A 72,089-nucleotide genomic window follows, 5' to 3' on the forward strand; every position below is an offset into this window, starting at 1 on the left:
CTGCAGAGTCCACAGAATAATGGGCCTGTATTCAAATTGCAATTGCAGTTCTGTGGAAATGTGTATGAAATGTGTGTGAAGGGGGTGCAAAGATGGCAAAATATTTAAAAGGCAAAAGTAAAAGGAAATAAATTGCTTAAATGTGAGCACAGTGTATGTTTGGAAGTGGTGAAGTGAAGGAGATGCGAGGAAGTGCATTTGGGGAAGAGTGAAAAGTGTGTGCTGAAGAGGAAAGAGGTGGCTGAAGATGTGCAGATGGACGAGATGTTGCGCTATGCAGTTGTGACAAAAATAAAACCTCTTTGTGTTAAAGTTAAATATGAGCACATCACTGAGGATAATATTGTGACGCCACGAGTGCCTGCTATATACCGTAGTCGAAGTCTTTGATATACGATATGAGTATAAAGTACTGAAGAACACAGTTTATATATTTTTTTTAACCTCCCCCTCTTTAGAACTTGCTACTAGGGATGGCTAAAGAGCTTTAAATGACTCCAGACATCATAGGCTGTTTGCTTTAAAGACATCGATTGAAGCAAGCACCAGTATATATTTATATTTTTTCCTGAAGAATTTGCATACTCTTCTTGACTTCTTTAGCGTGCCCAAACAATCTTATTTATTAGATATAGTTTTGAATACTATACGTATCTTTTAGCTTGAGAGGTTAATCGATTACATCTTACATCATGGTGTTCTTTCCATTATACCTACAGCGAAGCCTTGTCTTCACGAATTCTAATAGGAGGCATAGATCCCCACAATAGTGGTTTTCTCAGTGGAACGTCGTAACAACAATTTTAGAAGCAGAGATTCAGCCGAGGTGGGTGATATAATTAAGGATGGCATGACAGCAATGATCTATAATAGTTTATATATGTGCCCATAATCCTAAATAGGGTTCACAGCAGTCATCTAAAATGAGTAAATGCAGGATTACATGGACATTGAGGTCCTCTGAGGTGTATGCACTACATTTAGAAGTTATGTCATGTGCAATGTAAGAATATATGCCTGCTCTAATGTCCTATTAAGGATTATGTGGACACATAATAACTGATTTTGTGTCTTTGTACTACGATTTCTTTATAGTATACTTTTCTGGCTCTTATTCTCCCACTTATACCTGTGAAGCATTAATAGTGGAACCATAATATATCAGCTGCTAAAAATGCAAAAACCATCAATATGTCATACCTTCGTTTTGTGATCCTCCAGGTACAATGGATATATGGAAGAGCCCAACCAATTAATTCATAGGACTCTCTTACTATTCCGCCTAACTGACAAGAGGCCAAACAACCATATATAAACAGTATATCAGGTATCATTACTTCCATTCCTTACATAAAGAATATTCTTAGAGCATTTATATATCTTTTAACACCCCCTACCAAGCGTATATGGGCTCTGACTGTCATTTTTACAACCAACAGAGCAATATTTCCATGATTTGAACGACATGAGAACTACGGAACACTGGATGCGTGGATAGACACTTCTTGGATATGTAAAGATATTATTCTCAGATATCGAGGCTGTAAGTTGTGCAGACATTGATTACTGCATTTAATCATAGGTTTTTAAACTCTATAGCCTTTGGGTCTCACACAGGGATTTTGGTAGCACCCTAGACCATTCGAGGTATCGTTCCTCCCTTCTTTTTCTTCTTTCTTTGCAATTCACAGTATGGTTCTTTCCTTCTTCTTTAAAGCATGATAAACTGGTACGCCTTCATGTACCAACTTGGCATTTTTGAATCTTACTTATATAGGCTGCACTTTTCTGCTTCTCACTTCTGAGTAGTGTAAGGGACACATACTTCTTTTTCTTATGACAAACTAACAACTTCATGAACCTGTTCAGTTTTGGTAAACCAATGGAGCATTATTCAAAAATGATTTTCTATTTAAATAAAATAACGATTGTTCATTCCTGGGGCAATTTCAATTTTGTTTTCCGCTTTGACATTTCAGATACTCCTACCACCTGCCTCTATTATAGTTTTTGTATTTGTGGTCCTGAAGAAGGTGGTCCTAAAGCGATAACAACCAACCAAACGTGCGTTTACCTGGATGTTCGACACCCAACCCACAACACTGTCACAGAGACTTCTGTACATCTGTCTTTTTGGTGACCCTTGTAGTGGATGTTATCTTGGGAGGGTGTGATATGGAGTGTTGGATGAAAGAGTATGATTGTTGGTGTGAGAGGCCAGTTTGAGAGTGTGGTCAATCAATAGGGGTCACACAAATGTAAAGAAATGAAATAGATTATATTCTCCATGTCAAATAATTATGTACATGTTGACTTCTTGCAGCAGATGACATTATCTGATATGCATACAAAAGAAATGTAAAAAGGAAATTGTTTTATATAAAAAGCAATGCGTTTTACTTTTTTTATACAAATAATGAAATAATGATTTTTGAGTAACTACTATGTATAAAAAAGAAATTCTATTAAAAAAAAATGAGATTCAGAAACTGCAAGGTTGTTATGTTGTCATGTGGCCACTGCGAATAGCCCTGTAGAGTTGTAGCCTATGTACAAAAAGAAATATAGTTCTAGTGGGAGTTTTTTGTATCTATTTGAGAAAAGGAGCATACACATCTAACATAAAGGGCTTATAACTGAAGGCCAAAACTCCTTCCACAGGCATCAATACTATTGAAATGGCAGAACTGAAACATTTTCAAGGTTAATTATTGAAATCTGAGCCTAACTATAACGTCCCTGTAACCTTTGTATTTTCAGCAAATTTCAATTTGAAAAAAATGTTATTTGCTAACTATAGCATCCCCGTAATTTTAATGACTTTCTACGTTGTGTTAATGTTATTTTCTAACTATAATGTCTGTGTAACCTTTGGTTTTTGAAAGTGAATTTCTAAGTTTAAAAAAAAAAATCCTAACTTTAACCTGTAAGTGAGTGCATGAGTGAGTGCATGAGTGTCTCTTTCAGTGTGTGAGTGCATCTGTCAGTGAGTGTCTCAATGGGTTTGTGAGTGTCTGAGTGGGTATGGGAGTGGCTGAATAAGTGTCTTACTGGGTGTGTTGTGTCTGAGTGGGTGTGTGAGTGAGTAGATGCATGAGTGTCTGTGTGAGTGTCTGGGTGAGTTTGTGAATGGATGTGAGAGTGTCTGAGTGGGTTTGCAAGTGCCTCCATGAGTGTGTAAGTCAGTCTGTGAGTGAGTGCATGTGTGTCTTAGTGGGTCTGTGAGTGGGTTCATTAGTCTCTGAGTGGAACTGTGAAAGGGCATGTGAGTCTATGAGTGGGTGTGTGAGTCAGTGCATGAGTCTCTGAGTAGGTCTGTGAGTGGCTGTGAAAGAGTAAGAGTGGTTCTGTAAGTGAGTGCTTGAGTGTCTGAGAATATCTGCGAGTGGGTGTTCAATAGAGTGGGTCTGTGAGTGGGTGCATGAGTGTCTGAGGGGTCTGTGAGTGACTGTAAGAGTGTCTAAGTAGTTCTGTGCATGGGTGCATGAGTGCCTGAATGGGTTTGTGAGTGGGTGTGAGAGTCTCAGTACATCTGTGATTAGGTGCATGAGTGTCTGATTGGGTCTATGAAAGCGTGTGAGATTACCTGAGTAGGTCTGTGAGTGGGCGTGTTAGTGCCTAAGTGTGTGAGTGGGTGTCTAAGTGTCTGAGTGGGTGTGTCAGAAGCAGTGTCAGTGACTGAGCCACAACGGTATCCCACCTGCCCGTTTATCCATAAGAGTCCTCAGTTTTGCACAAATATCTACCCAAGTGGAGTACTTTCTGCTGGTTAATTACTAAGTGCTGACAAAGATAATGGTGGGACTCGCACAGCTTGAAAGTAATTGATGTAGATCCGAAAGTTTATGGGCTGTCGTGTGCTACTAAGGTGGCGCTGTCTGTTCCGTTACAGCGCTAAGTACTACAACGACTATTACAATGCGTCCCCAACTTGGGGGCGGACTCCTTAGTGCACAGCGTAAATGAGACTCAGTGGTCTAGTTCAATGTTCAAAGTTTCACTCGTGTAATCCATCAAAATCCAAATTAAGGTTTATTCAACATATTATCATCGAGGTTTATTCAATTTGCAAAAAGATTCTCCATATCTTCAAATATGCCAATGTATTAAATTGATGATGCCGTCCACATTATATATCCCCAATGCATTTCGGGCTATTACTGCAGCCCTTCCTCAGGGGAAGGCTCTACAAATTAAAGAAAAAATGCAATGCTGTCAATGCTATACTACTGTGTATTGCGATTGTGCGTTGTTAACTTACAAAGTGAACAAAGTATCTCCATGTCAGTAGCCCAGGTGACAAACACTATCGCAGTCTATGGGTCTTAATAAAAAGAAATCAAATGTGGTGGTGAAATTGTGCAAGTTAGAAATGCAGCTAAACTGCGGGTCGCGCTATTAATGCAGGGGTTTAATCAACCGATATACGCGTCACCTCGGTGGGCGGTATCTAAACACTCATGTGAACAGTAAGTCATAATTAATACCGTTCCCCATGCTATTAACGCTAATAAAAACTGAAATATCACTCACTCAATATCAACATCAACGACAATCTGTTAAAGTAAGCGCGTGTCAATACCGCTGTGATTCAATGGTGTCTCCAACATAATGTATTAAACAAAGTGCTCAAAGAGAGCTACTCACGGTATGCACAATTCTGCGGGTTAGCGGGTCAGGTAGACGAGCTCCGGTTAAGCGAGCTCCGGTCTGTTCGCGTAGTTATGCCCGGAGTAGTTTAGTGTGATTAGTAAACGTGTGTGTTGAAACAGACAAAAGACTAAAGTGTCCAAGATGGAAGCGGCCATCTTGGGTAGGTAAAAGTCGCGCCATGTGGTGTAAACAACAATACGAGAGCCGTAAACTCAAGTCTGAGGTGAAGGCATTAATAACAAACTAATTAAAGTGAAAAAATGTAGAAGAATGGTACACAGACTGCTGCATGGAAAAAATAGCAATTGCTCACAATAATTAATGAGATATGGCAATGCAACATGTAGACATATCAAATACCACCATATTTTAGATACACAGTGCGTTATAAATAACATAGGAATAACATGCGATCATTGAGTCCGTGCGCCTGCATGGTCGCCATATATCGGATCCAGAAGTTCTCCTGTTTCAATAAAGTATTCTTATTATTCCTGGTGGGTGCAACCTGTACAAGTATCAAAAATCTTAGTTGGGCGACTGTATGGCCAGGTTCAAGAAAGTGCGCTGCAACAGTGGATTTGGAATTTCTTGTCCGTATGTTACTTTTGTGCTCTAGAATCCGCACACGAATTATTCGCTCGGTATGTCCAATGTAACATTTGCCGCAAGGGCACTTCAACATATAAATGACATTGGCCGAATTACATGTCGCATTCACTCGCAATTTAATGAACTGCCCTTTCATAGGGTGGTGTGTGATGTTCCCTTGTATACAGTTGTGGCAATTGCTACAATTGTAGCAAGGTTTATCTGAATGAGTTTCCGACGTTCGATGTGTCAACATTTCCTTGAGATTCCGTCCCCTGGTATAAGCAAAGATAGGTTGTTGGTTGAATATTCCTAAAAAGTCAGGTTCCATACTCAATAGGGGCCAATGTTTGGATATGATTTTCCTGTACTGATTACTTATGACAGAGTATTTCGAAACCACTAACATGCATGAACTCTGTGTTTTGGGTTTGGTTTTCAACAACTTGGATCTGTTTATCCCTTCACAACGGGCAACCGCCTTGTCAATTACTAAGTGCCACATTCTTGAATAAACATCCAGTTAGGTTTCTATACTACAGCTGTGTAAAGGATCATGGGGAAATATCACCAGTGACCTTGTGTGCATTTTGGCAATGTGATTGTTCCTCATGCTGCTTTATCCACAAATTTGAGATAACATGAATCTTCCTATAGAGACGATGACGAGAGTCCAAAGAGGTAAATCTCCACCAAGCAAGGGGCTTTCCTCTTAACCATATGAAGTAAGTGCTTCTTTGTTTAGTAGAGATGCCTCATATTGCTTAGCATCAAGAACGCATCACAAAACTCGGCGAGAAAAGCGCTAGGGGGCTGGGGGGGGGTTTGCTAAGCTGCCCATCATCCTGGCAAAAGGCGGGAAGACCATTGAATTCTACTAAGGTGGACAGATCGTGGCCAAATGGGCGGAGCTTCAGGCGATTTTGCATATTTGTATACTCATAGTCATTTAATGGGAGAACAATGGACTCTGCTCTCTCTAGGTAAGGACAAAAAAGAAATCACCTATCACAGTCACTACACATTGAACTCCAATAGATCAACAATGCATTCACCTCCACAAAGCATTTCAGATTGTCTTTCAATGTGGAATTGCAGAGAAAACACACCTGCTTTGGCTTTGTCATGCCCAGGACGTCAGAAGTGGAGCTTCAACTGGGGCACCTGCTATGTTTATATATGTAAGTGTTTCCTGCAGAGGTTTAAATTCTGTAGAAATTAAGCAGGTCCTCATGCCAGCTCCCTCTGTGACAGTTCTTCTGTCCAGCTTGTCCATTACCACCTGCTGCCTGTCTACCTGCTGCCTTCTGTTTATGCCTCCTCTACTCATTTCTTGCTCTGTTTTGCCTTTTCTGCTCATTCTTCTGACCTCTATTTTGGATTTTTCTGCTAAATTTTCTGCCATCTGTTTTGCCTTTCCTGCTCATTTTACTGCCCTCCATTTTGCCTTCTCTGGTCATTTTTCTGTCCTCTGTTTTGCCTTTTCTGCTCTTTTTGCTGCCCTCCATTTGCCTTTCTGCTTGTTTTTCTGCCCTCTCTTTTGCTCTCTTCTGCACTGTTTTGTCTCTTCCGCTCGTTTTTCTGCCCTCTTTTCTGCAATGGGGAGAGGGGTTATGGGGCCCCCATCACAGTCTGATTTCGGCCCCAGGGACCCCATCCACCGGGAACCAGCCACGTTTACCTGGGTGCCCTAGCCACAACCAGAGCACTCAGTGTGCTTTGATGGGGACTGCTGGGGGAGCCTTAATGTCACCACGATCCCAGCCGGCTCCCCGCTTTCTGCAGGAGCTGGCTTTGCTCCAGCATGCAGGGAGCTGCTAAATGTGCAGCTCCCTGTGTGCAGAAGCAATCTTTGACATAACAGTGAGCAGGGAAACAGATGAAAACTCCGCTCTCAGCTGAAAGCAGAGTTAGTGTTTGCTCTCACTTGGTGGAGCTGTTATAGCTCCCGCCAAGCGAAAGCAGACTACTATCTCCTGAGGTGGGCATCTCAGGAGATAGCAGGAGCCAGCCCTGGAGGGTGGCGTTCCCCAGGACCCCTAATGGCTCCAGAAGGGGAGCAGCACTGCCCCCCTTCTTTAGTATACATGGGACAGCCTTGGAGAGGTGGTGGTCCCGGGGGGCTGTATATGGGCCAGGTGGGGAGCCAAGGGGCCCCCCTCCCTTGTTTGAGGGATGTGGCAGTCCCCAGGGCTATTACAAAGTCCAAAGGGGGTCCGGGCAGCCCCCCTCTTTTATAGTTTACAAGCCCGAGAGAGATGGTGGTCCCCGGGGCCTATATAGGCCTGAGGAGGGGGGCCATGCGGCCACCCTCCTAAATAATAAATAAATAGGGGGCGGTCACTGGGATTCAAACTGGACTTGTGGAGGGGGGCTGCATGCGCCCCCTCCCCATTTTTTCATAAAATAAATTACCCTGAGACGGGTCGTGGCTTGGTCGTGAGCAATGGCAGACACGTCAGCGGACTGCTCCTCGCTGGCTCGACAAACATCCTGTTAAAACTCGGGCAGGCCGAGATATAGACGGTCAGTGGAACCAGACACCATATGGGGGAGCCGAGATTGCTTTGGGGGTTCCGGAGGGCCGTGGAAGACGAAAGCTCCAGGAAAACGAGGGACGACAGCCCGGATCGGAGATGAGCCAAGATGGTGGCTGCGGTCTGAGGCGAGAGATGAGATCGGCCCTAATAGACGGAGCAAGGTGGATCCCGGGGGTACCTGCAGCCCATGGAGGGCGCTGACTAGTGGATTGGACAGGCCGAGGCTACAGCTGAAGGAGGGCACTGCTGGGCCACACGAGAGGTGAAGCTAGGAGGTGAGATGTGAGGGCCCTGGCGACCGAGCAGGAGATGTACCACGGCTCCGGGTAGATGCTGGAGACCAGGTCGGAGCTGGGAGCCCCTGGGGAACGGCACTCCAGAGCGCCTGGTCGTGGGGGGAAGCTCGGAGGCGGACTGGGCCGGAGGCCTGCGAGGTGACAGCGGAGTTGGAGGGGAAGTAGTGCACGGTCCGAGGTGTAGTGAGGAATCCTTCTCCTCCCCAACTTCTGGACTAACCCGGCCTTTGGTCTTTGCCCTGCTGACCTTCACCCCTGGAATCCTGCGAGAGCCTGTAACCTTGGCGAGAAGGGGGGTTCTGTCTTGCTTCGTCTTTCAGATATTACAGAATCTCCCACATGGTGTCTCAAAACACACACGGCGAAGCAGCAGACATAAACACAAAACAACACCTTGTAAAGGGTTTTATTTTTACAAAATGCAAAGACTCTCTTTTTAGAATAAGGCTTAAGGTTTAATTATGCAATTCTCTCTGACAGAAAGGCTTTCCCAGATGCCAAAATAACAACATTCAAATATATATATAGAGATATATATGTTTATATGCAAGCAATATTAACACACTTGCAGGCACATGCATCAAAGAAAAAAACGTTCGCTAACGGGCAGATTCTCAGAATCTGCCCCTTTGCGACCGGTATTTTTGCATTTGGGATGCATCATCCCAAATGCAAAAATCGCAATTTGTGATTACTTAAATTGTAATTGCATTTAAGGAATCCCAAATTGAGATTCCTTAAATGCGATGCATTCAAGTAAAAAAAAATAGCGATTTCGCTAATAGGGGGAGCAAATTACCATGAAGTTGAACTTCATGGTAATTTGCATTAACTTTGAAAAATGCACTTTTGTGCATTTTTCAAAGTTTCATGTTGCGCACACACATGCCCTCGGGGCATGTGTGTGTGCAACATATGTGCACAGATCAATTTCAGGGGGTGCAATAGGGTGTCATTTTGAAACCCTTGCACCCTTGAAATTGCATGAGCTATTTGTGAGTACCTACTGGTACTCGTAAATTGCTCATGCAATCTCCAATTCATTCCTATGGGCCTGGAGGACCATAGAAATGCATGGGACGGCATTCCTTAATTGCCATTCACAATTTGCGACTCGCAATTAAGGAATGTGTAGGAATCGCTATTTTTATAGCGATTCCTATATGCATAGGCTTTTGCAATTCCTTAATTGCGATTCCTTAATAATCGCAATTAAGGAATCGCAAAAGCCTAGATTGATGCATGTGCCAGTTAGTAAACACAACAGTTAAATGCATGAATAATACCATGAATAAACAAGCAACAAATAATATGAGATAACACTCAAGAAAATATAATATGCTGGACGTCCTGCAAGAGATCAGAAAGATATATACACACTAGATACATCAAATGATTACTTTGGATGTGCACCTCACTAATTCACACATCACAAAGAAAACACCTCCAGTGATCAAAGCCACTGGCCACACATCACAATGGCAATAGTCAAAATTCAGCACTTCAAATGACCACAGCCACTGGAACCACGCATCACAATGGAAATAATCAAAACTCAACACTTCACCTGGTGCAAACACTGCGTCTTAGCCCACTCCTGCGCGGGGGATTAATAGCCAGGAATAAGAGCCTCAGCAACCAGGGTTCCGCTGTACCGAAGTGGATGCGTCCGTCCCCATTCGAATTCCAAAATCCCAGTTTCTAAGTCAACAACCCTCAGCTTTATAATCTTAAAACACACACTAGAAGGTTTGAGAATTTCCTCCCCGCACCAAAGGAATCTTAATAGGACTGGCCAGCTTCCAAGCAAGCATTCCATGGCAGGAAGTAGTTCCCATGTCCCCTCTAGATTCTCGCATGTTCCAGCATTTATCTTGACAAAGCTCATGTAAGGCTTCCAGGGTACATTAAACAATTTCTAACAAAAACAATCCTTAAACGTGATTAACCCAAACAACTTGCAAGCGTAGCTGTGCGCGCTGATAAAGCTCAAGCCAGGCAGAGTCAGAATTCAGAATGACATGAGGCCATGTAAAAGCCAATAGTAAGAACTCAATAATACTAATGTACAACACAGAGCACATTTGTGCACCACTGCTCATAACACTGCACTTCAAGAACAAAAAGTACATCCCACACCTCTTTCTCTCTCATGCTTTCAAATGCACATCCCACACGTTCTGTTCTTGGCAAGGCTGTTCTACTCCGTGACAGCTCCCACTGAAAGACTGCAAGATTACAAGAAAGAACCCTTTAAGAGAAGCAAGGCATATACAGGACGTCATACATTCAGGCTAGGATAAAGTAACACACCACAGTCAATAAAAATAATGGTAGTCAAAGGTCATCACAGGTCATCACAGAGTGTCAGACCACAAGAGTGCCTCTAGCACTACATTCCACCCCATGACCTTTGACTATCATAACATACATATATAAAAAAACTGAAAGTACAAATATGATTGAAGCACATGTTAAAACAGTAACATTATAGACTCATGTTCTGAACTGAAAGCACAAATATATTTGAAACACATTAAAACAGTGAAATCATAAAAGCATGTCACAATCATTTCAAAACATATAAAATAGCTCATGCATATCTGAATATTCAGCAAGAATAAATGTTTGATGGATACACAAAATTAATGCACAAAAAGAATCAGGCATATGAACTCAGTAATGCACCTAATGTCAGAAATGACAAATTATGGAACTTCTACTGTGGAAGCAGCCAAACGCATATATTGCGTGCTTAAAAATAAAGGCAACATCAACATCTTTAAACTGAAAAAATCTTCTTTAATTTTGATTGCACAATATATATATTTGTTTCTCTTCAAATTGACCAGCATTTGCAGAACAAATAATGTCCTTCTGCGTGAAAGACACACAGCCTTCTTGCATTTAAAATTATAACTGTGAACATTTTACTTCATGTTCAATTTCACAATATGTTTTGTTATTCTTTTTCAGAAATAAGTCTTGGTAAGTTCATCTGGTTTGCTCAGCCAAAGGATGTCAGCTTGCATCGTCCGGTGATCACTCCAGGGTTGAGAGGGGAGGGGTTTCACACCCTCACCGGCACACTCAGACACGGGCACCCACTCACAGGAGAGGGACATCAGGTACACCAACACTTCGCAGTATGATCTAAAAAAGAAACAAGCATCACTCTTCTTGCTAAAAATATTTTTCAAAAGCGCACATTTTCCTTTTTCTGTTTTGGGTCTGAAGGAACAATATTATCATTTCTGTCTGCACGGTTTTCTGCGGTCTCTGGGGAATTATTTGAGAATTCTAACCACACTATGACCTGTGAATTATTGGTATTGGAGTGAAACTCTCCTTTTCCCTGCACAGTAAGAAGGGCTGGGGCAGTCTCCATCCTGACTATTTCTCCACTCACTACTGAATACGTGCACCCTTTATCATTTGGCATGAGCCCAAGGCAATCCATCTGCTCTATCTGCTATGGTAATTTTCCTTACTTCTACTGGCCCCTGACCTTCTGTGGGACTGGTCTGCGCTGTGCATATTGACACATAGGAATCACAGTTCTAAGTAAGTCTAGGGCAATATCCAGCCCTTCATTCTCTGCCCACCTGTTTATATGGCCTTTCTCTCCTAGGTGCTCGCACTTAGTCATGCACACCAAATCAGAATCGTGCGTCACCACCTCTGTCTCCAAGATTTTAGCCTTTTCATCTGTAAGGGAATTAAAGGTTCTGTCTAGTGAATGTATAGGACCATGAGCATACACAGTAGCTGCGCTTTGCAGTAAAATGTGCCACTTCACTGTGGAATCCTGTGTCTCAGGCACCTCAAACACCACCCCTGGACTTTCTATTGGGACCTGCACTAACTGTCCATACAAAACTGCAGTTTCTGTCTGTATGTACTACTTGATCACATTTGCTTCTTGCCATTGAATTTGAGAAAATTCTAACATCGGAATCACATTATCTCTTATTGTCATCTGCCCAGTGTCTGTCAACGTGCAAAAGCGCAAAACCATCTGTATCTGTCCTGTATCTGTTATAGTGCAAAAACACAACACACAGATAATTGAGTGTCTGTCAGAACACCACTCAAAATCAAAAGTGTCTGTCCTGTATCTATCAGAACACAAGTCAAAATCAGCAGTGTCTGCCCTGTAGCTGTCACAGTGCAAGCAAAATATTCTCCAGCATTTGAAAATGTTTCATTCCACAAGTCTAAAAGCATACTCTTCTTTCCTTGTTTTTCACAATTAATAAAAGTAGCAAACTGCCCCTGAACTAGCCAACAAAATTCACTGTCTCCTTTTTGAATTGACCACACATTTAAAACACATTGCACAGTCTGTTGTGCAGATTCAAAAGCACATTGCTGCATTTCTTTTTTCCACATAACATCTCTCCATGAAAAGCAAGGTTTGTCTTTCACTGACATGTCTGATTTATAACTACAACCAACGATCGCTAATTCTAACAGAATGGTATGCTTATCTTCCTGCATGTTTACATTTTCTCGGTTCAAATTCATTTCTGACTGAGGAACGTCCTCAAAAGAATTAATTAAAACCTCCTGTGAATCACCCTGGCTATCTGAACAGCCTGGCAAAACAAACGGCTTCGGAGCTTGGTACATGTTTAACTCTTTTTTCAAAGAGTTGTTTTCAAACTGAGCATCAGCTAACTCTCTTTTCAGCTCACTACGTTCTTTTTCCAATTGTTCACATTTTTGATACATGCTAAGCAATGCATTCAAAATGACAACACTATTTCTGTCTGACATACCAAGTTCTTTTCCCTCTTTAAAAGAGGCAATCTCCCTCTCAAATAACTCAGGTGGCATCTGGGACTCTGCAACTGAAAACATAGGCATTTTAGAGAGAATCTTCCCCTTTTAAAATTGCACCTTTTTGAATCCTGTTTGTGACGCCAAATGTCTTGCTTCGCCTTTCAGATAATACAGAATCTCCCACACGGTGGCTCAAAACAAACACGGCGAAGCAGGAGACATATTTTACAAAATGCAAAGACTCTCTTTTTCGAATAAGGGTTGGGGCTTATTTATGCAATGCTCTCTGACAGAAAGGCTTTCCCAGATGCCAAAATAACAACATTCAAATTTATATATAGAGATATATATGTTTATATGTAAGCAATAATAACACACTTGGTAAATGCAACAGTTAAATGCATGAATAATACCATGAATAAACAAGAAGCAAATAATATGAGATAACACTCAAGAAGATATAATATGCTGGACGTCCTGCAAGAGATCAGAAAGATATATACACACTAGATACATCAAATGATTACTTTGGATGTGCACCTCACTCATTCACACATCACAAAGAAAACACCTCCAATGATCAAAGCCACTGGCCACACATCACAATGGCAATAGTCAAAATTCAACACTTCAAATGACCACAGCTACTGGAACCTCGCATCACAATGGCAATAATCAAAACTCAACACTTCACCTGGTGCAAACACTGCATCTTAGCCCACTCCTGAGCGGGGGATTAAAAGCCGGGGATAAGAGCCTCATCAACCAGGGTTTCGCTGTACCGAAGTGGACGCATCCATCTCCATTCGGATTCCAAAATCCCGGTTTCTAAGTCGACAACCCTCACCTTTATAATCTCAAAACACACAGTAGAAGGTTCGAGAAATTCTTCCCCGCACCAAAGGAATCTTAAAAGGACTGGCCAGCTTTCAAGCAAGCTTTCCATGGCAGGAAGGAGTTCCCATGTTCCCTCTAGATTCTTGCATGTTCCAGCCTTTATCTTGACGAAACTCACAAAAGCCTTCCAGGGTACATTAAACAATCTCTCACAAAAACAATCCTTAAATGTGATTAACCCAAACAACTTGCAAGCGTGGCTGTGCGCGCAGATAAAGCTCAAGCCAGGCAGAGTCAGAATTCAGGATGACATGAGGCCATGTCAAAGCCAATAGTAAGAACTTAATAATACTACTAACACAATGCACATTTGTGCACCACTGCTTATAGCATCACACACTTCATTCTCTCAATGTACAACACAGAGCACATTTGTGCACCACTGCTCATAACACTGCACTTCGAGACCAAAAAGTACATTCCTCACCTCTTTCTCCCTCATGCTTTCAAATGCACATCCCACACGTTCTGTTCTTGGCAAGGCTGTTCTACTCCGTGACAGCTATAACTGAAAGACTGCAAAATTACAAGAAAGAACCCTTTAAGTAAAGTAAGGCATATGCAGGACGTTGTACATTCAGGCTAGGATAAAATAACACACCAAAGTCAATTAAAATAATGGTAGTCAAAGGTCATCACAGGGTTTCAGACACAAGATTGCCTCTAGCACTACAGGTTCACGAACAACAGCCTCTTAGAATGTGCTGAGGTACGATGAAGGATGGTGTGGCCACCACCAGACTCCTGAGAGGAAAGCTTATCCCTCAGTAGTGCCACCTACCCCTGCTATCTTGGTGTTGCGCCCCACTGGTGGAAATACTGGAGTGGAATACGGCTGAGACTAGTGACAGTGGAGCTGGTGGGCCCATAATCCCTGAGTGACGAAAGATAACAGGGGGGACCCGGGCCCTTGAACTTCACCTTCTGCCCTCCACCTCTGGATTTGCCCTCACTGGGTTACCACGCAGAATAGATCTGAAATACTCTGCTTGCTGAACCTCAAAGGGACGATGGGCAAGACTGGGGCAAAGACCGCAGGGACCCTGTCTGACCAAGATGGAGGTGCAGTGGAATTAAGCCAGGGGAAAATAGACCAACTATCTAAGGCAGACCCGGTACATCTGCAGCTTAGAAAAATACTAGAAGCAATTGCCAACACTAAGGCGACGCCTCACCAAGACATTAGTACAGTGTCGGTGGGGCTGGGGCTATTGAGGACGGAGCATCAGAAATTGCAGGAGACGGTTAAAACTGCGGAAACCTTGATTGCAGACCTCCTCCCTGCTCGGCAAATGCTGACACTTCAGGTCACTGAGCTCGTTGATAGAGTCCGCAGCTTGGAACATAGGGCCGAAGATGTGGAAGGCTGCAACCGGAGGAACAATATACGGGTGGTGGGCCTACCCGGAGGAGTGGAGAGAAGTGATATGGTGGTGTTCCTTGAACTCTACTCTGGCTGTGCTCAGTCATTGCACCAGACGGACTATCGACATTTTACACTCTTAAAAGGGCTCACCGGGTGCCGGCACGCCCGTTGGCACCAGAGCGCCCCCCATGACCAGTGATAGCTCGTGTGTTCCACTTTAGAGACAGGGATGTACTGTTGCAGAGGGCCAGAACAGAAGGCCCGTTTGTTGTAGACAATAGTAAGGTATCCATATTACCGGACTACAGTATGGAAACACAGCTAAGGCGACCCTCCTTTCTGGAAGTCAAGCAAGCATTGCCGGAGGAGGGCCTTCAGTACTCCCTGCTGTTCCCGGTACGACTGCACATAATGTTGGATGGACAGACACATTTTTGCAAGGATCCTGAATAAGCTTGGGAATGGCTGGAAGGCTACAAGGTTGGAAGACCGTTCCCTAGAACGGCTGCCGGGAGGAACGTCACGCCTCAGGGTCACAGAAGCGGCCGAGATGGAGGCCCAGGAAAGACCCACTGAAAAAACCAAGCCTGTCACAAACTAAAAAAGAGAGCGGTGACGCTACAGGCAGTGGCAGAGATAATGCAGTCGACAGAACTGCCATCAGAGACTGGGTCTAAGTCAAGGAGGGGGATGGAGGGCTCGGACTCGGACAACTCCCGTAATTATAGTATTACCCTTCCAATCGTGACACCCATATGAGAGCAGAAGTGCCTGGAGACCTAAGTGATGTGACCTGTGGACACTCATGACTGGGTGGGCCAGCATGGGCCAGTTGAATGTTTGATATCTTAAAGGTGAGGCCTCCCCTGCACACCAGGATCACCCCTTGGTAGGCGGTGTTCACAAGTACGGACAATGATGTTTTACCTACAGTTTGGGCAGAGGCTGTTGATAATCTGCTCTGGGAATGGGGGATTGTTGTTAACATGAGGTTTTAAATGTAGTTTATTTTGCCGATGTGATAGGGGTGACATTGTTTGCGTTGATGGATGGTGGGGCGGCGGGGGGAGGGGTGAAGGGTCTGCTTGACTGTGATTGCCCATGGCACCCACATAAAATATGCTAAATTTCCTGACGTGGAGGAGAGACAGAGGGTCTCGCTACAGACGTTGCAGCGCTCCATGTTAGAAGGTGGACTAAGGGTGCCAGAATTCGAATTATATTTCCTGGCTGCGCAGATGCAATGGCTAGCACAATGGGTGAACCCAGAAGGGACTTTCACAATGGCAGCCGGAACACCTCCTATTGGCCAAATTATGGCCAACAGTCTCAGTCCTGTTCAAATCGACACTGCAAACAGCGGCCCTGCAAAGTTAGAAGTGATGCATGGTAAAAACACCCCGGGTGCCACGATACACACCAGTGATGTCATTGGTGGGCCTACCCCAGGGGAACCCTAGGACAGTCTTTACAACAAATCAATTGACACCATGGTTGGAGGTGGGGGTGGAGACAGTAGGGGATTGTTACCAGGAGAAGACTCTAACACTCTCTGAGGAACTAGTGGAGGGCTGTGGTCTCCACTGGGGCAATTTTTACAGTATGAAGCATTTGCTCGAACCTTTGAGAAACTGTGGTGAAAGGGCCGGGAGGAACCGGAGACTCATCCGGTGCTCCATTCACTACTTACATTAAGATTGGCGGGCCACCAAGTGAATGGTTTTATATATCGCTGACAGAGGCCACTTTGATCTCTTTACAGAAATTATGGAGGAGCAGGGATACAGCTAAGTGACTCGGAATGGCATAGATCCCTGTCCTCCCATAAAGTGGTCTCACATAATACTAGACTGAAATAAATTCAGTTTAATTACATGCCTGTGACATACATGACCCCGCACAGGATACAGGTGACTTTCGGGGGGAACCACAAATTGCCCAAGGTGCACACAGAATGATGCAGATTTTTACACATGACCTGGAACTGCACTGGGCTATGACCCTTCTGGGATGAGGTCTTAGCACAGATAAATACGGCATCAGGGTGCATATTTGAGGCCACAATAGAAATTTGCCTGTTGGGACTGTTTCCCAGGCCCCCCAAGAGAAAGGTTGGCAACAGATTTATTGATCTGGCCTTAATATTGCCCAAAAGGCGGATAGCCATGTCCTGGAAATCAGCCCTAAGACCATTAGAAGGGCTTTGAAGATGAGACACACTGGGAAGGGGCGGAGAGCATAGCCTTAATTAGAGAAGAGGCCAGAAAGTCATCCTCTGGCAGAACAGTGGAGAGACATGATGACCAATTGGGAGCTCTTAGGGCAGGTGTTGGACGATGCTGATGCAGCTGCTCATGAGAACGAACCCCAGGACAACGGGGCTGATGGGAGGTGGTGAGCTCGCCCCCCCCCCCAACCTCCCTCCCTCAAGCATTACATCACCATGTGGAGATGGGGTGAATCAATCATGGGTTTCATTTAGGAACGGCAGATGAAGCCATGGGACACCCTCACCCACCCGATGCACAACGCATAGTTATTTTAGAAGGATAATTGGTATAGCAACACTGCCTGACTTCGCGCGCACAACCCAAAGTTGTTATGCATTTGGTTTTGGTTAGTTAGAAGAAAACAGATAATATTTATGACCACTCCCCAATTTCTGAGTGAAATAAAAAATACAAATATGATGGCATATAGGTTACTGAAAGTTAAGCACATGGCAGCCCTGAGAGATAAGAGGAATGTAATAATGAGTGTAAGTGAGGCATGTTACAGTTGCCCCCCATGGGAGGGGCAGAGGTATAATTAATATGTGAACGGACACAATCGTATGTCACTGCTTTCGATAAATGGTATGCCATGGTATGATGCATGCACATATTTGTAATTCTCATCGAAAAATGTCAATATTTTTAAATGTAGCAAACATGAAGAGATGATGGACGGAGTGCTGAAACTTTTCAAACACTCACCCCCAGTCACAGATCTGGGTTGAATCCATCATTGTTCTTTAGCTCACTTCCCACCTCCGTTCAGACCCAGCCATCTGCAAATCAGTCTTGACCCTGTGCCTCATGGGAACAGATCAGCCCGAACTGCCAAGCCAGGTCTTCCCTGAATTGGAAACAAGCATCCTGGGACCGGTTTCAGGGTAACACCCCTCTTCAGTCAGGCTAGCTTGAATCCAGTGGCAAAGTGAGCAAGGGACCCACGTCGGGGTATACCCTGCCAACTTAGGGCAAACAAACAAACACAAAGAGATGATGGAGGGAGTGCTGAAACCTTCTAAAAACTCACCCCCAGTCACAGATCTGGGTTGAATCCATCATTGTTCTTTAGCTCACTTCGCCACCTCGGTTCAGACACAGCTATATGCAAATCAGTCTTGACCTTGTGCCTCATGGCAACAGTCCAGCCCGAACTGCCAAGCCAGGTCTTCCCTGAACCGGAAACAAGCATCCTGGGACCGGTTTTGGGTCAACATCCCTCTTCAGCCAGGCTAGCTTGAATCCAGTGGCAAAGTGAGCAAGGGACCCACGTCTGGGCATGCACTGTCAACTAGCGTGAACAAAGCAAACACAAAGAGATGATGGACGGAGTGCTGAAAATTTTCCAAACACTCAACCCCGTCACAGATCAGGGTTGAATCCATCATTGTTCTGTTCGCCACCTCAGTTCAGACACAGCTATATGCAAATCAGTCTTAACCCTGTGCCTTATAGGAACAGTCCAGCCCGAACTGCCAAGCCAGGTCTTCCCAGAACCGGAAGCAAGCCTCCTGGGACGGGTTTTGGGGCTAACACCCCTCTTAAGCCAGTCTAGCTTGAATCCAGTGGCAAAGTGAGCAAGGGACCCACGTCTGGGCATACCCTGCCAACTCGGGCTGGACTGTTCCCACACAGGGTCAAGACTGATTTGCATATAGCTGGGTCTGAACTGAGGTGGCGAAGTGAGCTAAAGGATGATGATGGATTCAACCCAGATCTGTGTCGCGGGGTGAGTGTCTGAAAAGTATCAACGCTCCGTCCATCATCTCCTTGTGTTTGCAATATTTTGAAATACCAATACAAATATGTTTGAATAAATAAATAAATAAATGACCCAGGGACCTGACCTACTTGGGGGCTGAAAGAGAAACAAGGGGAGGAGACCGCTGTGTTTTCCCCCAATATTTGCTATGAATTCACAAATCCATCATAATTTTGCAGCAAACATTTAAAAACAGAATGCTTTTTTGCATATTACCTACTGGCGGTCGGCAGTAGGTAGATATAGTTAGGACCTATTTTCATAGGAAATCCGCAACATTCTATCTGGAATAACTTTGGCGCCGATTGACGAATCTTCGCAAAATTTTCAAAACTTTTGGCCAGCTCCGGTCCGCTCCTATCCTGAAAGTTTCATGGCGATTCGTCAAGCGGAGGCCGAGAAAAAAGGGGGTTCCCAAAATGTGTTTTCCCCATGCAATTTCCCATAGGACCTTTAGCCGCAGCTACAGCCCGAACTGCTGAACGGAATTACACCAAATTTGGCAAAGAGGTAGTCCTTAGTTCAGATTCGTGCCTTTTGCTTAAATGGTGTAAATCCGTTCAGTAGTTCCAGAGAAAATGACAGTTAAAAGTACATATATATCTATGGCCTCGGAGGATCCGTGCACCCTCCCGATCACGAGCTGAATTTTAATTGGCTGCCAACACTCTGAATCAGGAAGTGTTGGCAGCCATCTTGTACCTCGGTAGAACCGAGGCACAAGAAAGCCAAAAAAAAAGTCGCAAAACGCGAAAAGGGGGCAGGGTAGAAACACCCTGACCCCTAGGCCTGCTCAATTAAAAAAAAAAAAAACGGGAGGATGCGCACTGGAGGCGCGCATCCTGCAGATAGAAAAAAAAATTCAGCGCGGGCTCCCGCACTAAATATGCTAATTTTCCCCCGGGGGGGGCCAAATTCCAGGTGTATAATGAAAAAATAGTGTGGGGGGGATTGGGACCCCACCCCCGGGGCTCTAACATAATATAGGCGGGGGGCTCACGGCCCCCCCGGAGACAGCCACCCCCCGGGGCTTCTTTAAAATGGGTGGGGGGGCTCTCAGGCCCCCCCAGCCCCGGGGACCGCCTCCCCACTGGGCTTGAAAACATTTGGTGTAGGGGGGCTCTCAGGCCCCCCCAGCCCCGGGGACTGCCACCCCCGGGGCAACTTCAAAATGTGGGAGGGGGGCCACGGGGCCCCCTCCTGGAGCCTTGCAGAGGCCCTGGGGACCGCCACCCCCCAGGGCCGGCTCCTGCAGTGTCCCGGGGTGCCCACCCCCGGGACACTGTAGTTTGCAATGACAGGGCGGGAGCCGCGAGGCTCCCTCCCTGTCATTGCAAACTGCTTTGCTTCATTGAAGCGAGAGCAGGGAAACCTGCTCTCGCTTCAATGAAGCAAAGCAGATTGCTTTTCCACATGGGGAGCAGCATGTTAGCTGCTCCCCATGTGGAAAAGCAATGCCAGCTCACGCAGGACGTGGGGAGCCGGCTGGGACTGTGGGGGGATTGGGGACCCCCCCTCGGCCCCCAACAAAGAGGGCCAGCCCCGGGGGATGGGGTCCCCGGGGCTAGTAGTAGCCCGGGAGGGGGGCCACGCGGCCCCCCTCCTAAAATAAGAAAAGAAAAAAATGCAAAAAGAAACGGCCCCGGAGGATGGGGTCCCACGGGCCATAAGTGGCCACAGGAGGGGGGCAGCCCCCCTCCGAAAGAATTTTTTTTTTTAAAAAGGGCCATGCCCCGGGTCATGGGTTCCCCGGGGCAAGTTATGGCCCCCTTCCCGATTTTTTTTTTTTTTAAAGAAACAAATTGGGGGCAGGCCCTGGGGGATGGGGTCCTCAGGGCCAATAAATTAGAAAAAGAAGGGGGGCTACACAGCCCCCCTTCTAAAAAAAAAAGAAACACGGGATCGGGCCGGAGGCCACGCCCCCTCCCTTGCACCACTCTGCAAACTCGCCCTCTGGCGCGTTTGCAGAGGGGGAACTAATTCCCCTTGAATACAGGGAGTCCCCGGGGGATTAAGTCCCCTTCAATCCAGAGGTCCCCTAGGGGCCAACTAGCCCGCCAGGTACCTCCACTAAGTGCCACGGAGCTGCGTTGCAGAGTGTTGTAAAAAGGGGCGTGGCCTCTGAACACCTCTCTGAAACGCATCTCCCTGGCGCATACTGGAGGTACCTGGTGGGCTAGTTGGCCGCCAGGGCAACTCAGGATTAAAGGGGACTTAATCCCCCAATTTAAAACACACCACGGGGAGCGTTTGCACAGTGGTGAAGGTAGGGGGCGGGGCCTGAGGTGTTATGTGTGCAAACACGCCCTGTGGTGCGTTTTAAGTTGGGGAATTAATTCCTCTTCAATCCAGAGGTCCCCTAGGGGCCAACTAGCCCACCAGGTACCTCCAGTAAGCGCCACGGAGCTGCGTTGCAGAGTGTTGTAAAAAGGGGCGGGGCCTCTGAACACCTCTCTGCAACGCAGCTCCCTGGTGCATACTGGAGGTACCTGGTGGGCTAGTTGGCCCCCAGGGGACCGCAGGATTGAAGAGGAATTAATTCCCCAACTTAAAACGCACCACAGGGCGTGTTTGCACACGTCACCTCAGGCCCCGCCCCGCCCCCTTCCTTCACCATTGTACAAATATTCCTCTAAAATCAGCCGAACTACGAATTCCGATTTACTCACCTGTTATCAGGAGAGAACCCAGTGATGCATCTTTTAGACCAGCATTGACCCTGAGAAGTAATTCTAAGCGTACTTACCAGTAACTTGTATTTCCTTCCATAGGAATCCATTGTGTGCTTTTCAGCAGAAAAGTTTCTGTCTATTTTCACAAACTAAAAATATTCCTAAACAATCGTCTGTATGACTTAAACACATTCTTTCAACTGTTTACAGGAGATTCACCAGTGCTGGATCCAGGATCCACCACTGAGTAAGAAAAAGTAACAATAACACTACTTACCTGCTAAGTGAATTTTCTGCCGTAGGATAACATTGGTGATTCTATGTGAAAGAATTTTTAAGTGTCAACTTTTAAAATACAATAATATTCCTTAAAAATCACTACTGTAACCAAAACGCTTTTACTCAACTGTTTACAGGAGATGTCCAAGGACTGAATCTAGGATCCAGTCCTGTGGTTAGAAAAGTAATCCATAAAGTAACTAATTGAATTTGACTAGAAATTCACATTGAGCTCAATGTTGCATTGTGTTTGAAATTGTGTTGCCCATTGCAACAACTGTAACTACTGTACTTAAATGTCTATTGCCTATTTGCAAAGTATTTAAACTAAAGTAATTCATTCTGAGAAAGTATATTTTGTATTGTAATGTATAATGTAATTGTAATGTAAAATAAAATATCTAAAATCAAATAGTTAACAAAATGTAGTAAATCAGTATAAAAAAATCAGTATAACAATTAATACATTATAAATTGTCATTTACAAAACCTTTGAAATTCACTGAAAAAAAACATAGGTTTCAGGTCTGATATAGTTAGGAATTAGCATTTAAAAAACCTTTGAAATTCACTGAAAAAACCATAGGTTTCAGGCCTGATATAGTTAGGAATTAGCATTTAAAATACCTTTGAAATTCACTGAAAAAACCATAGGTTTCAGGCTTGATATAGTTAGGAATTAGCATTTAAAAAACCTTTGAAATTCACAGAAAAAACAATAGGTTTTAGGGGTGTTATAGTTAGCTGGACATTTCACTCGAACAAAACCATTGAAATTCCTACGATATAATTAGTTGTACTAACTACATCTCGCGCGCCTGCAATCCACTGCTGATGATGTCACATATTACATCATTCATGACATGGTCAGTGACATCACTGATGACATCAACCACGTGACAATCAGATACACCTCATCATACACTAGTATAACCTTTCATCACTCACTGTAAAATACAGAGCGCCAGATTTAAAACCATTGACACACCAATACAAGTTTCTAAACACCCACTCAGTGATTCCTAGATCTATACACACATCTAATCCCTTACCTATAAATTCACTCATACATGCTGTCAATGATCAATAGAACACTATCAAATATACTTATACACCTATATCGACATTACACACCAGCACACATCCTAATCACTTATGAAGTCATCCTACTTACTTATGCAAACAATGGATCATACTTACTTTTACTTAGCTATACACTTATAAAAACGCCACTTCATCTATTCATATAGATAATAACTCATACCTAGTGTGTTATAAAAACACTGTTACAAGTATACAGTTATCCATGCAGTCACTCATACAATCACTGAGTCTTATGTATACTTATTTATATACAACAACTGACACATACACTGGCTTTTATTTTTCTAGTTTGTTGGACATGTACCATTGAGACATACATTGGCTCATCACCACACCCAAAATGATATTCACTCACCCAAACAACTGTTATAACATGTAGTTTTAACTTCATATACCTACTGAATCAACTATTCACCCACTTTGGGCAGTCACACACCCCCCACCGAACCACACACACATTCACTCTCTCATACAAATACTCAGTTAAATAATCAATAAATAATATAGACTTTCATGTAGCTAGTAACCAATTGGTGCAGCAGTTTACACAACAACTGACAAAGTGATACAGATATTCACACAGTTTAGTCACTATCCAATATATTTAGTGAGACACTATAAATTAGTCAAGTAAACAGTCAATCACACTGCTACTAAATCCTCCATCCAGATATTTATATTTATATATCCACTCATTCTTCAATGCAAATTGCTATATATATATAATACATATTTAAATAACGAACCAAACCACATTCACTGGATGATGTCATCAGTGATGTCACTGACCATGTCATGAATGATGTAACATGTGACATCATCAGCAGTGGATTGCGGGCGCGCGAGATGTAGTTAGTACAACTAACTATATCGGAGGAATTTCGATGGTTTTGTTCGAGTGAAATGTCCAGCTAACTATAACACCCCTAAAACCTATTGTTTTTTCAGTGAATTTCTAAGGTTTTTTAAATGCTAATTCCTAACTATATCAGGCCTGAAACCTATGGGTTTTTTAGTATATATATATATATATATATATATATATATATATATGTAATATATATTACCTACTGGCGGTCGCCAGTAGGTAGTTATAGTTAGGACCTAGTTACTATAGGAAAATGGCAACATTCTATTCGCAATAACTTTGGCGCCGATTGATGAATCTTCGTGAAATTTTCAAAACTAATTCTTTGTTGAGATCAGCTCCTATGTTGAAAGTTTGAGGGTGATTTGTTCAGAGGGGGCCGAGAAAAAAGGGGGGTCCCAAACATGTTTTTTCAATGTTAATTTCCATAGGAAACTTTAGACAAAACTACAGGTCGAACGGGTGAACGGAATTACCCCAAATTTGGCAGGGAGAAGGGCCTTGGTCTAGAAAGCACGCTTTTGTTTATTTGGTGTAAATCAGTTCAGTAGTACTTGAGAAATATCGAAATTTACAGATATCGATATTTGGGAATTCTGCCATCTTATTGGCTGAGGCATTACGAGCACGAGCTTGCTGCTGATTGGCTGCGAGTGCTGCGAGCGTTTGCAACTAGGAAGTGTTGGCCGCCATGTTGTGATTCCGTTGAAGCGAGTAAGGGGGAAAAAGGGGGAAAAATGTGGGAAAGAGGAGGGTAGGAGCACTGTAACCTCTGTGGGGTGTTGAGGGGGTGTGAAGCGAACTACTCATACCTACCGGTCTGAAAGTGCTGGGTACGGAAATTAAGTGAGGTATTGCATAGTCTGATGCTGCTAAGGTGAGCTGCTGTGGGAGTCGGGGATGAACGAGTGAGCCTAAACTGTGTGTCTTATGGTGTGAAGTCATGTGCCCTGGCCGCTGCAGCACACCTGTGGAAGTAGTGTCAGCATGTGTTTATACCTACTAGGACAAACTACTGACTCCTACTGGTTTGAAAGTCCTGGTGTACGGAAAATATGTGAGGTATTGTCTAGAGTCTCATGGTGCTAAGCTGAGGTGCTGCCAGAGTCGGGGATGAAAGCGTGAGTCCAAACTGTGTGTCATATGCTGTGAGGTCATGTGCTCTGGCCGCTGTGCCACATCTGTCAAGTAGTGTCAGCATGTAGTTATACCTACTCGGAGGAACTTTTGTTTTGAACATTGTAACTTGTGTATGGTGCTTAGGGGGTGTTATACAGGGAGTGTGAAGGTAAATTTACGCGTATCAAATCAATACGGTTTTGTAAAGCGCAAACTACTCACCCCTATGGGTCTGATGGCCCTCGAGGCCGGTGTGGAAATTATGTAAGCTATTAAGTGAGCTATTGCCCAGAGTCACATGGTGCTGAGGTGTCCAAAGGTGTCCTTCATAAGCATTTCCAAACCTATCTCAGTCAATGTGCCTAGGTCATTTCCACCACAATGCACAATCATGAGGTCAGGGTGTGGAAGATGCAAAGAGGTTTTAACCAAAGGTAGCAATTGGTGCAACTTCAATCTTCTCTGTGTAAACCATTTAATGTCCACATTTTGTAAACCTAGGTCTAAGTCAATACGTCTGTGTTCTGCATACCTCTAGCACCTAAAAATATAGCTATGTCTTACAATCCACACTAGCATTTTGAAGGTATGGTTGGAAGGTATGGCAAGATGTCTGTAGCTCATGCAGTTCCTTGGTAGAATAAGAGATATATTTAAAGATGGGGAAGTACTTTTTTTTGCCATACAAAACGATACATGATTGGGAGTTGAAAAGCATTCTTTGTTAAAAGTAGGGTGCACATTTGTTTTGTGGAAAAGCATCTCTGTGATTGGTTAAGAAAAAGCAGTTTCAACGTGGAATACATATCATAGGATAACATTTTCTCAACTGAACCACAGCTGCTACTTTCATTTGAAAGGCACTGTTCGAACTTAAAACAATCGTGAACTTTTAACCTGCACGTGCCGTTAAATGTTCGAGAAAGTGTGCTGATAGAATACGTTGCACTTCTGACTTCTATGTGTTGTTGAATATTAAAAAACAGTTTATACGGAAAATTCAAAGGAACCAATAGAGAGAAGTTTTGAAACCTAAAAGAATCAAAGAACTGTTCTAATTTGTTCTTTACATGTGTTTATGTGTGGAGCAACAAAATTATAGACACAACAGCACCAGAAAGAGGAAGAAGCAGGGAGTGGGGGGACGGGGGGAGATGGGCAGAATGGCACACATGCACAATTAAGTACAGCACAAGTATAGACAAACAATAGCCAAATGAAACACACCAACAAGGAGCACAAGTCACACAACCCGCCAACATCACACCACTGAACGAGCATAGAAGTGAAAACCACGCTGCATTCATACAGGATGTGTACAAAGGCCAGTCGTTGGTGTTGTGGGATGTCTGCGACCGTGGTTATCATGGATGAGATGCCCAGCACGTGGCACATGGGCGAGTTCACTGTGTGTTACATTGCCAAACAGCTGCTTCTCCCTCCCACGAGCCCCCACACTTTTCTACGGTGCGCTGTTGTATCTCGTGTACTCGTATGGCACACCATTGTAATGCCTATTCACGCATGTCCTGCTACATTCAAACTACACCATCACAGTGCCGTTTGGAGGTGGTGCATGGCACTTTACAACATCGAGTGCTGCGGACTTTGTGGCAGGCCACACCAGAACACAGAGACACACTTACCGCACTTCCTGTACACGGACATGTCCGAGACACCCTGTTCCCCTTGCCGGATAGGCATACCCCTGCGCTGATCTGTGTACTCCGGATCAGCACATGCCGGTTGTGCATGCAGGAGGATGCGTGCGTAGCTACATGTCCAGGCTCACTGCCAACGCTGAGGTGACAGCACACTGTGATGTTGCAGGGCTCGTGCCTATCATGCTAAGACAATGACCACAGGGACACACTTGCTCAGATGTGGGTTTGGGGGGCGTTGGCGGTCCTGGAGTTGTTGCGATGAGTCTTGTGGCCCTCATGGGTATCCCTGCATCATGCTCATTGATTCTATGGCACCTGTGGGTGTTCTGGTGTGGCTCTTGGCTGTGTTCTGTTTCATGGTGCAGTTAATCGTCCTGCTTAACACCAGCAGAAAGCAGGTGTAAAATACCTGGTGCTAACGTGGCTTATTGCCGGAATTTGTTTCGCATTGCAGTTGGTGTGAAAGTAGTGATGTGATTTTTTTTGTGTGCAGAACAATATACGAACTGAGCAGTGTATCTCGTCAAGATCCAGCACTTGATGCTCTATTCCCAATCAATATAAATACAATGAGAGTTCTTAATTGATTGTGTGTATACACTGTAAGTGTAGCCACTACCTCAGTGCAATTCAAAACAGGATTTTAGTATTTAGAATAAATCGCAAAGGTGCACCTCGTGTCTTTTTGTACGGGAACGGCTAGTCTGCATTTCATTATCAGCACTTTAATGGAAGTAAAGTTGAAATAATTCTAACACACTATTCAGAAGTTGGTGTAAACTGCAGACATCACCAGTATTCTCACGATAAGTGCCCCAAAATGTAACACCATGGTGGACTCCATCAAATAACAGTAATAAGAACAAGAAAGAGTCACACAGCAGTGAAGAGAACAAAAAACGTTATTATTTTTTTTTTTAACTTTATTTTTTCATAAATATATATGTAAATGATAAACGAAAAACTATTTGCAAAATTAATTTTTTTATTAACGTATATATAAATGATAAACTAATAAACAAAATGTAACAAAAATAATAGAAAACCATGGATGTCGTCGACAGAGCCTGGAAAATAAAGCACAAAATAAGGACATGTGTAATGGGCATATCAAAGGAGAGAGGCACAGAGAAACAGAGAAGGAAATAAAAGTCAGATGGAAAAGAGAGGGAAAGAAAGAAAGGGAGTGAGAAAGGGAGAAGGAAGAGAGAGTTAGAGAGATAGAAGGAAAAGAAGGAAGAGAGAGAGAGAGAGAGAGAGAGAGAGACAGACACTGCCGCCTCTGCGCATCCATGAGCAAATAATTACCTGGTGCCACCGGAGTGTGCAGCAGTGGGCACTCCACGTGCCCGTCAAAACTCCGCGCATCCCAGATATGTCGCGTATCCCAGATATGTCGCTGAGTCCTGAGTCATGAATGGCGGAGACAACATCAGCTTCTCCACGGATCTCACAGATGTCGCTGAGTCCTGAGTCATGAATGGCGGAGACCACATCATTTTCTCCACGTCCCAGCAGATCTCACACATGTCACTGAGTCCTGAGTCATCGATGGCGGAGACCACATCAGCTTTTGGGGCCACTAAGCCTGTGGAACTCAAGTGTGTGCACGTGGTGGTAGGCCCCTGATGGTCATATGAGGTTTGGGTGGTACTAACCCTGTGCATCTGAAGTCCGCTCCAAGGGGGTGGTAGGCCCCTGATGGCTATACAGATCAGGGTGCGACTAAACTTTTGCGCAACTTTTCAAAGACTCTTTATGGTTGAGACACGTGGAGCGTCCACCATCTAGTCAGCACCGGCAATAAAGGATGTGACGTTGTGAATCTATTAGATTTGCGTGGTCACATGGCCTGTGACGCATGTGCCGGATGGGTGTGGTGTGTGTGTGCAAACCTGGCGTGAGAGAGTGGCCGTGAGATGTTGAGAACTAGACCACTGATCTGCACACCAATAGCGAGTACGCCTGCGACAGGTAGCTATGTGGGGCCAACGTCGGAACGTAATTGCAGTGGCATGGCGTGGCGTACGACGGAACAGGGCAGGGATAGCTACAATAACGCAGACGGCTCGTAGTACTGCGTCTGTGAGTGGAGCGGACGGGCCGCAGCTGGCCCTCTGCGAGCCTAGGTGCGAACTGTTTATAATTCACACTACATAAGCATTGAAAAACCATTTTGTGATTCAGTCTGTCATCTGGCATTTGTCCGAGGCATTTGTGAAAACATATCGGAGTTCTTTCTGTGATAGATACCCCTTTGACGCTGCCTCTCCCCACATCAGCAGGTAATGCTCCCTCTTCCCACATTACCATCATACCCCCAACAACCTTCTTGGGCCCGGAAGTGTCCCTGTGCGGTTGGACAAAGAAGAATCTTAGTCATGTATAGATTTACATATAAAAAAATGTATTAAAAGAAAAGAACAACAAATAAGACTGAAGGGAGTTTGGTGCTGTGGTCGCTGCCACGAAGTTGGGGTCACTGCCATTCAGGACTCAGGACACAGTTACAAATGTGGGATCGGCTTGTGTTAAAAAGGGTTAGTGGCACCAGAAGTATTGAGATTGTATGAGGCTGTAAAGATGCTTGGTGTGGACGGGCCACACTGGGAGCAATGTGTCTTGGGTACTGGACTGCGTCATATGGAATCAGGACTCTATCTGAATTGTGAGGCGTTCTTACCGTAGTGTAGGCCAGAGGTAGCGGTGAGCAAGGGCCCACAGCCACATGCATACGTTGGTGGCCCCACCGGCCTGCGTAGTGGAGGTTCAGTGGAACCACGTGTCGCCGGCCTTCCATATGCAAATACCCCTCACTAATCGAACGGAGTGTGGTGCTGTGGTCTGTTCCGAAGTTCGGGTCACTGACGTTCAGGACTCAGGACACAGTTACACACGTGGGATCGGTTTGTGTTGAACAGGGTTAGTGGCACCACGTGCTGTTGTACTTGCATATGGAAGTATGCGTCACTGATGAGAGGGAGTCTGGTGCTGTGGTCACTGCCACGGACTTGAGGTGACTGCTATTCAGGACTCAGGACACAGTTACACATGTGGGATCAGCTTGTGTTAAAGAGGGTTAGTGGGACTACGTGTCGCCGGCCTTGCATATGGAAATTTGTCTAACTGATCAAAGAGTATGCTGCTGTGGTCGCTGCCACAGACCTGGGGTCACTGCCATTCAGGACTCAGGACACAGTTACACAAGTGGGATCGGCTTGTGTTAAAGAGGGTTAGTAGGACTACGCGTCGCCAGCCTTTCATATCGAAATATGCCTCACTGATCGAAGGGAGTCTGGTGCTGTGGTCACTGCCATGGAGTTAGGGTCACTGCCATTCAGGACTCAGGACACAGTTACACATGTGGGATCTGCTTTTGTTGGACAGTGTCAGTTGGCACCCGTGCCCAAAATTCAAATTGTGAGGTCTGCTGCCCGCAGTGTAGACTGCTGAGTGTTCATTTGTACTTGAAAATGAATTTGGCCATTGTACTAAAGCTATAATTGATATAAAAAATGTTCAAGAAGAAAGGATACTAAAAGGATATCATGTAGATTTGAGGTCTGTAATAGTTACTTGCCTAGTGGACTCACTAGTTAATGAATGAAGAAATTATTTTCATTGTGAGCCCTACTGAGTGCAGTGTAGGCGTATGATGAAAAGATGAAATAAGTATAGAATACATTGACGAGGTGTTGTATTTTCTGAGTACACTCTTGTTGTTAGAAATTAGCATTTAAAATTGGAATTGCGAGCTGTACTGCCTGTAGTGTAGACTGCTATTCCATGTTAGTTTGCATTTGAAGATCAATTTGGTCATTGTAGTAAAGCTATAACTGATATAAAAAAAATCTTGAAGCGAGGATACTAAAAGGATAATATGTAGGGTGTAGGACTGTCATAGTTAGTTGCCTACTGGAGTCTGTAGTTGCATATGGAAATACCCCCTCTGATCAAAGGGGGTGTGGTGCTGTGGTCGCTGCCACAGACTTGGGGTGACTGCTATTCAGGACTCAGGACACAGTTACACATGTGGGATCGGCTTGTGTTAAAGAGGGTTAGTGGGACTACTATCCTATGGCAGAAAATTCACTTAGCAGGTAAGTAGTGTTATCATTACTTTTTCTTACTCAGTGGTGGATCCTGGATCCAGCACTGGTGAATCTCCTGTAAACAGTTGAAAGAATGTGTTTAAGTCACACAGACGATTGTTTAGGAATACTTTTAGCTTGTGAAAATAGACAGAAACTTTTCTGCTGAAAACCACACAATGGATTCCTATGGAAGGAAATACAAGTTACTGGTAAGTACGCTTAGAATTACTTTTCAGGGTCAGTGCTGGGCTAAAAGATGCAGCCCTGGGTTCTCTCCTGATGAAAGGTGAGTAAATCGGAATTTGTAGTTCGGCTGATTTTAGAGGAATATTTGTACAATGGTGAAGGAAGGGGGCGGGGCCTGAGGTGACGTGTGCAAACACGCCCTGTGGCGCATTTTAAGTTGGGGAATTAATTCCTCTTCAATTCTGCGGTCCCCTGGGGGCCAACTAGCCCACCAGGTGCCTCCAGTATATGCCAGGGAGCTGCGTTGCAGAGAGGTGTTCAGAGGCCACGCCCCTTTTTACAACACTCTGCAACGCAGCTCCATGGCGCTTACTGGAGGTACCTGGTGGGCTAGTTGGCCCCTAGGGGACCTCTGGATTGAAGAGGAATTAATTTCCCAACTTAAAACGCGCCACAGGGCGTGTTTGCAAACATATCACCTCAGGCTCCGCCCCCTACCTTCACCACTGTGCAAACACGCTCCGTGGCGTGTTTTAAGTTGGGGGATTAAGTCCCTTGAATCCTGAGGTCCCCTGGCGGCCAACTAGCCGACCAGATACCTCCAGTATGCGCCAGGGAGCTGCATTGCAGAGAGGTGTTCAGAGGCCACGCCCCTTTTTACAACACTCTGCAACGCAGCTCCGTGGCGCTTAGTGGAGGTACCTGGTGGGCTAGTTGGCCCCTAGGGGACCTCTGGATTGAAGAGGAATGAATTCCCCAACTTAAAACGTGCCACAGGGCGTGTTTGCACACATATCACCTCAGGCCCCACTCCCTACCTTCACCACTGTGTAAACGCGCCCCGTGGCACGTTTTCAGTTGGGGGTTAAGTCCCTTTGAATCCTGAGGTCCCCTGGCGGCCAACTAGCCCACCAGGTACCTCCAGTAAGCGCCATGGAGCTGCGTTGCAAAGAGGTGTAAAAAGGGGCGTGGCCTCATTAGACCTCTCTGCAACGCAGCCCCCTGGCGCATACTGGAGGTTCCTGGTGGGCTAGTTGGCCCCCAGGGAGCCCCAGTATTCAAGGGGAATTAGTTCCCCCTCTGCAAACGCGCCAGGAGGCACGTTTGTAGAGTGGTGCAAGGAGGGTGCGTGGCCTCCGGCCGGATCCCGTTTTAGAAAAATATATTTTTATAGAAGGGGGCTGTGTAGCCCCCCTTCTTTTTCTAATTTATTGGCCCTGGGGACCCCATCCCCCAGGGCCTGGCCTCAATTTGTTTTTAAAAAAAAAAAAAATTGGGAAGGGGCGGCGTGGCCCCTCTCCCGAGGCCATAATTTGCCCAGGGGACCCCATCCCAGAGCATTGCCCTTTTTTTATTTTTAAATTTATTTTGGAGGGGGGCCACTTATGGCCCCGGGGACCCCATCCCACGGGCCGTTTCTTTTTTTTGTGCATTTTTTTCTTAGGAGGGGGGCCGCGTGGCCCTCCTCCCGGGCTACTACTAGCCCCGGGGACCCTATCCCCTGGGGCTGGCCCTCTTCGTTGGGGGTCGTGGGGGGTCCCCAATCCCTCCATGGTCCCAGCCGGCTCCCCGCGTCCTGCGGGAGCTGGCATTGCTTTTCCACATGGGGAGCAGCTAACATGCTGCTCCCCATGTGGAAAAGCAATCTGCTTTGCTTCATTTAAGCGAGAGCAGGTTTCCCTGCTCTTGCTTCAATGAAGCAAAGCAGTTTGCAATGACATGGCGGGAGCCTCGCAGCTCCCGCCCTGTCATTGCAAACTACAGTGTCCCGGGGGTGGGCACCCCGGGACACTGCAGGAGCCGGCCCTGGGGGGTGGCAGTCCCCAGGGCCTACAGAAGGCTCCAGGAGACATTTTGAAGCTGCCCCGGGGGTGGAGGTCCCCGGGGCTGTGGGGGCCTGAGAGCCCCCCCACCCATTTTAAAGAAGCCCCGGGGGGTGGAGGTCCCCGGGGCTGCGGGGGGCCATGAGCCCCCCACCTATATTATGTTAGAGCCTCAGGGGGTGGAGGTCCCCGGGGCAGTGTGGGGGGGATTGGGACCCCCCACACTATTTTTTCATTATGCCCCTGGGATTTGGCCCCCCAGGGGCAATTTAGCATATTTAGCGCGGGAGCCCGCGCTGAATTCTTTTTTCTATCGGCAGGATGCGCGCATCCAGCACGCATCCTCCCATTTAAAAAAAATAATAATTTTTTTTGGGACCCCCTGAGCAGGCCTAGGGGGTCAGGGTGTTTCTACCCTGCCCCCTTTTTGCGACTTTGTTTTGGGGTTTCTTGTGCCTCGGTTCTACCGAGGCACAAGATGGCTGCCAACACTTCCTGATTCAGAGTGTTGGCAGCCAATTAAAATTCAGCTCGTGATCGGGAGGGTGCGCGGATCCTCTGAGGCCATAGATATATATGTACTTTTAACTGTCATTTTCTCTAGAACTACTGAACGGATTTACACCATTTAAGCAAAAGGCACGAGTCTCAACTAAGGACTACCTCTTTGCCAAATTTGGTGTAATTCTGTTGAGCAGTTCGGGCTGTAGCTGCGGCTAAAGGTCCTATGGGAAATTGCATTGAGAAAATGCGTTTTGGGACCCCTCTTTTTTCTCGGCCCCCGCTTGACGAATCACCATTAAACTCAGGATAGGAGCGGACCGGAGCTGGCCAAACGTTTTGAAAATTTCGCGAAGATTCGTCCATCGGCGCCAAAGTTATTCCAAATAGAATGTTGCGGATTTCCTATGGAAATAGGTCCTAACTATATCTACCTACTGGCGACCGCCAGTAGGTAATATATATATAATAGATATATATATATATACACATACACACTTACCTGGCATATATTTACTATGGCAAAAAGAGGAAGAAATAATTGGAACATTTAAATCTTAAGAGGAATCTTTTTATGACTACAAACCCAATATTACAATAAAAGAGTTCAAGATCTATGTTGCTATGTTAGGCAAAGATATTTTGGATTACAAAAATCCCATTGGAAATATTATCTTATACTGCAAGTACAAACAAACTTTTTATTACAAGTCATGTAGACCCACTTGCTGTACCAAATATTGTAAAGGAGGAATAATTGCTACGTGTGAGGTAGAATTTGCTACGGAAGAAATGCGTAAGGACTGTAAAAACATGTTAGCAAAATTAAATTGTGATTAATGTGCAATATTTTAGGAATTTAAAACAAGTGTTGATCATGGACTGCAATGTGAACAGTGTTTCTGTATATGTTCTGAATATCAGCCTATATAAAAATATCTATCAGACCATGCTGGTATCCGGAAATATTTTCTTATAAAAGTTATAACAGCGTACCTTCCATAAATTACTAATTCAACCTTATTTTGTGTAGTTATTGCTCCAAATGAATTAGCCACACATGTTATTAAATGAATACCATTACACTGACTACGACTGGTAGTGGAGCACAATATTAAACTGGAATGCTTAAAACTAAATCGTGATACTTCACAAAAACTTCAGAAAATTCTGAAAAACCGACACATTTTGATTATAGACGAAGTTAGTATAGTATCCAACTTGATGATGGCTTTTGTTCATATATGCATGATAGAAATACTGAAGACTGCGTATGATAATCTATATGGCAGTAAACATGTAATTGTTTTTGGTGATCTACTTCATCTTACTCCAGTTCAAAGGGGCCCAATTTTTAAAACTGTGACAGCTAAAGAAACTTGAAACTCCTTAGGTAGTATAGGTAATGTTAATATTCAGTTACATTTTTCGTACAATAACTTACACAAAATATGAGACAAGCAGATGATGAATAAGAGACAAGCAGATGATAAAAACTATGGGAAAATTCTGAAAGATATTAAGTTGGGAATTGTTACAGATAGTGTAAAAAAAAACTTCTGGCAAGAAGGATGCTTTATTCACAGAATTGAAAAAAGGTCCGGAGAAGTTATGCGTTCCCTTCTTTTACAGGACTTCCTGTTGTTTGTTTGATGCCAACCATAACAGAATACAATGTGTAAATTATGGAAATGTTATAAATGGAAAATAAGAAGTTATACATTTACCATGCAAAGATTCATTTGAAACACATGGAGCACATATTCCTATACCAAAAACATTATATACTAAACTATAAACATGGAAAAATCTGTGTCACGATTCGGTGGATTAGAAAAAGACTTTTTTGTGTGCAAAAATAGTTGTGTTATTTTACGACACAATTTGGATGTAGAACAAGAACTTGTCAATGGAGCAAAGGGATATATAGATACATTTATACAATACAAAACAAACTATGAAATTGAATTTGTTACTTTCAAGTTTGACAATATTAAGGATCTAAAACAAATTGCAAGAGTAACAGCAAGATTTTTATTACTCAAACTCATATATATTTGAAGAATTTCCTTTATATTTTCCTTATACTGTCACATAAATCTCAAGGTTAAAGCTTGCATTATGCATCATTCGGTCAACTGTTTTTAAAGAGGATATGGCATATGTTGCTTTATCCCATGTGAAAACTTTACAAGGACTATATTTTATGGATGTGGATGACATCAATATTAATGCAGACCTGTCCTGTGTATGTGTGTATAATCATTTAAGACAGATATATAGTCCTTCACTTGGTGAATATTAAGTAGTGTGTAAACCTAAAATATATATGACAAGAAAAGAAAGTTTCAGAACTGATGAGGCTTTGGAATATGTTCAGCTGTGTAAAAAAATAAGAAGGTAAAAAACCTTGAAATTTTAGGCTTTCCGTTTAGCAGCGCTACTGAGATTAACTGTTATAGTTATGTTATTGGCCGTTTCCTTTTATATTTATTTATCTTTAGTGAAATACTTACTTTTGGAAAACACAGATAAACCTTTTTGTAAGACTGTAAGTAATTTGTATTCTGTACTAAATTACAACAAACAATTATGGTAATCTACAAGTGGTGTAAGAGATATAATTGATGTTTGTACAGAAAATGTTTGTTTCTCACTAAATGAGTGAAAGGATGTTCAGGAATTGTGTATGGCTATTGGTGATTGTAAATCAATATAATATAGGAAATTGATATATCAAGCTGTACACACTAACTTTTGTTCAAACTGTGGAGGAGAGCTTGTGTCAACATTTGCATTAACTATGGCTAAAACGTATTATGTGTAATCATACAAAGAAGAACTTAATGAACTGTTACATTCTCATAATAACTCCTAAATTGTAATTGTAGGTTAGGAAGTGAACATTGATGAAATATGGAGTACATATAATACATACGGCGTACAGTAGATATGTAATTTTGTGGTTAGCATGGTTGATAACTTCTGAAGAAATTTACTGCTTTAGGTAAGCAATGTAGTTAGATATTATGAACAGCTTTACCAATTACAGTCCAACTAACAACTGAACAAGGACAGTTTTTAATGGGTTTTTTCACAATCATTTGATTTGTAGTTTTTCCACAGTGTAACATGGTGAACAAAAGATAATGTTAATCTGCACCCCGGTGTGTGATAAATGATAGCATACATTAGTAACATTCCTGTTACTAACAACTGAACAACACTAAAAACACTATTTTGCTTTATAATATATTTATAATAATTATTTTATGCAATGTCTTTTCTAGTCTACTCTTTGCACTGATATAAAATCAAAACATTTGGTAATTACTAGAGTAACCATAGTATTTATTAATATAATGCACATTTTTATTTCTCAACATTTACCAATCACTTACCATCTCATTTACTCTTCAATTGCATCCACTTAATAATAGTACCTTTAACTCAAAAGTTTGCAACAATACCCAGCTCTTTATTAAAATAAATCAGAAAATAGTTTCTTCTTTTTGTTTTATGTTTTTTTGTGTTTGTTTTGTTTTTCGTTCATTATCTGTCGGTCAACGAGACCAGCGATAAACCTTAACGAAAAATGCACCCAACACGGCACAAAGAGATGTGCTGAATACAGAAAACAAACTACGGGTTCTGGAGGGGACAGCGGTGAGCAATAGCCAGCTCCCGATGAATGTTCCAGTCACACTCCCCTGCTATGATAACTGTCTGGCAGTATAGTTCCCGCATATGCTTGACGATAATCTGCTCCTGCCAGAAGCCGGTTCACATCAGCTTGGGAACCAGTTGCTGGAATGGTGGATGGACAGAACTCTAACATTGTGGTTGGGCTTGAGTATCAATGCCAGATGTGGATGGTACAGCAGCAGGTATTACATTCCCAGGTGCTCCAGATGTTTCCTTGTCAATTTGGGCCAAATTCACTTTTTAGCTTGGGCCAAATTGGTCGCATGCATGCATGGTACGCAGGTGCTTTCTGATTCTTGTTGTTCCTAGGGAGTACTGCCGGCTGGTCCCACACTACATTACTTTATTGCATAAGCAACAAATCACCTGGGGTGGGTGCGTTGACTTTCTTCTCACGTGCTGGACTGGAGAAGCAATGCCATTTTCTGGTTTCTCTCGGTGCTCCAACTTCTGCTCCTCCATTGCAATTTTATCCTCTTCCTTTTGCAATGGATGTGGAACAGCTGCAACAATGCATGTTCACTTCCTTCACCCTTATCACCAAAACCTTCAGCAAAACAACAGCAGAAAACGCAGCAGGCCAGGTTCTCAACAACTCAAAACCACAAGAGAAAGAATCCAAATTAAAAACCATCTTCCTACTTGTTGTAAAAAGCTTCTTCCATCCTATTAGAATCTGTGTTAGACACGCAGAGTACCACTGTACTACTGAGATGGTACTGCAGTACCAACAAAACACCAAAAACCAAACAAATTAAAAACACTGCCTATTCTTCAAAACAACGTATACCCTGCTCAGTAGTAGCACGTTTGACCTAAAGAATTTAACTTTGACATACTTATAACACTTTTACATAAAAAAACACGCAGACATTAATTTAGGCTACAAAACTACAGATCATAAACCATACATTTAAAATAATATTTTAAAATTACAATCGAAACTATATATTATGCATGGATGCAAAGTTAGAAAGTCTAAAAACCTAACAAATTTAAAAAAGAAACAAACGTAACAACTTAATTATAGTTAGAGGTTATTGCATTAGTGTACTCCAACACATGTAAACTACTTCAATATTAGAAATACCATAATTCTAGTTTTCTATTTACGTTTTTCATGTAATATTTTATTATACAAAGTATACTACGCTCCATATTTTCAAAATATAAAGCACTAAGATGAATACCTTGCACGTTTGTGGTCTGTACCTGATTTGTCTGCTGAAGGATATAGTAGCACAGGACTGTTGGTGATATACATATTATCTACTGGCGGTCGCCAGTAGATAGTTATAGTTAGGACCGTGTTTCCATAGGAAATCTGAAAATTCTATTTTGAATAACTTTGGCGCCGGTTGACGAATCCTCGTGAAATTTTCAAAACTAATGGGGCGCTCCGCTCAGCTCCTACCCTGAAAGTCTCGGGGTGGTTCGTCAAGTGGGGGCCGAGAAAAAAGGGGGGTCCCAAAACGTGTTTTCCCCATGCATTTTTCCATAGGACCTTTAGTCGAAGGTACAGCCCGAACGGCTGAACAGAATTACTTGAAATTTGGCAGAGAGGTAGTCCTCAGGTCAGGGAAGTGCCTATTGCAGGTCTGGTGTCAATCTGTTCAGTAGATCCTGAGAAAATAGCATTTAAAAACATATACATATCTATAGCCGCGCACCGTGAGCGCACCGTGCGAGCACCCTAACGTGCGCGAGCGTAATTCTGATTGGTGGTTACATGTTAGTCAACGTTCGAATCGGTCGAAATCAGGAAGTGTCGGCCGCCATTTTGTTTGTTTTCAGTGCGAGAGTTAAAAATTAAGGTGGCGAACGTGAAAAGGGGGCAGGGTAGAGAGTTCCTGCCCCCTAGCCTTTGTCAGGGGGTCCCTGAAGGACCCCGAAGGCAGAACATTTTTTTAAATTGTTTTTTTTTTAAATCGCGGGGGTGCGCGCACCGTGCACGCACGGTGAAAGACCAAAAAAAATATATATTTTTTTTAATATGTAGTTTATTATAAAATAAATATATAAAAAAAATAATACTACATGCATAACTTAGCATTTAAAAAACCGTACAAATTCACTGAAAAAACCATAGGTTTCACACACGTTATAGTTAGGAATTAGCATTTAAAAAACCTTGCAAATTCACTTAAAAAACCATAGGTTTCACACATGTTATAGTTAGGTGGATATTTCACTCGTAAAAAACCAATGAAATTCCCCCGTTATAGTTAGTTCAGATAACTATAACTCGCGCGACCGCCACTCTATCACAAGGATGATGTCATCAGTGATATCATGAGTGATGCCACTGAAGATGTCATGAGTGATGTAATATGCGATTTTTTTTGGTTTTTCACCGTGCGCGCACCCCCGCGATTTTTTTTAAAAAAAATTTAAATGTTTTTTTCTGCCTTCGGGGTCCTTCAGGGACCCCCTGACAAAGGCTAGGGGGTCAGGTACTCTCTACCCTGCCCCCTTTTCACATTCGTCACCTTCCTTTTTCACTCTCGCACTGAAAACAAACAAAATGGCGGCCGACACTTCCTGATTTCGACTGATTCGAACGTTGACTAACATGTAACCACCAATCAGAATTACGCTCGCGCACGTTAGGGTGCTCGCACGGTGCGCGCACGGTGCACGGCTATAGATATGTATGTGCTTTTAACTGCAATTTTCTCAGGAACTACTGAACAGATTGACTCCATATATGCAAAAGGCACATCCCTGAGCTGAGGACTACCTCTCTGCCAGATTTCAAGTAATTCTGTTCAGCCGCTCGGGCTGTACCTTGGACTAAAGATCCCTATGGAAAATTGCATGGGGAAAACGTGTTTTGGGACCCCCCTTTTTTCTCAGCCCCCGCTTGACGAATCCCCCCGAGACTTTCAGGGTAGGAGCGGAGCGGAGCGCCCCACCTATTTTGAAAATTTTGCGAGGATTCGTCAACCGGCGCTAAAGTTATTCCAAATAGAATGTTGCGGATTTCCTATGGAAACACGGTCCTAACTATAACTATCTACTGGCGACCACCAGTAGATAATATATATATATATATATATATATATATATTAAAAATGTAACATTCTCTCTTGTTTCTGTGAAGAGATCCAGAGTCAGGCTGCTGGTGGGAATGTCCTTGACTCATGGCCTCTGCAGCCCTGACACACAGCTCATTAAGGGCCAGATATACAAAGCAGTTTTTGGGTCGCGAATGGCCCGATTCAAAGAATTGCGCCGTTTGCAACCAGATTTTTTTTTTCAAATGTACAAAATGTGATTCGATAACTTGTTACCGAATGGCATGTTGCATTTGCAATTTGGTATTTGGAAGGGGCGTGTTTAGGATGTCCTTTCAAAATACCTAATTGGGATGGTATGTATTGCTGTTTTGTGACCGAATTCCGGTTGCAAAACTGTAATACTTTACTACCAGTTTGAAACTGGTGATAACCTATTCGTAAAGGGTAAGGGGTCCCCAAGGGACCCTTTACCCTTTGAGAATGTAAATAAAAATATTTATAAGAGCAGGTAGTGGTCTCATAGACCACTACTTACTCTTAGAAAATGAAACTTCAAGGTTTTCTTTTTTTGCTTTTTAAATGCATCACATTTTCCTTCAAGGAAAACCGGCAGCATTTAAGAAACAAAAGATTGCTTCATTAAAAAGTAATCACACACATGGTGGTTTGCTGACCTCAGCAGGCCACCATCCCTGTGATGGCTGTGGTTCCTAATGGGTTGCTAACTGCAACGTACCTCATTAGTATTCATACGTTAGGTCAATTTGTGGCCCACATGGAATCTCTAAATAAAACACAATGAGTTTCATACATTAGGAATTATGATTTCCTTATTGTGATTGGGAGAAAATCGCAATGAGGAAATCGGTATTCCTAATGTTTGTACATTTGGCCCTGAATCCTTAAATCCTGCTGTGCTGCTTGAATGCAATAAGGCCGCACAGCAGGAAGTCTAAAGAAGCAAACTTATGTCCCCAGTTGTTGAGAGAGGGCTGATTAAAAAGTGAGACCTGTACAGCACTGTGATTAATGTGCAGGTTCACCCGAAACTCTCTTAAAAATCGTGACATATTTTTGTTTCAGAAGAAAGTTTTGGGTCTCCGGGACAGTCCTTGAAAAACCAGGACTGTCCGGGCAAATCAGGGACATCTGGTCACCCTATACTGGGGACCACAAGCCACATCTGAAGTCACTTGCATGCTTTGGCCCCACCCTGCTGTTTTATACATACAACTGTCGATACACTGTGACCTCTGGCAACTTCCAGTACCAGTAGGGTCCAGTCAGCAGCAGTGGATAAATGAAAAATGGAGCTAAAACCCAACCCAGTGGCTCAGGGAGGGCACAATACTTTGGCAAGGCTGTTGCTGGACACAAGCACTCCTGGCTGCTTCTGTGGAAAGCCACACAGTAAAAACAGAGGCTTTGATTGCACAAATTTAAATGTATTTCTTCCTTATATAAGGTCTCACAGCATGCCTTAAATGACTTCGCAAAAATAGCTATTACCATAAATCCAATCAGGTAGTCATATGCAACTAATCACTGTTGAGCCCTAGACTTGAAAGAAAACCCTCACTCATTTGTTATTACATACTCACGCCTTCTCATTTTCATATCATTAATAATGCTAAAATGTCATTGACTAATAATTCCCAAATATCACTCACACAGCATTCCATTATCAACATTGCTGCCTCTACAGCTTCTCACAATGCTCCTTTCATATAGTGCCTCTCCTACTGTGATCTTCATAGTGACCGCTAGGCGAACTAGGGCAAATCATGGAACAGCAATCAGAAAGCAGAAACCTCAAGAGGTGAACCGCTCACAACCTAACAGCAGCGGCCTGTCCATACAGGCTGAGGGGCCACACCCCACACCTTTTTCCAGGGCAAGAAGAATGTCTGTCAGGCAGAACAAAGGTCAGCCTGACAGACACTCTTCTTGTTCAGATCAGGCAGCCATGTGCTATACATGCACTAAATGAGCAGGCTCCGTTTTGCCTGAGCTGAACTTTGCCAGGCTGAGGATTTCACAGCCTTGTGGGCGTGACCTCCTGAGCCTGACAAAAGTGTCTCAAGGCCCTCCCCATCATGATTAGGGGTAGCATCACCCATTGCCTCAGACCAAGGTGCTTCAGTATTAGGCCATGAAGTGCCCAGGGCTGAGTGTCAATCAGTAACACCATGTCACAGAGTGGAGAGGGGTCAGCAGTCTCACTGCCCCGATCCCACTCTGTGATGAGATTGGGACTGCTGTCTTCCCTTGGTCAGCCAATGAGGGAAGGCAGGAGTCCCAAACCTCCTAGTACCTCCAACATCTTTGTATTATTTTTGAGCAAGTCAGGAGAGTAGTAATCCTTTTATTTACAGATTTCTCCAGGGGGCGTTTGCTAGGATTTAAATACACACAATGACTTGTCACAGGTGACAAAGCAAGAAAACAAGCTAAGAGGTCAAATCATTAGTTAGAAAGGCAGGATTGAAAATGAGTTGATAATTGTCTATATCTGCTCTCAGCATTAATAAAGCAGGATTGGCGGTCTTCCAAAAAAAGGAGTCCCTAGTTGTCTAGATCAGCTCTTCTCTCTTTGGGACCACAAGAGTCAGGGCATTGCTTAATTGACTAGTCCATTTAGGAGATGAAGCTGCTTTGCGCATGGTTGCAGCCCATGTAACTTGTGGTGAATGATGAGGGGGGTATGCCTCTTTATGTGGCCACTTGAACCTCATAGTTTGTGGGATCCATTTGTTGGTCAGGTAAATAGGATTCAAAGAATGAAGCATGCTGACCAATCACAATGCAGAGATAATTATGGTAATCCTTTAGCCTCTGATATGGATTACTATGCTGTACAGCCCCTATCTCCTTTTCCGTTCAGACATTTCACATTTAGCTCTTCAAAGGAGAAAAGTAATAGTATACTTCTCTCGTCAAGAAAAGATGATTCTTGCATACACAATATACATCCAGTTATTAAGGAAAGCTGATTTCGGGATATTCCAAGCATGATCAAACTCTTTTCAGTTGTTAAACCTATCTGTGATGTCAGAAATGAAAGGGGACATCGCCAGGCTAGTGGTCAAATGAAAATGGACATATCCAGACTAGTTTGGATTAGAAATTGAGACAGAAGAAAATACTGCAACATACACCACAGGTCTCCAATAATGCTAGATTTATGTACTTGCTGTTCAATTTTTGCACAGGTCATGCCTCATCCCCTATGAGAGTAAACAAAATGTACCCAGGGGCACTGAGAACCAGGGTGGATTTAGAGTCATGGGATGCAAACTGCAGGCTTGTGTGGAAGGGGCCTCAAACCACCGGGCGCGGTGGAGGCCAAACCTGATTGATAAGGTGGATGCTTAAGAACAAAAGCAATAGGTGACAAGAACCATCATCTGAACTGGACATGCATATACAGGTACCGAATCACATAATATGGCTTGCATGGCTGCCACTAATGCCACTTTCACAGTAGTAAGTCATACAATCTAGGGTATCTCATGTGGTACAGCAATACCATTGCTTGATGTTGTTGTTGTTTACCGGTTATATTAGTTGTTACGTTTGAAAACATACTTGACAGTGTAAGAAAGTGTGCAATTAGTTGGAAAGGATGTAAGTACTCCACAAGTAATAAGACCCCATTTGTTCTTTTACTCGAAACCAACTACCCATTTCTAGCACTTGATTATCACAGGCTAGCGATGCAGAGCAGTCCATGGTTTACCCAGGGGCAGAGATGTGGGTTAGTAACTCAGGCACACATCAAACAACAGTTGATAATTCCAGTGGCGGCTGACGACAATTTTAAGTAGTGGTTGAGAAAACTGGCACTGAGAGACACCAGGATTGTGTTTAGGCTCATTGCCAAAGCTCTCAATCATGGCTCGTTATAAACAGTGATTATAATGAGCTAAGACTGAGAGCTCTGGAGTTAAGGCTAAAGGCAGTGCGAGTTTCTCACAGTGCATATCAGTGGGTCAAACAGGTGCTGACCCAAACATAAAGTAAATAAAACTCATGCAATAAACAGTAACCAAATCACTAGTATACATTAATGTTTTAAAGTTACAATGTTTAACTTTAAAACGTTAATGTAATGCATTTCAGCGATTTAGGTACTGTTTAAATATGTATTAAAAAAATCTATCCGGTCCTGGTGTTCTTCTCAAGTCATCCAGGGCCCTAGTTCTAACACCCCTAACCAATCCAGATGCTGCTCTCATGCAGTTGATCAGCAAGAGAGAAGTGCTAGGATTGGTTGGAGCGGGCCGTCTAAGCACTCTTCAGGCACTGGATGCCTCTGCCTTCTCTTGACCCAGCTGTCTAAGACAACTGCCCAAAGTGACATACGCCCTTTAAACTGCTATAGCCAGCCACCACTCCTCCCTGCTGCCAATCAACAGCAACAGCCCCGCCCGCCCTCACACTCAGCTTGGGCTGGCAGAGGGAAAAAATTGTAATAAAGTCCTTTTATTACCATTTTATTTTTCACTTTTGCTGCGCCTGCAACAGGGGCAGGGCAACGTTCCTCTGCCCATATGGCGAAGCAGCCCCTGAATAGTTTCCCGTCTAGTCAGTGCTTCTTCTTATTTGAAAAATAACTTTATTACGCATACACTACTCAATAATACTATGGATTTATTTGCCAATATATACTCTTGGGCAAGTGGAAACACTTATGGTGACACTCTCTAACAGTTTGCAAATAAGCAAGCCCTGAATATGACATAATGAGCGCAGTTCATTAAAGTCATGCCTACTAGCTTTGTCAAAGTGTCACCACAACCAGTTAAAGTAGAAGTATATAAACAACAACCCAATGTAACAACATTAAAACAGTCAAGATAGTACCAATTTCAAAGACATTCAATTTTACGTGTAATGATTCACTGTTAATACAGAGATTGCTAATAAAATTCAAAACATTGGTGCGTGTGAGTCTTTTCTCTACTTTGATGTGATGAAAAAAGCTGAAAAGGCTCCAAAGATCACAAATTAAATTGCCTGGAAGGCTTAAGGCAGTGCTTGAAATTTATGAGGAAGGATCCAAGGACTGCTGCACTCATGGCAGCTTGCCATAACATGTTCTCACTTGGTGGTGCCCTGCCCTTCCTCTGGCATCACAGAAGCAGATATTACATTTTTCAGGCCACCATAGGGCTATATAGGGCTGGACGCTATCCTCTATTTTCTTGCCCAATGCCTCCTTTAACGCAGCGGTGGCCTTTTTTGGGTTCCTTTTGTGTTTTAGGTGAGTCCTTGGGCATGTTTTTCAAACCATTTGCTAGAGAGCACGAGGAAGCACCACAGCTCACCTTGATCATGGGCAGGGGTTTCCTCATTGGAATGCTGCTGCTCCCCCAGACCTGGGTGCAGAGGATACAGATCCTCGCCATGCTTTTGGTGCTCCGTTCCTCCCCGACACCTTAGCACTGTGAAGTGGTGTTGCTCCATGCCACATCAGTACCCAGGGAACTGGGTTCCATGGTGGCAGTCAAACTAAAGAGCATGAAGACACTCACTGCTTTTCTGGTAATTCCCACGGCACTGGGGGCTCCCCGGAGACACATGATCCCTAGAGGTCAATGGTGCTCACTTTCTTTTCCTTTTGTCGGTGTTAGTTCTCTGGGGCTGCCAGTCTGAAGAATTCCCCTGTGGGTGCTCACGAGGAGCCTTGAAGAGCGAGGCTCCCCTGGGCAAACAATTTGCCTGGGATCCCCTTTCCAAGTTGTATTGTTCATGGAGGCTGTGAGGACAATACAACTTAGATAGGGTAGCTTAAAACCATGCCCTTAACTGACACACGAGCCTGGTCCAAAACGTCAAAGAACAGCTCCCTTCTGTGATTGGCTCCAGAGATCTGGCTATCTCCTTTTTAGGCCGAGCCTAGCGCAGCACGCATGCGTTGCTCAATGGAAGGCTTCTTGTGGGCACTCCAAAACTTCCTGTGTGGGTCTAGCAACTCCCACACATTTGATTGGCCTTTGCATGTGGCTTTCAATAATGAAAGCACACAAATGGCCAAAGGCAGGCGCATGTCCCACCTCTTTGTTTACTGGTCACTCCCACAGCGTTTTGCTTGCGGGACGAGCAGCGGCGCACAGGGTGGTATCTGCATTCCTTGCAGTGCGTGCGCACCACTCGCGGTCTTCTTGTCTTTCAAGCGGGAGCAGGGGCGCGCAGGGCGACAGATGCATTCCTGTGCCCGCCCCCACCACTCCTGTTGAGCTGCTTGTTTTATTAACTTGCCTCCCAACGCGACTTAAGATACTTAACATACCACGCTCCTTCATGTGAGACTGCACTGAGGGCACGGCCGGCTGACGGTACTTTAATTTTTAACTTGTTAACTTGTTCTATATGTGAGATCGGCATCACACTGTCTCCATTGTAGGAAGCATTGTGTACTAAGCATACAGAGTACCTTCTTGATTTTAAAGGCTGTTGTTCTGTGAATATACGGTGGATACTTGCCAGGGTACACAGGCATTGTTAGATGAGTTGGGAGGGGGCGGCGTTCATGTATCCCTCTTCTTTCACGTAGACATTGTTATTTTGATATTGTGTTCACTTTTCCTCGTACCAATGACCTTGTGCCTTGTTATATATTGTTTCATGGCCTGCAAAGGCATTCAATTGGCTCATCATTCATATTTATTTTTAAAGCCGTCATTTTATTGAATAAGAACACTAATCTATCCTCACAGTATCTTCCTCATTCTAAATTCACTCGCCGTGAGATGTAATTAAAGCTCCTTTCGATTTGTGAATTAGAGGCGTTTTATTCCCCCTCTTTTTCAGCAACGAGTCAACAATACAAAAATTATTTAAAATGGAAGGAGAATATTTACTTTATATGGAGCACTCAACCTATTACATCCACTGAAAGTAGCAAAGTACCCTCCTGTTCCATTTCTCATTTGAAGTGTCGGATTTCCCAAAGAGGGAAAAAGACGGCAGCCTCCTTTTACACTGCGAGAACTTAAATGATAAAAATAAAATGGATGATTTCTGTATTGTGGCTCATCCAATGTTCAAAAAATGTCAGGTGGAACTTAACCTAAATGTAATTTTTTTGCCTGGTTTTGGAAATGCTATTTTATCCATTTGAGAGAAATTTATGTTGTCAATGGGTAAGGAATGAGCTTCTTTTTGGTGTGACATGTATGGTGTTTGTGCTATTCATGTCAAACGTATTCTATACGTTCTTTAGGTGCTTTGGACGATCATCCTTCAGATGTTAGCTTCTTTTGCTGTGGAGCCTTCATTCATTTATTATTTATAACAAACAAGAGCGACCCATATGTCCCTGTGAACTGGGTATTACTATTAAGTAAGAACAATGTCCACAAGGAACTTATTCACAATAATCCATTTGCAATACGGAGTAGAAGTTATACTCCCAGCTGATTTAATCAAAAAGCCAAGGAAACGTACTTAGTTAGTCTGGAGAACTTATTTACTTCAACCGAAGCAAATGCAATTTATTACACAATTCACAATTGTATCACAAACATTTTTAGTTTTTTAGTTTTTCAGGCACAAAAGAAAGATAGTGAAAGAAGTGAAGATAGAACCCAGTGAAATAATCATAGCCTACAAAGTGAACTTAGTGTTTAAGAGGTCTTTAAAAAACAATGAGAGGCATGTAAGAGTGTAACGAGTCTTTTTTGCTCTCCCTTTGTTGGTGTCGACGACGTTTCAACCCACTCTGGGTACGGGGTCTCTTCAGGACAATTATCTGGGGACTACAAACAAGGGAAAGATAAGTGCCCGAATTGTACTTATTAGTTGTCTAAAAGCTCCAGTATTTTATTGGCTTACCTAATAGTATTCAAATTTTGAATTGAAGATGAGTAGTTGATAACATGTCTGACGCAGTCTAAAAATACAAAAGGGATATATAAGGAATTTAAAATGTATCCTTATAGGATATATCTATCTCTATATTTTCAATAGTCAACATTTGTTAAACCCATAAAGGATTAATCCAAATATGAGAATACCATTGATTATACGGCCATCTTCCTGTTAGTGACTGGCCCTATCTTAGTACATGTCAAAGCGAACCCTATGTTAGCAATATACTCTATAATAATCGATACTACATAGGATCACTTACTTGGGGCATCTAATGTCTCCGCTGTATCAGTGATCAAGGGCAATGCTTGTCGAACAAAGGGACCAATTGAGTGGTCCGTATAAATGATCTACAAATAATATAAGGAAACTATCGGTACAAGAGGCTAAAGTACATATAATTTACTTAATATATATATGTAACAACTACTTACAGGACAGCCGTGGGGAAACGGAGTGTCCATAATCCAAGTCAGAAGGCAGGACTATGAATAATGTTCCCGTAATGACTACCTGTAGGACATTAAGGCAGAGGTTACTGCCAGAATATCACAAAGGGGTACAGTCTAAAACGACCAGTATGTGTAAATTGCTTACTTTTCCATGAAACGAACGAGTGAAGCATCCGATCCAGCCGCGCAAGTCGGTGATTAGCCTCCCGTGAACCGGAAGTATATAAATTGACCCGGGAGTTCGCGCATGCGCAAGGGAGGGAAAATTAGATCTGTTAGCGGCCATCTTAAAGGGGTTCATGGTGCTTCATTATTCCATGATAGTATTTCAAATTAGTTGCTGTAACAACTTATTTAAAACAATACATCACTTAAAGGAACAGTTGTGTGTCCATATATTTGATGTTGAACACGGAAGTGTTTAAGTTGGCCCGGGAGTTAGCCCATGTGCAAGGGAGGGCAAAATAGATTCGTTGGCGGCCATCTTAAAGGGTCTCTTAGTACATCATTATTCCATGATAGTATTTCAAAATAGTAGCTGTAACATTTCATTTAAAGCGATACATCACTTACAAGTAAAAAAACACACAGTTGTGTGTCTGTACATTTGATGTTGAACATTTAAACACCTTAACTCCTTATTCCACATTGTCTCAGAAGGCATCTCATAAGAACATCAGTACATCAAAAAATATAATAGAAACTCGAAGTCATTCATCAAAAGCCCCCATAAAAATGTATTGGTACATCATTGTACCTGATAGTGTTCTAATAAAGGCACCATAACATTTGTTTGAAAAAGGGGTACAGTTAATCCATATTCAAACTTTTAACATCCTTATTATTCCTCACGATCTCTCCTGGTTATAAAAAGTGGGCAGAAGAGCAGTAAGGCCTTTCTTTTCCTTATGCGAATTAAATGACATGTTCAAATATCAAATATGAAGTATTTCAACTTTATCATGAATAGGGCCCTATTCCAGTTATACTTCAATGTAAGCTAATGAACTTCCGCCATTCCTCTAAACTGTTCAGACCAAGAGTTGTCGATTGACACTTATCGATCCATTTACATTCCAGTGTTTGTAACAGGATTGACATATCACCTCCCCTAGGTGGCAGTTTAGCTTTCTCAATTACCTGCCACCTGATATCATCGGGTGAGTGAGCTTTTTCCTTATAATGCTCTACAAGTGGATCATTTTCAATTGAACACCGTATTCTGCTACGGTGTTGGCAGATACGGTTTTTTACTGGCTGAGTGGTTTGTCCAATGTAAATTAGCTCACATGGACACCAGATGCAGTATATGACATTGCAAGTCGAGCAATTCGAAAAATCGCGCAAGATGTAATTAATGTTTGCATGGGAAAAGGACTTGGTTTCCTTAGTAAATTCACAAGCGATACAACTACCGCATTTATGGTGTCCAGTTATCGGGGGTAAAGCCCAAAGATCAGTAAGGCTGCTTTTAGTTTTCGTGATACTTGTGTCAGAATGGACCAAATGATCCCTTATGTTTTTCCCTTTTCTAAAGGAAAACATTGGCAACTCATGACCGATGTTAAGGGTATTCAATGTGAGCCAGTGTCTTTTTATGGTCTTCTGAATTTGTGTGCTTAAGGGACAGAAAGTGGTTACACATACCAATTGGGTAGATGGTACTTTTACAGATTTTTCCAAGAGTGTTTCACGAGGACTAAACCAAGCGCGTTTCATTGACGTTTTAATCAATCTCTTGGGATAGCCTCTCTCTTTTAGTCTTGTGCTCAATATGTCTGCCTCTCTGAAGAAATCAACCTTCTCCGTACAATTCCTTCTGAGCCTTAAAAATTGTCCATAGGGAAGGCCATCTTTCAAGGCTCTAGGGTGAAAACTTTTGTACTGAAGGAGGGTATTTCTATCCGTGGGTTTACGGTATAGAGTTACATCTAGGTGATTGTTGTTATTTCTGATTTTCAAATCCAGAAAGGGAATTGACTCTTTGTCAGAGTTCGATGTAAACTTCAAGGACGATTGACATTCATGTAAGTATTTGATGAATGATTCAAGATCTACTTCATTTCCCTTCCATATGAAGAAGATGTCATCAATATAACGCCTCCAACATCTTAGGTTGTTAATAAATGGGTTGGAGGCGTCATAGATGTATCTTTCCTCAAAGGCGCCAACATAAAGGTTCGCTAGGTTTGGCGCAAAAATAGCGCCCATGGATGTACCTGAGCATTGTTGATAAAATGAGGTATTGAACTTGAAATAGTTCATAGTCAGAGATATTTTGAGAAGGTCAATTATAAAATCCGTAGGAACCAGTGCAGGGCCTGGACGAGTGTTTAAAACGGATCTAATTACTTCCATACTTTCTGCTTGCGGTATATTAGTATACAATGACTCTATGTCCATTGTAACTAAAGTCTCTTCACTAGGGTCAAAGTCCATCCCTTCTATTAGGTTGATCATATACGTACTATCCCTCACATATGCAGGTAGGTCAAGTACATAGTCCTTGATAAAGCTGTTTATATAGTTCCCAAGGGGTTCTAGAACCCATCCGCAACCTGAAAGGATGGGTCTGCCTGGTGGATTGGCAAGATCCTTATGCACTTTCGGTAGTGTATATAGGACTGGGGTCCTTGGTAGTTTTACATTTAGATATTCAAATTCATGTTTGTTTAAAAAGCCTTCATCTACTCTTTTCTGTGTGACCACAAGTATACATTCCTGAATTTGACTTATAGGATCTCGTTGTAGTCTTTTGTAATGATTCACGTTACTTTTTTTTTTTTTTTGTTTTGAAACCATTTATTGCAATCTCAAATATATACAAGTATGGGCCTACAACCTTCCGGCCGGCCGCTAAAGTGTCAGAAGCAAATGACATACATACAATAAGGCACCTGACTTTGCAGAGACGATAAAGCAGGAGGTATCAACAACGTGGGCCACATGACTCTGAGCCCACAATACGGTTTCGTTTTATACAACACAACAACATAAAACCACACCCGCAAGGCAACCCGCGATCGAAAAATGACGACACGTGCTCCTCCAGTGGGGGACCCCAACCATCCAAAGAAATCCAGAGAGGGGGAGGGAAACAGATCCGGGACTGGGAGAACACTGTGCCCGGGGCTGAGGGAGGGGGTCAACTAGGGATTCACGTTACTTAATTGTCTCATTATTTCTGCTTCATAGCTTTTTCTCTCCTGAATAACAATTTCACCCCCCTTATTTGCCGGTTTCAAAATGATTGATTCATCTTTTTTCAAATTGTTAAGGGCTTCACGTTCTAGTTTGGTGATATTGTATGGGGTATAAGTTCTTCTATTTTTTAATTTCAGGATATCTGCAAGAACTCCTTTTTCAAATGCCATAATTTCTGCAGGCATCATGCTATTTGATGGAAAAAATGTAGATGTAGGTCTCATTTGGAGTTTATTTGAGTCTGGGACCACTGTCTCTCTCTCACTAAAAAACACCTTTAATCTCAATGTTCTAAAAAATCTATGTAATTCAGTCTGCAGTTTGAAAAAATCAGTAGATTCTGTTAAGACATAAGAGAGGCCTTTGTTCAGTAACGATAATTCATTGATGTTTAGTTGGTGTGCTGACAAATTAAAGACAGGAATGGTATTATCTAAATTTCTAGTAGTCGTATTAGTCAAAGGCTCATATGTTTGATCTTGAACATGTGTCAGTGGTGATGTCTCACTAGATGCAAATACTACTGTCCCGGAGGACCCCATGTGTAATATTGGCGTCGAGTTTGCCTTTCTCCTGCAAATTGATGCCAATTCCTTCTCTGGTTCCGATTGGTACCTCTGCCCCTTGGGCCCTGTCCTAAAAAAGGCTGCTGTACGGAGATATGTGGTTGTGGTTGATTTTTTTGTTGTTGCAATCCACTAGGACCTTCCCCCACGTCGTCTGAAGAAGTTGACCCTGCAGAGGATTCTGAGAAACCAATTAAATTGTTGTTTCTATATCTGCCCCACGTAACACTCTTTTTGTATTGTTGAGGTTGATTATAATAATCCTCCTGTAAATAAGGAAATGCTTTCTCTTTACTGTATGCTGTGATGTCTTTCTGTACCTTATCGGCTTTCTTTTTCAATTCAAAACAGTTGAAGTCATGTATAGATTTATTCAATTTCTCCAATGCGAGCTTAGATTCTTCTAAGTTGTCACATCCAAACAGTTCTTTTTCCAGATTCTCTATTTCAAGCAGTTCTTGTTTGCTATGTTCCAGAGCTGTTTCTATACCTAATACCATCCAATGTCTGGAGCATGTCACTGAGATATTAGAAAAACCACCCTTGAATCTTTTGTCTTCTCTAAATATCCCAGGGACATTCCTCACTATCAACCCTTGGGGAATAATTCCAGCTTTTAAATACTCGGTCAGCATGCGAGCATGCAATTCAGTACGTACATGTTTTTTCTTAGCACGTTCTAGTCTCTCCAATAGGGCGGATCTGGGATTGGTTGGAATTGCTGGTGTAGGTGTTGAAAAAAGAGAGGGACCACTGATAACTCTAGCTATATATTCTTCAGTATAAAGAGGAGCCTCTGACATAGCTAGTGTAATCTTTTTGAATTAGTCACTATATAATAGTGATTCCACAGTTTAACATATAAGACACTAACAGACAAACATACATATAACCCTCATGGGGTGTTGAGCGATATATTTCAATGCTCTTGCAGAGTCCTGCACAATCAATATTTATAACAAACAAGAGCGACCCATATGTCCCTGTGAACTGGGTATTACTGTTAAGTAAGAACAATGTCCACAAGGAACTTATTCACAATAATCCATTTGCAATATGGAGTAGAAGTTATACTCCCAGCTGATTTAATCAAAAAGCCAAGGAAACGTACTTAGTTAGTCTGGAGAACTTATTTACTTCAACCAAAGCAAATGCAATTTATTACACAATTCACAATTGTATCACAAACATTTTTAGTTTTTTAGTTTTTCAGGCACAAAAGAAAGATAGTGAAAGAAGTGAAGATAGAACACAGTGAAATAATCATAGCCTACAAAGTGAACTTAGTGTTTAAGAGGTCTTTAAAAAACAATGAGAGGCATGTAAGAGTGTAACGAGTCTTTTTTGCTCTCCCTTTGTTGGTGTCGACGACGTTTCAACCCACTCTGGGTACGGGGTCTCTTCAGGACAATTATCTGGGGACTACAAACAAGGGAAAGATAAGTGCCCGAATTGTACTTATTAGTTGTCTAAAAGCTCCAGTTTTTTATTGGCTTACCTAATAGTATTCAAATTTTGAATTGAAGATGAGTAGTTGATAACATGTCTGACGCAGTCTAAAAATACAAAAGGGATATATAAGGAATTTAAAATGTATCCTTATAGGATATATCTATCTCTATATTTTCAATAGTCAACATTTGTTAAACCCATAAAGGATTAATCCAAATATGAGAATAACATTGATTATACGGCCATCTTCCTGTTAGTGACTGGCCCTATCTTAGTACATGTCAAAGCGAACCCTATGTTAGCAATATACTCTATAATAATCGATACTACATAGGATCACTTACTTGTGATACATCACTTACAAGTAAAAAAACACACAGTTGTGTGTCTGTACATTTGATGTTGAACATTTAAACACCTTAACTCCTTATTCCACATTGTCTCAGAAGGCATCTCATAAGAACATCAGTACATCAAAAAATATAATAGAAACTCGAAGTCATTCATCAAAAGCCCCCATAAAAATGTATTGGTACATCATTGTACCTGATAGTGTTCTAATAAAGGCACCATAACATTTGTTTGAAAAAGGGGTACAGTTAATCCATATTCAAACTTTTAACATCCTTATTATTCCTCACGATCTCTCCTGGTTATAAAAAGTGGGCAGAAGAGCAGTAAGGCCTTTCTTTTCCTTATGCGAATTAAATGTATCACAAGTAAGTTATCTATGTAGTATCGATGGGAGTATAACTTCTACTCCATATTGCAAATGGATTATTGTGAATAAGTTCCTTGTGGACATTGTTCTTACTTAACAGTAATACCCAGTTCACAGGGACATATGGGTCGCTCTTGTTTGTTATAAATATTGATTGTGCAGGACTCTGCAAGAGCATTGAAATATATCGCTCAACACCCCATGAGGGTTATATGTATGTTTGTCTGTTAGTGTCTTATATGTTAAACTGTGGAATCACTATTATATAGTGACTAATTCAAAAAGATTACACTAGCTATGTCAGAGGCTCCTCTTTATACTGAAGAATATATAGCTAGAGTTATCAGTGGTCCCTCTCTTTTTTCAACACCTACACCAGCAATTCCAACCAATCCCAGATCCGCCCTATTGGAGAGACTAGAACGTGCTAAGAAAAAACATGTACGTACTGAATTGCATGCTCGCATGCTGACCGAGTATTTAAAAGCTGGAATTATTCCCCAAGGGTTGATAGTGAGGAATGTCCCTGGGATATTTAGAGAAGACAAAAGATTCAAGGGTGGTTTTTCTAATATCTCAGTGACATGCTCCAGACATTGGATGGTATTAGGTATAGAAACAGCTCTGGAACATAGCAAACAAGAACTGCTTGAAATAGAGAATCTGGACAAAGAACTGTTTGGATGTGACAACTTAGAAGAATCTAAGCTCGCATTGGAGAAATTGAATAAATCTATACATGACTTTAACTGTTTTGAATTGAAAAAGAAAGCCGATAAGGTACAGAAAGACATCACAGCATACAGTAAAGAGAAAGCATTTCCTTATTTACAGGAGGATTATTATAATCAAACTCAACAATACAAAAAGAGTGTTACGTGGGGCAGATATAGAAACAACAATTTAATTGGTTTCTCAGAATCCTCTGCAGGGTCAACTTCTTCAGACGACGCGGGGGAAGGTCCTAGTGGATTACAACAACAAAAAAATCAACCACAACCACATATCTCCCTACAGCAGCCTTTTTTAGGACAGGGCCCAAGGGGCAGAGGTACCAATCGGAACCAGAGAAGGAATTGGCATCAATTTGCAGGAGAAAGGCAAACTCGACGCCAATATTACACATGGGGTCCTCCGGGACAGTAGTATTTGCATCTAGTGAGACTTCACCACTGACACATGTTCAAGATCAAACATATGAGCCTTTGACTAATACGACTACTAGAAATTTAGACAATACCATTCCTGTCTTTAATTTGTCAGCACACCAACTAAACATCAATGAATTATCGTTACTGAACAAAGGCCTCTCTTATGTCTTAACAGAATCTACTGATTTTTTCAAACTGCAGACTGAATTACATAGATTTTTTAGAACATTGAGATTAAAGGTGTTTTTTAGTGAGAGAGAGACAGTGGTCCCAGACTCAAATAAACTCCAAATGAGACCTAAATCTACATTTTTTCCATCAAATAGCATGATGCCTGCAGAAATTATGGCATTTGAAAAAGGAGTTCTTGCAGATATCCTGAAATTAAAAAATAGAAGAACTTATACCCCATACAATATCACCAAACTAGAACGTGAAGCCCTTAACAATTTGAAAAAAGATGAATCAATCATTTTGAAACCGGCAGATAAGGGAGGTGGAATTGTTATTCAGGAGAGAAAAAGCTATGAAGCAGAAATAATGAGACAATTAAGTAACGTGAATCATTACAAAAGACTACAACGAGATCCTATAAGTCAAATTCAGGAATGTATACTTGTGGTCACACAGAAAGGAGTAGATGAAGGCTTTTTAAACAAACATGAATTTGAATATCTAAATGTAAAACTACCAAGGACCCCAGTCCTATATACACTACCGAAAGTGCATAAGGATCTTGCCAATCCACCAGGCAGACCCATCCTTTCAGGTTGCGGATCGGTTCTAGAACCCCTTGGGAACTATATAAACAGCTTTATCAAGGACTATGTACTTGACCTACCTGCATATGTGAGGGATAGTACGTATATGATCAACCTAATAGAAGGGATGGACTTTGACCCTAGTGAAGAGACTTTAGTTACAATGGACATAGAGTCATTGTATACTAATATACCGCAAGCAGAAAGTATGGAAGTAATTAGATCCGTTTTAAACACTCGTCCAGGCCCTGCACTGGTTCCTACGGATTTTATAATTGACCTTCTCAAAATATCTCTGACTATGAACTATTTCAAGTTCAATACCTCATTTTATCAACAATGCTCAGGTACATCCATGGGCGCTATTTTTGCGCCAAACCTAGCGAACCTTTATGTTGGCGCCTTTGAGGAAAGATACATCTATGACGCCTCCAACCCATTTATTAACAACCTAAGATGTTGGAGGCGTTATATTGATGACATCTTCTTCATATGGAAGGGAAATGAAGTAGATCTTGAATCATTCATCAAATACTTACATGAATGTCAATCGTCCTTGAAGTTTACATCGAACTCTGACAAAGAGTCAATTCCCTTTCTGGATTTGAAAATCAGAAATAACAACAATCACCTAGATGTAACTCTATACCGGAAACCCACGGATAGAAATACCCTCCTTCAGTACAAAAGTTTTCACCCTAGAGCCTTGAAAGATGGCCTTCCCTATGGACAATTTTTAAGGCTCAGAAGGAATTGTCCGGAGAAGGTTGATTTCTTCAGAGAGGCAGACATATTGAGCACAAGACTAAAAGAGAGAGGCTATCCCAAGAGATTGATTAAAACGTCAATGAAACGCGCTTGGTTTAGTCCTCGTGAAACACTCTTGGAAAAATCTGTAAAAGTACCATCTACCCAATTGGTATGTGTAACCACTTTCTGTCCCTTAAGCACACAAATTCAGAAGACCATAAAAAGACACTGGCTCACATTGAATACCCTTAACATCGGTCATGAGTTGCCAATGTTTTCCTTTAGAAAAGGGAAAAACATAAGGGATCATTTGGTCCATTCTGACACAAGTATCACGAAAACTAAAAGCAGCCTTACTGATCTTTGGGCTTTACCCCCGATAACTGGACACCATAAATGCGGTAGTTGTATCGCTTGTAAATTTACTAAGGAAACCAAGTCCTTTTCCCATGCAAACATTAATTACATCTTGCGCGATTTTTCGAATTGCTCGACTTGCAATGTCATATACTGCATCTGGTGTCCATGTGAGCTAATTTACATTGGACAAACCACTCAGCCAGTAAAAAACCATATCTGCCAACACCGTAGCAGAATACGGTGTTCAATTGAAAATGATCCACTTGTAGAGCATTATAAGGAAAAAGCTCACTCACCCGATGATATCAGGTGGCAGGTAATTGAGAAAGCTAAACTGCCACCTAGGGGAGGTGATATGTCAATCCTGTTACAAACACTGGAATGTAAATGGATCGATAAGTGTCAATCGACAACTCTTGGTCTGAACAGTTTAGAGGAATGGCGGAAGTTCATTAGCTTACATTGAAGTATAACTGGAATAGGGCCTTATTCATGATAAAGTTGAAATACTTCATATTTGATATTTGAACATGTCATTTAATTCGCATAAGGAAAAGAAAGGCCTTACTGCTCTTCTGCCCACTTTTTATAACCAGGAGAGATCGTGAGGAATAATAAGGATGTTAAAAGTTTGAATATGGATTAACTGTACCCCTTTTTCAAACAAATGTTATGGTGCCTTTATTAGAACACTATCAGGTACAATGATGTACCAATACATTTTTATGGGGGCTTTTGATGAATGACTTCGAGTTTCTATTATATTTTTTGATGTACTGATGTTCTTATGAGATGCCTTCTGAGACAATGTGGAATAAGGAGTTAAGGTGTTTAAATGTTCAACATCAAATGTACAGACACACGACTGTGTGTTTTTTTACTTGTAAGTGATGTATCGCTTTAAATGAAATGTTACAGCTACTATTTTGAAATACTATCATGGAATAATGATGTACTAAGAGACCCTTTAAGATGGCCACCAACAAATCTATTTTGCTCTCCCTTGCACATGCGCTAACTCCCGGGCCAACTTAAACACTTCCCTGTTCAACATCAAATATATGGACACACAACTGTTCCTTTAAGTGATGTATTGTTTTAAATAAGTTGTTACAGCAACTAATTTGAAATACTATCATGGAATAATGAAGCACCATGAACCCCTTTAAGATGGCCGCTAACGAATCTAATTTTCCCTCCCTTGCGCATGCGCGAACTCCCGGGTCAATTTATATACTTCCGGTTCACGGGAGGCTAATCACCGACTTGCGCGGCTGGATCGGATGCTTCACTCGTTCGTTTCATGGAAAAGTAAGCAATTTACACATACTGCTCGTTTTAGACTGTACCCCTTTGTGATATTCTGGCAGTAACCTCTGCCTTAATGTCCTACAGGTAGTCATTACGGGAACATTATTCATAGTCCTGCCTTCTGACTTGGATTACGGACACTCCGTTTCCCCACGGCTGTCCTGTAAGTAGTTGTTACATATATATATTAAGTAAATTATATGTACTTTAGCCTCTTGTACCGATTGTTTCCTTATATTATTTGTAGATCATTTATACGGACCACTCAATTGGTCCCTTTGTTCGACAAACATTGCCCTTGATCACTGATACAGCGGAGACATTAGATGCCCCAAGTAAGTGATCCTATGTAGTATCGATTATTATAGAGTATATTGCTAACATAGGGTTCGCTTTGACATGTACTAAGATAGGGCCAGTCACTAACAGGAAGATGGCCGTATAATCAATGTTATTCTCATATTTGGATTAATCCTTTATGGGTTTAACAAATGTTGACTATTGAAAATATAGAGATAGATATATCCTATAAGGATACATTTTAAATTCCTTATATATCCCTTTTGTATTTTTAGACTGCGTCAGACATGTTATCAACTACTCATCTTCAATTCAAAATTTGAATACTATTAGGTAAGCCAATAAAAAACTGGAGCTTTTAGACAACTAATAAGTACAATTCGGGCACTTATCTTTCCCTTGTTTGTAGTCCCCAGATAATTGTCCTGAAGAGACCCCGTACCCAGAGTGGGTTGAAACGTCGTCGACACCAACAAAGGGAGAGCAAAAAAGACTCGTTACACTCTTACATGCCTCTCATTGTTTTTTAAAGACCTCTTAAACACTAAGTTCACTTTGTAGGCTATGATTATTTCACTGGGTTCTATCTTCACTTTTTTCACTATCTTTCTTTTGTGCCTGAAAAACTAAAAAACTAAAAATGTTTGTGATACAATTGTGAATTGTGTAATAAATTGCATTTGCTTCGGTTGAAGTAAATAAGTTCTCCAGACTAACTAAGTACGTTTCCTTGGCTTTTTGATTAAATCAGCTGGGAGTATAACTTCATTCATTTATTGGCAGTATGCTCAAACTCCTCTTGTGTTAAGTGACTGGAGTATTTCATTATCACAGTTTTGTCTGTTGGCTGTTTGGGTGCACTCTTTTGCATGCATAGCATATAGGCATAGCCAATAGGTCTCGCCTTTGGGACCTTATAAGTTTTTAGCCATGCAATGGTTGATGTTGTTGCACCAAGGATATTGTGCTGCATAACTAAATACTTATAAGGTCCCAAAGCGAGACCTATTGGCGATGCCAATGCTTGTTTTCCCTTGTGATGAGGCTCCTCGGTCCTGTGTTCAGTGTGGAAATGTCATCAGCATGTAGATCCTGTCCCCAACGTTTCCACTACCAGGTACAAGCCTAACTGCTGCCAGGTGGCCCTATGAGCGGGGAAATCTTTGATACTCTGGCTCGCCAGCTGAACAATTAACTTGGGCCAGCAGGGGGCGATTCCAAGTCAGAATCTGCTTTAGGAGCTGACTTAGAGAATTATGAAAATGTTGAAGTACCTGAGGAAGTACAGGTAGAAAGAAAAGTACATTATATCTTCAGTCGGGTTTACCATTGAGATTGGTTTGCCAAGCTATTTTATAGGTCCAAGTACTGCAAAACTGTACTTTAAGGTAGCTTTTGTCTATAGTGTTTCCTACAGTGAGACACAACATTCTTCAGTAAAACATTACAGGCTTGCACTATGAATGCCCAATTCCCATTTTATAGCCTGCAAAGGTTATTGAGGGTCTCATCTCTGGTAAGCTGTGTGCAGATACCGGGCTAATTTGGACAATACTCGCTCAGCCTACATGCACGCCTATATGCATCTAGCCCAGAGCCTCTTATACCAGCTACACAGCAGAGCACCCTATTTTAAAAGGCAGCCACGAGCGGCTAGTACTAACAATCCATCTGGTCAGAGATTACAATGAGTGACACTCACTCGTAGAAGAGGTTCAAATAGCAAATAATTAGGGATGCTATATGGATTAGAACCCACAATCTCAAAGAGAGCATATAGCATTTGATAAACAATGCAATCAAAATATGCCTTCTCTTATGAAATTGAAAGACTTTTTGTATCTAAGACATGCCAATAACTTCCTTTTGTTTCAAATACTGATAATAGAACATATACATTTATGTGGCAGCCATGTGTTCAGATGTAGATCATTTACATTGATGCCACTCTTGTATAGTGAAGACAGGATGTAATAAACTGACTATATAATAGAATGTCCAGAGCATCACACAATAAACGTTTCTTGGTCCGTAAATCTGACAGGTCCAAAGCTTTATCTTCAGAAAACAGAAACTTGGTAGAACATAAGTCAAAGTCCAAATATGAAGAAACTATGTAGCTCTGTAGTTCCAAAGGATTTTATTTTCTAGACATTCAAACTAATTGAAATCCAAAGATGAAACAGCCGACTCGTGTTTCATCGTTTGACACTTTTTCAAGGCTGTAAATTGGAGAAATACATGCTTTATACACTGTACAGTATCAGTTATTACAAGTAATCACAGTGTATTAGAAATTTCCTCTTAGTCATTCGATTGATCACAGAACAAGCAAAGAAGCACGTGTGCCAAGTTTAAAGAGTACGATCAAGAGGACTTTAGAAGCAAAACAAAATTATAACATGCAAACAAACAAGACAACAGTTTAAAAGATGATTAGAAAAGATTAGAAAATACCTTCAATGTGACCCCCAAGAAACCAATTGCATATTATTAAGTTTAAAGACAGTGAAAATAATAAAGAGGAAAAATACCAAGAACCTTTACAAGTAAACCCGGAAGAGTCCAAGGCAAGACACACACCAATATGTTTTTAAAAGAACGTATTAGACAAAGAAACCCAGAACAACCATGTCCCAACTCTCCAAATTCGAAATATATATATAAATATTTATATATATATTTATATATATACGTGTGTATGTATGTATGTATGTATGTATGTATGTATGTATATATATTTATATATATATGCATGCATGTATGTATGTATATGTAAATAACACATCTTTCCACATATTCCTGGATCACTTCAAACACGGACAGGGACCACAAACATTGTGCAGAATTTCTTTATTGCTTTGTTGACATAACGTTTCGGCTCGTCCGAGCCGTGATCACATGACATGGCAAGATCCGTTTTGGAACTTTTTAAAGTGACAGGTGCATTGAAAATTATTACCACGAGATTAGTGCTGCCATAGACATAAAAAAGTTCTTTATCCATCTCAATACAGCATTTTGACACCCGGTACTAATACTTTCAGATACCTTGATTACAATACTGTTGGTTTATCTAAAACCCACATAACAACGTTATGCAATTCATGTTGTGCATTATTGCTTATTTTTCCTTTTCCTACCTGGAGAACATAGAATATTCGCACCAATGTGTCATATGATGTTAATTTTATTGTGAAACAACTAACTCACTATCTAATATTGTGGTTGAATCCACTTAGAATCACCAGGTGATCCCATAGATACGTATCTCCAACTATCTGAGATGAGTATGTCTTCTGTTGTTTTCGTGTAAATAATAAAAGTGAGTGGTGAATATAAATAACTGTGTGCATACATACTATTTACAGACCTCCTTACTGTATAGTTTTATAGTTGTTGATTTGATACAATCTATTGCGGTCCCAATACCTGAATGACTCACGGCTAAGGTAGAAGAGCATATTGGTATCTTATTCAAAATGTAATTGTGCTAATCATCGTAAATGTAAACATCTATAAACATATAAATATCAACAAGGATCATTGATAAATAAATGATTATATAAATAAATACATACATTAATAAATAATCATTACCTCATACATAATATAAACATATTTTCATAGACATATATACATAAAATTTCAAATACATTTTACCTAGCTTTATCTGAGCTAAACGATATTTTTGCCTTGCTCTACCTGATCGAATAAAACCATGTCATACATTCATATCTCAAGAAATACCCTGTCGTTTCTGTCCTAGGCAGGTATACATATCCTCCGTCGCATTCAATACCCCTGGAAATTTAGAGTCTAGTTGTAAAATGTATCTTGTCTCTAATTTTCTCAATTTAGATTCCCTGTCTCCTCCTTGTCTGCTAGGAGGCACTGTATCTATTACAAAATAATTATATTCTGAATTGTTGGAATCGTGCATCTCCCTAAAATGCCGCACCACGGGATATGTGGTGTCTTGTTTGGTAATGGTGCGTAGGTGCTGTAGTACCCGCTTATGGACTTTTAAATTAGTGCTGCCTATGTACTGGAGGCCACACGGGCATACCAGTACGTAAATAGCATATTCTATCTTGCAAGTCAGGAGTTTATTAATCTTATACTCCTTGCTGCTGAATGGTGTCTTGTATGTGTTTTTATTGACCCCATGTAGACAAGCCTTGCAATTAAAAAAGCCTTTATTTGTTTGTAACCAGCTTATACCATCGATTATTTCCGGGCTGGTATTGACCAATACATCTTTCATAGATGTGATGGACACCCTCTGCGGTAGCAGGGGTCCAATTACGGAATCACTAAGAACTAGTGGCAAGTTCTTTTGGATAATCTTGCGGAGACTATTGTGTTGATTGCTGTATCTCATGATCATTCTAAAATTCATTGGCCCCCTGATCCTTTCCCATCTCTGTGACTCCCACAGTTTCTTGTGTATCTCGACGTTTGTCGCTGAGTTGCGCCTCCCTGTCATGTAGCAACAATTTAAATATAGCTTTATTGATAATGTGTTTCGAATATCCTCTTTCTTGAAATGTTCTACTACTGCGTTCCTGAGCTATTTTTAAATCATACTCATTGCTACATATACGCCTAATGCGTAACATCTCACCATAGGGTTTACTGTTTATGAGACGTTTGGTGTGAGAGCTATGTAAAGTGGAGTTTCCTGATGTCTCCTTTCTGTAAAATCGGGTTTCTATTTTGTTGTCACTGATTTAGAAATAAATAAAATACCTCACAGGTCTCCCGGAACGGATGCGCTCCAATTGCATCTAGCGCCAAGAAATTCAACAGTGCCTCGGAGCCCCGAGGACAAAAATCAATTTGTTTGGATGATTTCTTAAAGATGAGTAGAAGGATCCACAGAAATTCTGGATTAGAGTATGTAAAATAATAATGAAAAAGAAAAGAGACAACAACCATAAAAGTCGTATGGATGATGCAAAGAACAACGTAAGAAATAACGTGAAAAGCAATATAGACACAATCAGTGTTACCCCCAAGGCATGCCAGTAAGTTCTCAACATATTACTGTACTGCCCTTGCCATTGAGTCACCGGTATGTACTTAGAGGCAACAATAAATATATAATCAAAAAGAGCAAATGCCATTTTACCTGAAGTTAAATAGCAACACAGAGGAATAGACGTTGCTGTATTGAGAGCTATGATAAGCCCATAGTTATCATATTCATAAGTTGCTAAAGAAGTAACAAGAAACACAAAGAAACACACCATCAGCATTTTATGTAACACCTTAATCACCCTAGACATACCATCAACATATGTAAAGTCTTGAGCTGAAGCTTACTGGCACCGTCCTAAGTCCCGTCAGTATGGACTCGTGCGTAATGCAATCACATGACGGGCTGTCTAAATAGGGACAAAGGTAGTAGATAGTAAAGACGGCCCAACTTCACTATCTCTCGTGAAGAAAATGGGTGACACATTGGTTGTATCATTATATCCAAATCAACGACTTGTAAAACAAAACAACAAAGTACCAATATATACACATTTAAAGAATAAAATGTTAGTAGGTAAAAGTACAAGAACTGACCGCTTGTGCATCACGTGCTCAGAAATAGAAGTACACTGTGCTTAAGGAAAAGGAAAAACTGGAAATAGTGATCCCAGTTCAAGAAAACAGAGAACATTTGCCAACATACACATGGTTAATGAGAGATGTAAACATTGCACCTTAATAAGCATAATGATCATATATTAAACATTAAAAAAGAGAGTAAAAACTTTCGGCTCAGTTGAATAATATAAGAACCAAGCTTAATCCCAGCAAACATTCGCCAACACATATATTTAGCAACAGTAACAAAATAATCATTATACGGTTTGTTGTTGTTACATTTTGAGACATAAAATCAATTTTCTCATTCGTTTTCAAGTAGCCATGCATATGAAGTTTACACCTAAATATACCCAAGACTAGAAATATATCCCTGTATTGCTGGCAACATTGGCGACTCTCCTTATAAGTTAGCATGAAAGAAATAGAAATGTTTTCGATACAAAAGGTATACCAGAACATCTAGACATAATCTAAAATGAGCAAAAGCTAACAATTAGTCATTTAAGAATATATACAGTTCACTATCTATGTTCAAACCAAAATCCACAGCCTTAAGTTTGGTTATCCAGCTTGTCTCTAGTTTTATCAACACTTGTGTCCTATCACCTCTTAGAGGATGATCTAGAGCTACCCCCACACCATCGAATCTTACTAGCGGAAGCTCGGCAGACCCATGGCAAGTGTTAAAGTGCACAGCTAGAGGGTAATTTTTGTTATCATTCCTGATAGCATGAATGTGCTCTTGAATCCTTTCTTTTATGGGCCTAATGGCACTGCCAATGTAAATGCGTTTGCACACACATAGAACACAGTGATCCACACATTTTGCATTGCAATTTATAAAAGCCGCTATCTTATATTTAAAAGAGGTATTATATCGAAAGCTTTTGATCTTTTCTACTGTGTATTGACACACGCTGGAATGACCACATTTGAAAAAACCCTTAGGTTAGACTATACTCCAGTTAAATGGAACAATCATCAGGGAGCAAAAACACAAGCATACAGCTGCTTTTCCAAGGACCTTATATTATTAAAATTCACAGATATTCAAATATAAACACTCTGTATTGTGTTGGGCATGTATGTGTTCTCTGCCTATTCCCATAATGGAAACATGTGTACTTCTAAATTTTATAGGAGCAAATCACTGACCTTCCAAGGTGATAATGGATTGAAGAACAATTTGTGAATATCCACAAAGAAGTATGTTTGTTAGTGTATATTGGCTATCAAGGCACTGCATCCTGAAACACCAGTCTGCTCCTGGCAGTAGATATCAGAATTTGAGACTGGTCGTGGTTTCTCAGGAGTGGAGATAATCTGTCTCACTCCCAAGACAGTATACAATCAGTGTGAAGAGTAACCTAACTTAAGATAATGCTACCCTAGGGAAAAGAAGGTTTAGAGGAGAGAGACAGTTGCCGTCCTGATGGCAATATGGCTCAGCACGTCCTGGGAATTTACAAGGATCCACTAGACCTTCAGGTTTCTAAACTCAAAGCACATAACTCATTAGAAATAGATCTATAATAACCATTAAACTCTTGAAGGCCTATATCAAAGCTTGTGTCTACTTGGGTCGGGTACAAGAGGCACTCCACCTAGCACACCAGCTACCACGATACAGTCAGAGAACTTGAAGGGTAAGTGCAAAGCTGAAAGGAAGTAACTGCTGAGGGAAATGAGGAATGGGAAAACACAATAAACGTGAGGGATCGCCAAATGTATGTGAACTAACAGAAGCGGAGGAAGCCCAACTACCTTGGTCGCCATGCACAGTACTCCATCATTGCTGTTCCTTTACCTGGCACTGCCTCTCATCACACAGAAGCAAAACCACTTCCTCACCTCAATGGCCTGAGCTTCACAGCCCTTGACCCCTGGAAGGATCACTGACAAAATATCAAGGTAAACAAAAATGTTTGACACAGATATCGTGTGAAAAATATTGTTTACCAAAATATTGTGTCCCTATACTTATAATGGTAAGTACAACAATTTCTGAAAAAAATTTGTCAACACCAATATCGTCCAAAAATATACAAAAATATCAATTTTTTAATATAGAGTTTAAAGTAGTAAATGTTCAATACTTTAATATATATTGATTCCAAAGATGCCCTTCAGCTTTGAGAACGCACTCGGCAGCTGCCCCCCACAGGGTTTAAACATCAACTTGTGTCAGCATTCCTGGAATAAAATTATCGCCCGACGCGTTTCAGGGTACCTCACCCCTTAATCATGGGCTGCTTGAACAAAGCTAGTACACAAATGTTCTCCTTTAAAGACGTTATTTTATTGGCTCGTTACCCTCAGTGGGTTGTGCTTAGTGCTTAGAGCATGTTGGGACTCGTAGTCCTAAGGAGAAAAATAGTACCTTCCCCACAGTGGGTTCGTGCACTCTTTGAATAGTAAAGTCCATTATTTTCCTCTTGTAGGCTCCCAAACGTTGGCACAAGTTCCTTTCATCTGGCAGATTGCGCTGAAAGCGGTTTGAACACAGTTTCAATCCTCAGCCTCTTAATATTGGAAGATGGTGCTGTTCTCCACGACGCAGGCCGCCGTGACATTAATTGATTCCAAAGAAGCCCTTCAGCTTTGAGAACGCACTCGGCAGCTGCCCCCCACAGGGTTTAAACATCAACTTGTGTCAGCATTCCTGGAATAAAATTATCGCCCGACGCGTTTCAGGGTACCTCACCCCTTAATCATGGGCTGCTTGAACAATGCTAGTACACGAATGTTCTCCTTTAAAGACGTTATTTTATTGGCTCGTTACCCTCAGTGGGTTGTGCTTAGTGTTTAGAGCATGTTGGGACTCGTAGTCCTAAGGAGAAAAATAGTACCTTCCCCACAGTGGGTTCGTGCACTCTTTGAATAGTAAAGTCCATTATTTTCCTCTTGTAGGCTCCCAAACATTGGCACAAGTGCGTTCTCAAAGCTGAAGGGCATCTTTGGAATCAATTAATGTCACGGCGGCCTGCGTCGTGGAGAACAGCACCATCTTCCAATATTAAGAGGCTGAGGATTGAAACTGTGTTCAAACCGCTTTCAGCGCAATCTGCCAGATGAAAGGAACTTGTGCCAACGTTTGGGAGCCTACAAGAGGAAAATAATGGACTTTACTATTCAAAGAGTGCACGAACCCACTGTGGGGAAGGTACTATTTTTCTCCTTAGGACTACGAGTCCCAACATGCTCTAAACACTAAGCACAACCCACTGAGGGTAACGAGCCAATAAAATAACGTCTTTAAAGGAGAACATTCGTGTACTAGCTTTGTTCAAGCAGCCCATGATTAAGGGGTGAGGTACCCTGAAACGCGTCGGGCGATAATTTTATTCCAGGAATGCTGACACAAGTTGATGTTTAAACCCTGTAGGGGGCAGCTGCCGAGTGCGTTCTCAAAGCTGAAGGGCATCTTTGGAATCACTTTAATATATATATGTAATATAATTTAAATTAAATACATTCCACAAGCATTTAATACTATATTTTACACACTTGTATATAATTAGGGGCCTTATAGCATGACAAAAAGAAAGTCACTCACGGGGAAGGGGGTGGTGGGTACCTTGGACGCTTTCTTGTCGCAGGCAGAGTCAGTACTAATACATGAAATAGCGCAAACAGAACAAAGGTTGTCTATTGAACCCTTGGTAGCAGGATTACATCCTTCTTTGTGTGATCAGGAAGTTAATTCATCTGTCGTAAGCTCTCCCACGACATCTCCTATACCAGTACTCCCGCCACCGGTAACTCTTCCTCATGATTCCCAGGAAACAATCAAGGAGGGTGCAAGGTCTAAAATCATTACAAGGGCCCAAAAAGATAAAAATCCCCAACCATCTCGTATGAAACCTCTGGGGAAGAAAAGGAAGACCATGACCAACATTAGGTTAAATAACAATAAACAATCTATCCCCCTGGAACCCGTGATGAATACTGGGCCACAAATATTACTTCCTGAGCCTACACATTCTGTAGAGGCGGTTACTATCGGCTCTACAGGTTCATGTTTGAGAGAGTTCTGGAAAAAGCTGGAGGAAACACTTACAGTGGCTCTGAGCCCTTTAAAAGCTACCCTTACTAAAACTGAGGACAGATTAGCGAATCTGGAAAGTCTTATTAAACTCCCTACTGTAATTTCACAAGGTTCCAGTCAATATGCTCCTTGGGTGCCACCCAGTCTTCTGGATGCCTCGGTGCATAAATGTCCCCAGTCCAGAGCACCAAACCAGACCCCCTTACCCCCAGGGGCCCCTACTTGTGCTAGCCCGCAACCTAACCCAGACTGCATAGCTTCTGAGGGTGTTTTTCCCCAAACCCGGGTAGACAACTCGGTCTCTACTCACTCTAATCGGCAGCAGGGCAAATCGTGCCCTGCCAAATCAACATCTAAATCAAATAAACAGCCGTCACAAAAGGCGACCCCGGGATCACCATCATGTATGGATTCAGGACCCCAGGGGGCGCATTTTATACATCATGGTAACCTTCACGTAACGCTGGACGAAATGGCCCTGGCTCTTGCTCGTAGCCAGGGGGGTTAGGCCCCGGGCCCCGACGGGGTGCCAGTCGACTTATTCAAGTCAAACGTCCTGTTATGGGGCCCACTACTAACTCAGTTGGTTAACGCCAGTGATCGTACTACCGTCCCGAAGACCTGGACGGAGTCTATTATAGTTCCAATATTCAAGAAGGGAAATCGTCACGATCCTGGCTGTTATAGACCAATTTCCCTTCTTGACTCCAAGGTGAAGGCGGCAGGCCGAGTCATCCTGCAGCGATTACAGGACTGGGCAATAGAAAAACACGTTCTGTCTGACCTTCAGTACGGGTTTCGGGAGGGGTTGGGCACTATTGAACAAAGTTTAAATCTGGCGATTATCGTTGGGAAGTATACAAGAGCCAAAAAGGTGAGTCTTTACTAGTCTTCGTTGATTGAACTGCAGCGTTTGACTCTGTAATCCATGCCAGGTTATGGGAGAGAGATCCTTGCTGACTTAGGGGTGGACCCAAATATTATTGTCTTTCTGAGGCTTTTTCATGAGGGGGGCTTTAGCCAGCGTTAGAGATGGGCTGGAGGGTCAGCGCACAGAAGGTTTTCCTGTTAGAAGAGGGGTCAGGCAGGGTTGCGTCCTGGCCCCTTTCCTTTTTAATCTATACACTAACGGGCTGGCTGAGGCACTCCTAAAGAGTGGACAAGATTTTCCTCAAGCAGGTGGGAGACCTATACCGGCTCTCTTATACCCAGACAGTGCCGTTTTAATGGCGCGTACACGAAATGGCTTACAGAGGGTTCTGGACAGTTTTAACACTTTTATGCTTGACTTGGGCTAAAGTATTAACTTTTCCAAGACATTTATAATGAGTTGTGGCACAGGGACTCGTAGGGCCATGGGTAGGGACATCTGCCTGGATGGCGTCCTTTTTAACCAGAATGATACATGGTCCCGCTCAATTGAGCTGAAAAAACTGGGACTTAGCAGATCAACTAGTGCTCTTGCCACCTTTGCAAAGAAACTGGGCAGGAAGCCGCCCGGCGAACTTTTGCAAATATATAAGGCCCAGTGTATTTCAGCAGCGATATACGGGGCAGGGGCGTGGGGCATCGCCAATTCTTCCCCTTTACAAACTGTGGAAAATGCCTTCCTCCGGTACATTCTTTCCGTCCCCCCTGGTACGTCTTCATTTGTGTGTCATGAGGAGTTGGGTCGCCCTTATTTAGCGGATCTCATCAAACTGGAGCCAATACTCCTCTGGGACAGGATATGGGTTAGTGACCAGACACATTTAAATAGAGATATCCTGCGCGACTGTATTAGGCTGGACGGGGCGTTAAAGATTCCCTGGCTCAAGTATGTTTATAGGTTCATGAATGATCTTGGATACCCAGATTTTTATTCAAACCCCTGCACTTTGGCCCGAATCTCAAGAAAAACACTGAAGATAGAGGGCCTTGAAATGTTGGGCTCTTTGAGAATAGCAGATGAAGCCTCCAAACCTACAGCTATTCAACATTAGTTAAGGCTCAATTCTTTGGGTATGGAACCTTATTTACATTTTGCCCCAAGTGGCTATGACAGGATGCTACTTATAAGATTTAGACTGGGTACGGTACACAGACTAGTGGCTACTCCTAAAATGAATGACTGGTCAAGATTGTTACCTCCCTGTCTGTGTGACTCCCATTCAGAGCAGTCCACTATCCACTTAGCTCTCTTTTGTAAGTTGTACTCAGAACTAAGGAAAATCTGGTTATTGCCTCTTTTAAGACAGCAGGGCCTTAGGCAATGCCGACCAGCGCTTGTGCATTTACAATTCCTAGAGAATGAGAACGTGGCCTGGAGGGTATCCAAATTCTTGAAAAAGGTCCTGTGGCAGAGTGTCAGACTAGTAACAAGCACTCTTACCTGTAGGGCGCTTGTTTGCAGTTCGCAGAGACGTTATGAGCCCAACTCCCAATCTCCTACTGTAAAACCTGTGATTTATAGTACCCACTAAGGCTATGTGATAGAAGTTAGGGAGGAGGGCCGGATTCAGGCGCTACTGTGTTCCTGTTGTCGACCTGCGAGGCAACAAAATGAAGGTGGTTTCAATGTGTGCATAGTATATTTTGCCTTTTTACTCTACTCAACTTCTCTAGAAAACTCCAGTATATTTTATCTAAGTATTTCTTACCTGCGATCTACAGGTATGTTGCATCGCGTCTGTGATGTCTTCTGAGGGTCGTGATGATGTTGTCTGGTGGTTGGGCGTGGTTGTGATGCGTACTCATGTGAAGAGATGATGTGGTCTTGACATATGATGAGTTGTCTACAAATACACACAAAGGAATCCAATCACTATCCACACAATAGTTTTTTAATTACAAGGTTAAAACCCACCCATCCATGATGTTACTCCATTGTGTCAACGTACTTGTCCTTCTTTGTTCCAGCGTATTCAGATCAACACAAACACTGAAAAACATTTAGAGGAAACACACACAAGTATAAAATAACATTCTTCCTTCCCAATTACATATAAGTTCCTTGTCCTTGAAGTTTTAGTCTGTTGAAATCATTAGTTTTGCTACATCCTCCTTGAAATACTTCCTTGAATCAAGAAGCAAAGGTTCCAAAAATTAAATTGTTCCAATTCTTAACAGGTAAGTTGCTGTTGCTTTCTTGCGTAGGGCGCCGTGTACTCAAACAAATAAAAGTACTTAACTTTCTGTTGTCTTTTTCTGTTTTCAGACGAGTTCAGAAGCTGCAGTCTCACCAAGAAGAACCGCTGAAGAAAAGGACCCAAACCACGGAGTCTTCATCAGTTTCTGCGGCGAGGAGCTAAATCAGCTGTGTCCATGATGACTGGCGGAAGGCTAAGCGTCTTCTAGAAC

Source organism: Triturus cristatus, chromosome 7 (genome assembly GCF_964204655.1).
Source record: "Triturus cristatus chromosome 7, aTriCri1.1, whole genome shotgun sequence".
NCBI lineage: Eukaryota > Metazoa > Chordata > Amphibia > Caudata > Salamandridae > Triturus > Triturus cristatus.